Raw genomic sequence first — 64,978 nt, forward strand, 5'->3', positions numbered from 1 at the left:
ATATGCTTTTCCCATGAGACCGGGTTGCATTATAACATATGAGAATAATAAATCGATTTCAGTCAAACTACAGCTCCGCTCTTTCAAACGAATCTGATTGAATCTGATTGGACGTTACAAATCAGCTGGAGGCCAGACAGCTGAAGAATAAGCCAGTGATTGTGAGGCATGAACGAAGCAGCAATCAGTCTACGTCTGAAAGAGCACAAAAAGAACTCCAAATCATCATGTATAATAAAAAAAACAACTTGAAGCTGACAAGATGGAGAAAGCTAATTTGACCTATTAAATCTTTTTACAAGTCGTTTTGGCCAAAGTATCTGCAGTTGGAGTCAGCATGATTTGGGCCCATGCTGCTGACAATGGCTGCCAACTGCCGTTCAGCCTAATGGGACCCACCTTTTGTACACCAGTGTGTGTAATATTGATGAGTTAAGTCAAGTTATTTTATCTACAAAGACCAAATATTCTAATTGTATAGAGGGCTTTAACAATCTGTACAAAACAAACCCTTTAAACTGTTTTAACAGTTTACAGTGTATCAGACTTTAGACTCGAGGTGTTATAAGGAAATATTGATAACATAATAATACACGTGTAATCCGGCGCCTCTTAAATTACACTTTTGTACAGCTATGACTTTCTCACTACATCCTTATATAGTTTAATTAAATTGCCAAGAAGAGACAAAGTGCACATTAAACAAATATTGCGATATCATTCTTAGCCACAATCACCGTGTAGTGAAAATCTGAAATCGTGACAGCCCTACCTTAAATATACGCAAAATACATACTCTGATAACTTCATTCCTTTAATAAAAACATTTTAAAATACGAAAACATATAGTATCCCGAGAATTGCCCTTTAAGTGTAAAACATTATTGGGATTGAATTACTTTTGTTTCATGGGTTATGTACATTGATTATTATAACAATGTACAGCATTAGCAGCTGGTTGTGCTTGACTGGAAAGAGGAGCTGAAGGTTCTCTTGGCCTTCTTGAAAGCAGTTTATTATTAGAAAGCTTGTCTCGTACAAATAAATAAAAAGCACATACGGTAAATATAGATTGCAGTCATCTAAACGTCTTACAGTCCTCGAGGGGTTTCGTTAGCGCGCCCCCCCCCCCACGACTCCTCTCGCTCACAAACAGACACCCTCGCTTAAAGCGCAACGTGGCCTCCTCACAGTTCGTGTGGATAATGAGATGAAATGTGGTCTTGGTAAGCGGGTGATGCCGGGCTGAGTTCAGCAGCAGTAAAGCCTCGTCGGGGGAGGGGGGCCTCATGCAGGCAGGTTATATCAGGTCAGGATTGGAGCTGGATCCCCTGCAGCGTCCGGCGGAGTCGGTATCCAGCCCCGTCTCCATTCCAGACGTCCGCTCGGGGACCAGCTCTGGTGGAATTGGTTCAGCCCCAGGTAGCGGTGGATGAGGAATCCATACTTTCAGCTAAATAGGGAAATCTGCACCGCTGCTCAGCGCAATAACCTCACCATCAGCGGTGAAAAACAGACGTGTACGGCTCAGACAAAAGGTTGGCTGTTTGCTCCTTTTGTGCCTTTTTATGGAGCTTTTTTCATCACAAAAACGTGGAACTTTTAGTATATTTTATTGCAGTTGAACTGGAATGAGCTTTTGGCTAAAGACGCAGACCAAATGGCACACGGTTTAAATTTCCACACGCTGCATTTCATGCACGACAAGGATCAGGACACATCACGTCTCTGACTCAAGCTCCAGTTGTTTCCTTCACGGCTTCGGAATATGACATGATTTACAGCAAGGCACATTTTTACACCCGCATTGAAACTCCACCGAGCCAGAGGAATACAAATACAAACATCACTTAAAAGGTCTTGCGTCCAGATGAACTCAAACAGCGGAAAACAAATGGCTGGTTTAGTCAGGCACCGAGCCTTCCCCTGCACATTCTTTCACCAAATGGGTTTCTCATCTGTCTCTTCTGCAGCATCTGTTGCTTGGAAATCTGAATACAGCATCAATCTGAGGTGGTAAAGGGTTCTGGAAATGTTCTCGCTGCGTGTGAGGGTGCAGAGACCTGCAGGGCATTCGTTCTGTAAACGGATAGTTTGGAATTTCATAAGGGAAAGAAATCATAAGAAAAATGTGGTTGTGGTGACTTGTTATAAAAGCTGATTCCAAGTTTGCAGAAAGAAAATATATAAACATACTAATGTGAACAATTTTTAAGCAACATTTCTGTCACAAACCATCCGGCTTTAAACTCACAATATTTGTACTCCACAAACACGGGACACGTCCATATTTGATGAAATTCATCCGTAATTTTAAACAACTGACACAAGTACCTGCTAGAAATAGATAATACTGGACAGACAATAGAACATATAAAATGTCTATCAACAAAAGAAGTTCAAATAAAGGAGGAAGGATGAAACATTATGGGACAAAATGCTTAAAATAGAAGGTTATCTTCAGGCTGAATAATGCATTTTTATGTCTACTGCTTTTTTCATGGGTGTCAGCTCAACTATGTGTATTGTTTTAATATCTTTTCAGACACACAGGCCTTTGACCACTCCTGACCGGCTGATGAGCTCATGGAAACCGCCTTTTGCTGATTGCTTTCCTTCTGATTGGCCATTGCTGATTGTCTGATTTAACTAGAGTCTAGAGTTATGTGGTCTGTCAGCCCATTCTCATTCCCAGGGAGTCAAATGCCGCCTGATGCCTGCGCACAAGGCACCTTTTAGTATCTGAATGCGACACACTGGGCTTTCCAGTAACTACAATGATAACCCTCTGCATCATTATTAGATGCTCATGTGATGAAGGAGTATGAAGACAGAAATAAAAAACACACGGAATGGATGGGTCAAACAAACACAGGAGCTTCAACCAGGAAGCCGGTGTTGGTATCCCAAAGTCATTTTTGGAGTTACGTGTTTTCCGTACTTATGTTATGATGTTTACACATTACTTGGTTTACGCACTTATTTGAAGCGCAAAACATGATGTTTTTCCTAAACCTAACTAGGCGGTTTTGTTTCCTCAATCTAAGAAAGTTCTGATCAGAACGTGACGAGTTGGTTTTGATGGTCTTATTACAAAAACCGTTGCTTTTGTTCCTTTTATTTAACTTATTTCGTCACCGTCCAGTATAAGCCACGTGTCTTGAAATTTGGACTGAAGGATGAAACTTGCTCTTCTTGTGTTACTACTGTTGGAAAAATGCATCATCACAAAGCAAAAATCAATACTGCTGACGCTTCACAGGACAGGAAATAAATGTATCTTTTTGGCATCTGAAGAATCTCTTTTAGTAAATTCCATTCTTTCTACGTGATGGTAATGCTCAACTTGCTTTACACATCTGATGTTTACGGTAAAGCTGGAGTCAAAAGAATGAACTGTTCCACTTCTTTGGTATTGCTTTATTTCAATCTATTTGAACAAAAAGTAGCAAAAGATTCTGGGCAATTCTGGCGTTTTGCAGAAACGTTGTTCAACTCTGCAAAACACTAGATACATTCAGTACAAAGGCCCGTGTATAACTTGTGTGGCTGTCTTTCATTCAGATTGACTCTGACTGCTTACGGGGGGACGTGACATTGAGACGAAACCACTCCGGATGACCGAGAGCAGAAAACTGGATCAGACTGCTGACCACAAGTTTGGCTGCTTTTGTGAGTCAGACAGAGAGAAGCAGACAGCAGAGGACTTTCAGGTGAAGGTAGACATGTTGGAGGCCCTCAGCAGATTGACTTTCTAAATGTAGAACTCAGCCGTCTTGTAAAGACTTCTGCGCAGACGCTGAGGTTTCTCCTCGCTGGAACATCAGATTGATTATTGTGCGCCAACAATCGCTGCCTTGTTGTAAACATCTGTTTTGCATGCTAGCTAATGTGCTAGTGGCTTGCAGACGAATGTTTTCATGGCAGTCAATCGCACAAAAACAGAAAGAGGGGTCAGAGAGAGAGCATGCATTAAATATCGTCCTTCAGTTATTAAAGTCAGATGCAGGAAATCCATTCCCCTGCTGTCCCCTAGACGGCTTTCAAACAAAACCAATTAAAATGTATGTTTTGCTAAATTGTTATGCTAGCGCAGACAAACATGGCCTGAACTAAATTCCAAGTATTTTGGAGGCATTTTGGTTTTGGTCAGTTTGGTTCTACGTTAATCGTTACAGATTGGTTTCGAGCAAAACAAAACAGAGTAGCCTCTCTTCCCAACAACAAATCAGCTAACATAAACCCAAAGTCACGCTGAATGAATTAAAACAATATGGCATTTCATTCAGATCATCAGCCAACCAGGACGATCAAATGTAGCTATGTTCTAGTGCTTTGGACTAGGGCTAAACCACTCTGTCATACTACTTTGTATTTATATCAGGCCACTTTCTTTTTCCGTTTTTAGCCATGCTAGCGACGTGGTTTTAGGAAAGCTAATGTTGGTCGGGCAGCCCACCATTTTGGTCCAGACTCAATGTCTCAACTATCAGATGAATTTCTCTGAAATGTGTTCAAACGGCATCCATGATCTGAAGATAATGAATCCAAATTACACAGACTGTTCCACTAGCGCCATTTGACGCTTTAGGCTCTTTCTTGAACCAGTCGGTATGCTAACAGTTAGCTATCATGTTAAAGAGAAATTAGTTTTTTCTAAAGAGCTTCCGGAAGCTTTCTCCTTCCTTCCGCATTCTGCAGACATTCCATGCCTATGGAGCATAAGTGCATACATGTGCGTGTGCATGACCACATGGTACACTTAAGGGTCCCGGTTGGGAATATATCGTCACCCTATGTTAGCATGCTGGCTTTAGCATTTAGCTCAAAGTACCGATGTGCCTAACATCTCTCACAGAGATGTTAGCATGACTATCGGTGGTAGAATTGTATTCTGATCATTCGCTTGAGTAAAAGTAGTGATATTACAGTGTAGAAATACTGTCACAAGTAAAAGTCCTGCATTCAATTATTTTACTTAAGTAAAAGTACAAATGTATCAGCATCAAAATATGCTTAAAGTTAATACAAAGCACTTTCAAGTTGTGTTGATTTTGGCGGTCCCTGTGGACGAAAGTGGTAGTGTATCCAGTGTGAGAGAACCTCTCATTTTACTGCAGCATTTTACTACTGGGTAGCCTCTGAATTTACCCCTAATTTACTGTAAATAAAGTGATATGTCATCGTAATCCATAATAATAAACCAAGTTATTTGTTGATTATATTTTGTATTATTATTCTTAATCTGCCAAGTATCTAAATGTATCAAATAAATGTAGTGGCGTAGAAGTATAACATTTGCAGAAAATTGAAAATGCAATTAAAGTAAAACTTTCGTACAGTACGTAAATATACGTAGTTACATTGTTTAATTTTTGTCATTAAACCGATAGCCGCTGTCGTGTGACCTCCAGGGTGGTGCCAGTCATGCTTTCATGCTCATTGATGTAATCGGTTTGTTTCCATTTCACATTGAACAAACACAGCGCCGTCAATACCAGAGAAGTCCCATCATGCCTCATCCACCCACGGGCCAACCACCAAATCCAGAGTTAAGCCAAGCGCTCGCTTTACTTTTTCAGCCCGCAGATCCCGGGCAGAGCTCCGCGTCCTGACAACAGCAACCAGAGAGCAATCAGAGCAGTCAGACCCCGTTCACAACGGCCACAATTAGATTTGTAGCGCTCCAGACTCGGTGTTGAGCAATCCGCCAGCCTAGACTACACCCTGCTATGAGTTCATTAAGAAACTACCCACACTACACCCATTCATCTCAGTCAGCAGGGTATGCAGGAAACCAGAACCCCGTTTCCAATGCACCGGATGGCTTGCATTGTATCGCTGGCTTTCCTTCCTGCGTATTCACATGTTCTGCTCAACCCCTTCTCACATGATTGTGCTTTGTGTTTTGGTATAGCATTTATGGTAAGAAAACATGTACATGCAGGTATGAAAACAAGAGGAGCCATGGTGAACACGAGAAGTGCTGGCTAAATGAAGGAGAATGTGCACAGTGCAGTGAGAAGAAGCTAAAAGTAGGTCAGTTGGCAGAGAGTCGCTTGTCTTGCAACAAAAAAAGTGAGCAACGGGACCGGAGGTGGAGTTAAAGGTCAGGAATCCCTCTTAAAATGGTGTTTGTTTTTGTGCATATTTAAACATGAGTGCACTCTGGAGCACCGTATTTTGAAAGCCAGAGGCTGACTGTGTGTGTGTGTGTGTGTGTGTGGGGGGGGGGGGGGGGGGGGGGGGGGGGGTGTTGCCCCATTTAGATCCTTCACTTCCCAGAATTCCCACCCGCATCGCCCCCGCCCGCAGAGCACAAAAAGGATGGATGGATCCTCTCCATAAATAACCGGCAGAGCAAAGCCAAAACCACTATGTTTTTCTCCACCATGCTTTGTTTCAAAGCTCCCGGACAGCTCACTCCAGAAAGTGTCTGTCCAAATGTGCTCGAGCCGTCACACGGGCAGAGAAATCTCTGGCACACATGTGAGTAAAAGGGAAAATAAAAAAGGCAGGATTGTGCAGATAGAGGGGAAGAAAGACCGGGATCTGAAGTGTAATGTGATGAGATTGGACTGACTGGTCTGCACATGAGATTATAAACACAGAATATGTGTAGATATAATGCGTCATGGTGGGTTTGTTCTGTATGAAAAGAAAGGAGCTGAATCTTCTGAAACATCACTTTGAATCAAGTGATGAAATCATTAGTCCACTAGTCCATCAACACAAAATGAATTAAAAAAAATTGACAACCGATTAAGTGATTTAGGTCATTTAACGCAAAAAGTCAAACAATATTTTGTTCCAACTTCTCAAATATGATTCTTTTGTAGTTTTTTATCTTTTGAAAATTTATATTTTGGGGGTTTTGCTTAGTTGGTTCGAAAAAACAAACAGCCTTTTTAGATTTGGGAACTTGTGTTTGATATTAAATATATAGGTAGGACATGATAAAATATGTAATCAATGAATAAATACACACAAAATAGTCCGCTCTTTCAGACCAAAGCAAGAGCCAATAAAATCACTGGCTCTGTTTGTCTTGGTTGACGGTATGATGAAAACATTATGACAGACTTTGGAAAAAAGAAGAATAACAACTACTGGAAGGAAAGAAAAAAAACTGTTTTTGTGGAAAGAATCACAAATAAGTAGAAACTAATTATTGAATTATTCAAATGAAATATATATGAAATTATTAATCATATGAACAATGTCTTTTTTATTTAGTTTTGGATTCTTTAGGTCTCCATACAATAATAACAATGGCTGTTTTTATAAACTATTTTATACCATTTATTTTGATTTAAATTATTGAATTTCTTAATTCACGGTTTGGATGAATTCTTTTACAGTATTTTGCTACCTCAAAACATATTATAATTTAAAGTGTAGTTGTTTTAGTTTCATTGGTTTAGATTCATTGTTATCACCTGACTCCAGTTCCCTTCTGCTCTACGGAGAGTTTTACACCTTTCAAATTGTTGTTTTGGTTTTACAGCCCACAATTTGACTGTTCTGTTTACTCTCGCTGCTATTAATGTGGTTTACAGCTGCAGGCTGAAAGATCCCAAACTAATACTGTATTTAACTTGGCAATAAAAGATGAATTAACTAACAAACTACTCATTCTTCATGTGTTTTTATGTTTCTCCCCTTTGTTCTAGAACAACCTGGGGTCACACTGTAACAATAAACACATTTCATTTATTGATCAGAAAAATAACTGACTGATGAAAATAATGGTTGTGCAGCCCCTCTTAACAGACAAAGACAGAAACAAACCCAGTCTCATCGTCTCATGCTCGGCTTAAAGTGTCTCATTTCACTCCTACAATGCCGCAGCTTGAAAGCGCCCTGGGATTAGTGGCCTGATTAAAGCTGCGTGTGCTCACACGTCCCCGTAACACACCACATACAGTAAACACACACACACACACACACACACACACACACACACACACACACACACAAACAACACTCCAATCAGACAGAGGGGGGCGGTCAATACGCTCAGTCTGTCACCTTGCCAACCGGAGGTCTTATCATGCTTCCAACCAGGCGGAGAAGCAGAAATGTGAGTGTCAACACGTTATCAGGCATCATCACCCTCAAATCACAGCCCGGGTTCCCCCAACCTTTACAGTGTGACGTCCCCCCACAGCCCCCTACAGATCAACTGAAATACCTCCGTTCACACCCGCCTTCATCTTCAAGTGTGTCGCTGTGGATGGATTTCCAACTGGATGTTGTTTAACGCCTATTCATTTGAAAATGATATTGTTACAATGTTTTGAATTTTAGCTCTTTCATTTTAAAACGGCTATATTGTAAATATTTTTTATATATTGTGTTATCATACAATATTTTTTTATTCTATATGTACCTATGTACATTTTGCAGTACTTGCTTTTATTTTTATTTTCTCTTACGTTTATTGTTACGCACCAGCACTGAGTGCAACGTATCCTCGTACAACAGTTCGCATGATACCTTACAAAAACATATTTTGTTTTTTTTCCTACGAATGTCCAGCAACGCGAGCAGTCACTGCGCCTGCAGCAGCACCTGTTGTGTTTAAGCAACACCACTTGGTCAGGTTTAGGGAAAGATCGTGGTTTGGGTTAGATTAACTACGGAAGTGACGTTACTTAACTACCGAAGTTACGTGACAAATAAGCAAATGTTTGGATTAAAAGAAGTACGTAATTGGCGTTACTTAAGTGGCATTACTTTGTTACGTGACAAATAAATCAGAACCAGATAAATTCTTATTTTTGATTTAGTTTTTACAAAGTGTTTTCATATCCAGGCACATATGCGTGCATCTGTGTCTGAGTGAAGATTTCCTGCTGTATACTGACTTGGAGCTGCTGTGGATTGAGTGACACATGTACCGGCTCATTGTTCAGTGGGGTGGATGATTGGGAGCAAGACCGGAGTCTATACTGTGTCAATATCATATGCATGACCTCGCTGTCCTCACATTTTTAAGTGGAAAACGGGTATTTTCTCTCCTCTCCTGTTCCCAGTAATAAAGCTCTGCTGTATGCAGGGATCTGTATGTCGTCTGAATTTTAAAACTGCTCTTGACACTGAAGCATTATCCTGCAGTAGCTGGTGACAGGATGATGAACAGTTGGCTCTGCAGCAGAATACAAGACCAATCCAGAGGCAAATTACTCACAGGGGAAGGTGTGCCCGGGCAATGTACACAGAATGAGCAAGTGAGAGAGGGATGAAAAAAAAACAGTGAACATTGAACTCTGGATTTTAAAAGATGGCCTTGGCATCCAGTTGAGAGTAATTCACGGTGAGCGTTTACGTGTGCAGCGCAATCTGAAGTCTAATTCAGACTTTTATGGCCTTGTTTTTCAAGGAGCGTGGATCACTTACATCGCTGCCAAGCTGAAGGCCAAATAAAGCAAAGCTTTTAGCCGCGGACAAGGAGCTATTCAGGTCATTGAAATACAACTGTGACAATCAGACGTAAATGAAACCCTTCATGTCAGTGAGGTTGGTCAGACTGGAGCCTTGGAGCTGGTTGCTAAAGGCTACGGAGCTTATAGTGCTGTGACTGTTTCCTCTGATGGGTGCTTGATTCAGCTAATGACGCAGAAGGGAATTAATCTACTGTAATGTTGGCGCAGTGTGACTGAGGACGCTGAGCACGGCACATAATGTGAGCAGAGAGAGCCCTTCAGAGGGGGAGATCGTCAGATCATGTAAATCGTATCGTTTCCTCCAGCACAGTGCGAAGATTTGTAGTCACTGATTATGTGCAATAGTTGTGTGTGTTCTCGTTAAAGGAAAAGCTAAACATTTTGGGAAGTGCTCTTATTCGCTGTCGCTCGAGTTAGATGAGAAGACTGACATCAAAGTAGGGAAACGATTAGCCTAGCTTAGCATAACGACTGGTAGCAAAAAAAACAACAATATTGTCGTTTTCACATTTGTGTTTAAGAATGGACGAAACTAAAAAGATGAATTATTATAGTTATTTAGCAAGCTTGAGGTGTTTATGCTAAACTCTGCTAATCATCTTCCCCGGCGTTAGCTTCTTTGCATGCTTTCACATTCTTATTTCTAGGTAATCATATGACCATTCAACTGCAAGACGTGATGCGTTGTGTCCACTTTCATGACGCTTTAATGTTACAGTGTTACTTCAGTGTTACAAATCTTAAGTCCTTAGTCGTAATGTTCACCTGCAGTTCACAGTCCACACTCTCATTCTTGCCACTATAATCACATTATTATCTCTGCCAGGGGTAAGCCTGTGGAGAGTGTGTGCATGCGTATGTCTATCTGTCTGTCCACTGCTTATCACGCAATCTACTGGACTAATCAGCCTGATACCGTTTATGCTCATGCACGACGCCGTGTGCTCAAGAAAAAAATGTGTTACAGTTTTGACTGTTTCATGCAGTCATTGACTGCTGACTCCTCAATCTACTTAACCGGCCGGTAAGGGAGGCAAATGATCAAGTTGTCAACAACTGCAACAGTGGCAAAAAGTAGCTAAAAAACAAGCCTTTTCCAGCTTTCATGTTTTGACCATTGTTGTGGCTCAAAGACATCCACAGAAAAGTTTGGTCTTATTTTGAACCGGAGCATCTGCAGATTGATTCCATAACCGATATGTTATGATCCACTAAAGTTAGGCACGATACTAGATGAATAAATCCCTGCTTTGATTATCTTTGTCACCATCTTGACTGTAAGGGAGGGACAATTATGTGACGTTCAACTCTTCTTTGTTTGTTAGGAGAGAGGCAGACACGCACCTGAGATCTGAACTCTACTAAATGCACTTTTCTAGTTTTCTAGAACACACACCATCTCATCTGATTCACTCAGATGCACTTGGGTGACATTGACACACAAAGCAGAGACCTCCAGGACCCTATTTGACTTAATATACCTGTAATTTAGACAGTGACACGAAGTGGACTCATGCCCCGGGAAAGCTTCTTTTTCTGACTATCTTCAAACTGCTGCTGGTTTAAACTGTGAATGATGTTAATAGCGTAATAGAGTTACCACAGCATGATTGTTTCTGTGGATTTCGCCATCGTCCTTGAGCTTTTAACTAGAATGTAACTTACCGCCAGTTAAAGTGTAAAATAAGATACAGATTCAGTCAGTGACACTCAGTTCAGTTTGAGGATTTTGCGTTTGAGATTAATTTTTTTATGCCCTCATGGCCGCACCTCTAGATCACTCTTTTTCCAAAGAACAGGACAAGAAAATAAATAGCTGACGCAAGCCTGCCGTTTCAAAGCAGACGGCAACCGTGTTTAGTCAGAGGTACGTCACCATTTATGAGAGGAGGAAAAGTAAACAGTGTGAGAGAGGATCAGACTGGTCCCAGTTGCGTAACTACAAACCACATGTTGTCTTTTTATTTCTGTCACAGGTACATGGATGACAATGTGTCCACTTCAAATGTCACAGTACAGGTGAAGGTTTTTGTTTGGTTGCTTGTTTTTTCCCCCAATTAAAGGGCTGATTCACCCACAATTTATGAAATAAATTATGAATTTAGTTGTATAGTTTTGTTTGTATGTGACCCCATTTTTGATATTTCTGCCACTACTCAATTACAATGAAACTGAAGACAAATTAGTTTTGTGGCGCCCGCAGCGTAGGAAAAACCTCCCAATTTAGACCCAGTGCCAACATGCAGAGTTAATCTTAGTAGTAGTAGTGGTGTGTCATTAAGGTGTGGAGGTCAGGGTGGTGGAATTTTGTGGCAACTCTGACTTACATGCAGGAAATAAGAGTTTGTGTCCCATGTTTTTAATTAAAGGTGCTAAATTCTAAATTCAGAGCATATCTGTAGCATATCTCAGCAGGGCGACGGCTGAGCCGGCGGCTAACAGCTAGCGGTGCGGACAGAGCTAACAGGGTTTACCTGCGGGGGTTCCGGAGAGTGGCCGCTACGCTTCCGCGCCGTCAGTCGGGATGTTGTTCTCAGCTGTAGCCGCAGTGAAGAGTGGGGGCTGTTAGCTAGCCAGTGGGGCACGCTCACATGGATTAAAAGCACGCGAGGCCGGTCTGGCTATGTCAACACAGCACAGAGAGGTTCGGATTACAACACCAACAGAGGGAGTTCACGCTCTGCTCGGGTCGACATGATTGATTGATCTATATTCAAGTTTGAATATTGTATAGAGAACCTTTAACCATCCATAACCACAATCTTTTCCTCACCTTTACCAAATGATGTGCCGAACTTAAACCATACCCTATATTAAATATAGTCATAACCAGGAGCTAATGATTTTGCGGAATTGTCCCCGTTACTCTGGTTAATCCACAGAACGAGCTGTCAACAGCTTCCTTCAGTAAAAATGGTGCTGCTGAACCTAACTTTTCAGTCTCCATTGTATTGAGTCGCTGGCAAAAAACTAATAAAGCCAAAACTTTCTGCATGGATAGCAACCGTTTAAACCTCTCAAAGTTTAGGGTGCAAATAGCAGAAAAACATCACGACCCCAACTGTGTGTCAGACTCATATTTTCTCACTCTTCTTCTTCTCTTGTGTGTTTTGCACATTCCTCTCTGCTGCTGCCGGGCCACAAGGCTGCACGAGGTCACAGGGCACAAAGAGGGAGACACTGAGAACGAGTGGTGGGGGGGGCTTCGCCTGTAAGAGCTCAGGCCGTGGAGTTTAGGGTGGTGGTGGTCCCATAAATCTGCCTGATCCGGTTTGCGAGAGTTTGAGGGACGGTGTTTCACATGGCAGAGACGAGGGGCCACTTCTCCGCCCCGGCCCCGCAACAGAGGAGCTGTTGTCGCCTCCTGCTTCTGTCCATCCCGCCGAATCAGCAGCGAGGATCCCGGCCTCAGGGCAACGCAGCCTTATGATCTCCACTTATGGAAGATGTATGGCTGCCCTGCCCTCTGTCAAACCTGGGGTCACATCTGCGGGGGGGGGGGGCTCATGTAACCGAAACATCACAGACACCTGGCGGAGATGAAAGGCAGGCGGCTCTTTTTTTTTTTTTTTTTACTCGCGCCACTGCCGGCTATTTCCGCACCATAATGTCACTGAGAGACCTCTGGAGGCCTTTTTTCCGGCTCATGTAATACAGTAGGTGTGAGACCACCAAACACTGCGGGGGGGGGGGCGGGCGGGCGGGTGGGTTGCAGTTGCCACAGCAACCGGGGCTCGCTGCTCAGATGCCAATACGGATCTCTCCCGCTGGCCTGTGATTGTTGGACTTCTCCAGCGAGATTCAAAGGGAGGATTTTGGGGCTGTAACTCAAGCTTGCATGAGGCTCTCTGAATCGCTCATTTCTACCAGCGACGGGGCCGACAATGTGCGTCAGGCTCAAGTTGAAACCAGCTGAAATGACACGCAACCAGAGACTGAAGACTAATGGACTCATTCAATCCTGCCAATTGTTGTGAATAGGGGATAAACAACCTTTTTTTAAGGGAAGGGGGGGGGGGGTATTTCAGACTGTTTTCTTCCAGAGCGCTGATACAAACAGATGGGAAAATTAGTTGTTTGTCATAGGAAACAGGTGCTCACATGCACATAATCACATGCCATACGCAGAAAAGAATACCCCCGCCAGTACCCACTTGTGGCCTGGAGAATGGGCTCCAGCTGGGCATGGTGTATGTTACACAAACGAGTGTTTTGAGTGCCCTTACAAGAGGCATTCATCTGAGGATGTGACTGTTCAGAGAGGGACAATGAGGGCCGATAGGGCCCCTGTGATTGTGATAAATGAGCCGACACAAATTAGAGCGTTCGGAAGCACATGAGAGGCAGGCTAATTACAGGAGATCTATATCCATTTAGAGAAAACACAGTCGCTGTTACAAACTTGCAAGTGTGCAAGATGTCAGAAGTGACTTCTTCTCCAGTGATTTCCTGTGTTTCCTTACATGCACGTCTCGAGCACTGCGCTGAGGAGGTGTTAGCAGGGCGACAAACAGAGACGAAGGCTTTCCTGCCAGTTTGACAGCGATTAGCTCGGGCGTGTGCTTGTCGCCTCAGTTAGATTCTCAGCTGAGTGTGCGGATGTGACATCTCCCGCTATCGTCCGTGCTGTCTTCTCTCAAGTCAGGGTGAGCGCTAACAAATAACCTGTAAATGACTGTGAAATAACCTGTAAAATGTTACCTCTACTGTCTTCGTATCAGGAGTTTATTGGGAAATTGTGTTTTGTGTTGTACAGAGAGATTGAAAATTGAGAGATGAATTCAGGGAAATCCCAAATAACTCGCAGCCAGTGTTTGAAATCATGTAACTAAAGCTGGAGTTATTGACATTTAATTACGTGTTTGTCCGTCACGTTTGGAAAGACAAGTGTTCAGGATTGGCTACAGCTCAGAGAAAAACCCCATTAGTTTATGTGTTTAGTTATGCATAACATAGCAGGATGATTGTGTTGGTGGAGCCGTGCTACTGGGTGATGTCATTTTCTTCTGAGCCAACAGACACATCTCTGTGAGGAGGAAAACGCTACATAATCACACTTCTTTCACACGTAGGGTTGGTTTCATTGCTTCTCAGAAAAACAGCCCAAACACAAACAGAGCTGTGAGAACTTCCTTATAGCAATCAGTGAAATTGTGTTTAAAAGAAAATACTGTAGCCAATGTGCGTTTGGCATACAAGGTTAATCATACTTTATTTTTATGATGTAAAGTAACCAACAATACAACTTGTGTATATAACAATGCCGGGGGGGATCAGTACATCAATAAAAGTACGAGAATTGTAACAGTGTTACATGTTTTCATAGCGTTAGACATACAGTAGGTAGAGTGTGGCCTCTTGCTGATTGCAGCTGTTTGCATCAACATTTTAAGGCCTACTGTTTCTCGGCCATAACGCAGTCAAATCTGAACACAGACATAATGCATCTTTTAAGATTCAGTGGGACTTAAAATTATCATTGATGATATATTGATAAAAGTCCATAAATCCACTTAGAAAACATAAGGGGGAAAAACGAAGCGTCTTACATTATACATGCAGCAGAAGTTTCCTAAGAAGTTTTTAATCAGTACCAAAGTTTTGTCTGTACATGGGTTCATTACAAACAGGAACCTCCAATAGCTAATTCGGCACTATTTTAATGATGCCAATACAACAATTAAAACATGTATTTTAGTTCTAGAGAACTAAAATAAAGAAATCCACAGATGCACTTTTTTTAAACTATTGCACTATTAAAATGTGTTATTTTTTTAATTACCTACTGAACCAACATTGAAAGAAAGTATAACTATTTTACTATATAATATAGTCTGTCAAATAGATTAAATATGCTGTATTGTAGTCTAATAATGACGTCACATTTGTAACGGAGCAGTCCGCGCGGGGAGGGGAAATGGGGGGCGGAGGCAAAACGTTTCCTCCGACCAATCAGCGGGGTTTGATGCAAATGAGCTGGTCCGACCCTTCAATGTGGTGAAGAGCAATCTGGTGGAGAGGAGTAGAGAGCAGCGGTGCGGATTCAGAGAGATTCCTTCGTGCGTGTTTCTCCCTCCACGAAGCTCCGGATGGCTGGTTGACCGCGCAGAGAAACACGTATTCAGATGTGCGCTCTTTGACGCGATAAAGCGGATATTAATACTCACTGTTACCGGAGTCACAGACAGAAGAGCTACAACATGAAATACAAAGTAAGTCATTACGGGTCGCTAATTTCTCTCTCTCTCTCTCTCCTTCTCTCTCTCTCGTGTCATAATGAATGCTGGAGAGAAAATAACTTACAACTAAGCTGTTTTTTTAAAGAGTATCCTACGTGGCGGGCTACGACTGTGAAACTTCTCCACTTGTGGTTTCATCGCGGTGATCCTAAAAGTTATTTAAATGAGTGCATCCGGGTTTGTTAAAAAAAAAAAAGGGAAACTGCTAAAGGATGTTGTCAATGTGCTTTGTAAATGTTTGTGTGTTCATCGATGTGTAGATGTCTTATTATTGACGCATCATCATCTCTACCCTGAGGCTACATTTATTACAGGGGCGTAAATAGAGTCCCCCCCCCCCCCCTTTAAAAAGTAGAAATAGGTTCAGAAGCAGAAATAGGTCGCAGCAGTGTCCCTGCTGCTGACAAAGAACTGTTCAAACACTTCACTTCTGAGAGTCAAGTTACCACCTAGTAGGACATTTATAAAAAGCACATTTCACCTCAGTGTGAGACATGTCCACTTCCATGACACGACTAGTTGTTGCTGGCGTTGTGGTTATTGTTCTGATGAGGCTAGTGCTGGACAATGTGGTTCGTCTTCATGTCCTTACAATTCATAAGTTGCTTTGTTAAGGTGGCTTCTAACGATTCTAGTCACTATCTATTACTGTACTGTGTTTTTATTGTCTCAGTCTGGTCTTTTAATATGGGTCAGTAGTTGTGTTTTTAACATATAAAAAGATTTTCAAATCTTTTGATCACATCGGGCGAAGAAAAGCAGCAAATCCTCAAAAGGTGAGGATGCTGGAAGTAGGAAATGTTTATCATTGATGTAAGATGACTTAAACCATGTATCGGCTGTCAGATCACTAGAGTCTGTCAATGGACTAATTGATTGGTTAATCACTTCATTATAGTGTGATTTCTCAGTTTTTCAGGGGGCTTATTATACGAGTTAAATGACTAAAACATCATCACAATGACGCAACAATCCCGTCAGCACAACCTAACACAATTATACACGCTGCTGATTTGTATCATTATCTGTGTTGTCATATTTTCCACTTCTGGCCGAGATCATGTGATGCTTTCACTTAAAAAAAAGGAAAAAAAATGAATCGTGTCCTGACGAAATCACTCAGATTGCTCTCTACTTCAGCACGTGACCGATCGGAGACTCCGTTCGTGTCCGTGGCCGTCAGTCACTGAGGTTTGTTTTTTCGTGATGGACGGCTTGGACGTCAGCTTCAGGAACATTTGGATCGAGGAAAAGTCTCTTCAGCTTTTATCACTCATTTGTGAAACACCGGCCATTTAAAGAGAGACTTGGCGCCTTGAACTGCTGCTGCTGAGCGTCATCTCGCCTACACTTAAGTCTGAAGTCTGCCTCGCCATATTTGGGAGGCAAAAACGGTGCTAAGTGGCTGATCCAGAGGTTGTTGTTTTATTTTTTCAGGGCAGTGGCTGTTTGCTGAAGTGTGAAGTAGCTGCCTTGGCTCAGACATTGGACTTGACACTTTTCTTCAGGCGTCCACTGGGCCTTGTGTCACTCTTTAGCAGGGTGCGGTTGTTTGATTGGAGGGTGTGTGTGTGTGTCTGTCTGTCTGCGTCATGGTCCGAACTGAGTCATTGTCCAGGGTGAAGCACACGGCTCACAGAGTAGTCGGAGGGCGATGATGGTTTTTCGGGCGCGAGGCCAGGGAGCGTAACAAGGATTTCAGGGAAAGGGAAACAACCTCGATCGTGTCTCTGCGATCACTGTTTTCATCAAAAGTGATCAACGCCGGCGTTTCCAAGCTGCTAATCTGTCTTTAGGGAGGGAGATCTCTGACGTAAAAAACTGCGTCTGCACCTCTTTTGTTTGCCTCGGGGCGAGATAAGGGGGAGCACAGAAATCACGCAGCGTGCTCTTTGCTTATGATAAACACATCTGCATTATGCAACACAGCCGGAGGAAAGAGGGTGATCGGGTGACGCGTTCTGATTCGCCGCTGTGTTGGTGGAGATTCTCGCACGTCAGCGTCTCAGGCATCCTGGTTATAATCTGTTAAATAGTGCCAGAGTTCAGCATCAGATGACTTATTCACAGCTATATTAAGCGCCACTTTCCCTCACAGAGCGGTAATGTTTCAACAGAAGCTCTTAACGAGCCGGTTGGTGCCCCCGTCACGTGTCCTGAGGCGAGGTGCTGTAGTGTGGCCAGACGCACCCCCCCCCCCCCCCCCCGTTCAGGTGTGAATGAGAAGGCTTGTCTTCCATAGGTCACCTAATGCGTATAATCCCCCTCGGTGGGTCCTGCACACAGACGGATCTCTTACAGCGTCAGTGAGGCCCAGAGGTTTAAAGGTGTAGTTCAACATTTTGGGGGAAAATGGGCTTATTTTCTTTCTGGCGGCAAAGTGGCGACCGATCATATGTGTTTATTTCACCCTGTTCCATTCAAGTCTAAAAGAAAAGTCGTTCGCTAGTTCCAAGTGCTTCTTTTTACCACATAACTCTGCCAACGGACAAGTAGCTTAGCTTAGCATTAAGACTGTAAACAGGGGGATTCAGCTACAGCTATGATATCTCATTTCTTTACTCTTGTGTACAGAGTAGAAATGTAAAAAACAGTAATTTGCTGTTTTTGAAGGGTTTGGACTCAGCGCTACAGCTAGCAGCCAGGAAGCTAAGCGTAGCATAAAGAGTAAAAACTTTTAGAGATGTTCATTCTTTGAACTCCCTGTAAAACATGTTGCTTTATGTTTTGTACTGCTTAAATAAAATACAACAATTAGTGAGTTCCAGAGGTGCTGCTAGCTGTTTCCAGTCTTTATGCTAAGCTAACTGTCCCCTGGCTCCGGAAGATATAGGTGTAAAAATGCAAGTAAATCTTCTCATCTGATTTTCCACGTGAAAGACAATAAGCATATTTCCCTAAATGTCAAAATGTTCCTTTAATGCTTTACAACACAACTTTCTGGGGCAAAATAATATAACGCATACATTCTCACCCAGAGACTTCCACAACCTTTAAACTCATTCCTTCACAGCTGACGTAACTGTTGCAGAAATAGCTTCACAAGCACAGTGAGGAGTGATTAGGTGAACCCACATTCTGGCAAATATATGTGTGTGTGTGTGTGTGTTTTCTTTAGTGTTTCTTTTTCATGGGTTCAGGCTCCAGGCACTGGTCCAAAAAGCAGCGAGGGCTGGAGGAGAGCGGAGCAGACATTGTTCTGAGAGGGAGGAGGAGGAGGAGGAGGAGGAGGAGGAGGAGGAGGATCTGTGATGCTGAAAGGGCCTGCAGAAAATGAAAGAAAGAGGAAGTTGTGTTGGGGAGGGGACGAGGACGAGAGGGCAAACAGAGTTGGATGTTTGCGGGGGGGGGGGTTGGGTGGAGGCGGGAGCCTGTAGGTCGAGGAGTGCCCCGTGAGAATGAGAGCATTCCGGGCGATCGTGCGTGGGAAGCTTGTTTGGGAAGATGCTCATGATTGTTTCAAGGTGGCCCTCATTTTGTTAATGAGTCTGGCAGCACCAGGACACTCACAGTCCCGTCTCTGCGTTGTGCAGAAGAAGACGTTCGTCTTCTCGGGGAGAAGAAACCCAGGCACACCAGCCCTTTGGAGAAACCTCACATGTTATGTGAAATAGCTTTTCCATGCTTTTCCACACAAGCTCTCCGGCTCATTATGAGATTGAATTCAACGCAGACTATTTCCTAAACCACTGCCAGTTAATGCTACGCTACATTTTGGTGCAGAGTGTCTTCAAGTTTGCTCCCTGTGTGAGATTTTCAGTGAGCGTGAAGAGCTTCTCCCCCCCCCCCCCCCAGCCAGAGTGAATAGCGATCCCCCCTCAAGCCCCCCATCTCGCTGTGCCCCTCGCACCGTGAGCCAGTCATTAACATTTGAAAACGGTCAGAGACAGACTGCATTGTGTGCTCACTTCGGCCACAGAGAGAGAGCGAGAGACACTACGCAACATCAGCCACAATATAATCATTTCCATGCTTGACCTTTGGCGGAAATCATTCCCCCCCCCCCCTTCCTTCCTTCCCCCTTGCAGAATGCCAGCTATTTTGCAGGGTCATCTCTCAAGATGCAGCGGGGCCTCTTGTCGGCTCGGTTCGAGGGCCGGTCCTCGAGGCAGATAAGAAAGGAGACGAGGCAGCGGAGAATAGTGTTAAACACCGTTAGTACTGCCTGTAGTCACTTGTTCGTGCAACTTAACTGGCTGAACATATGAGGCACGTTAGGTGATTGATTAGTCGTTGCAGTCATTTTTCTCCGATTCCAGCTCCTCAAATATGACAATTTGCAGTTTTCTTTGTCATTTATGAAATTAAACTTAATATTGTTTGATTTTTGACTGTTGGTTTGATAACACAGGCACATTTAAGACGCCACCTTGGGCTCTGGGAAATTATATTGGGCATCTGTTTGACCACTTTCTGTAATAAATCATGTTTATGCATCTAAGCCAGGGGTGTCAAACATACGGCCCGCGGGCCGGATCCGGCCCGCCACGTCATTTTATGTGGCCCGCGAATCTACCAGCAAAAAAAAAAAAATGGAAATCGCGCACGGCGGAGCTCCTCCCCGATCCGCGCGCACACACCTCCACCAGCGTATGTGGCAGCGGCAGCAGCGGCAGCAGCAGCCCCCCCCGCCGACGACGACGGAGCAGCAGCACCCCCCCCCCCTTTTATTTCCTTGACTTATGGAGAATGATAAAGTGTATTTTGTTGTGTTCCCACTTTCTTCCTTCAGATATAGTTTTGTGATTTCCAGCATTGTTGTGGTTTGGCGAGACTTCCCTAGGTAGATAAGTGTGAATCTGATCCTTCTCTACTACAAACGATTTCTCTGTGTGATTGTTGAAGGTTGGTGCACAACAAACAGAAGCTGACACTAATGTAATGTTGATTACTCGGGATATTCTCAGCCATCTCATTGGGTTCTGAGAGGTTTTCATGGGCAATTAAAACAATGTAAAAATACTCACCAAATGACTTTATAATAAAGATTAGCATTAGTTGCAGCATGGTCAACCTTTGACAGAAATAAAGAAAATACAACCTCTAAAAGCATCATCATCAAAAGCACTAAAGTGTTAAAAATGGGGGAATGATAAACAAAAGATTCCCCTTTCATCTCGGATGCTCTTCCTGTCTCAAAGGGGGACGATGGCCGCCTCAGCTGTTCGTCTCTTTGTGTCTGACAGATCTTCGCGTGGCGTGAAATCGAGAAGACACTGGAGTGAATCTCCATCCCATTGACTATTCCTGTATGTAAAAACCATTCAATGTGGCCCTGCGGAGATACCATGAGACATATTTCGCATCTCGGCTAATGCCCCCCGGAGGGATTAGCTCTCGTCTCCGGGGGTTACCACGATGCAGTAGTGTACCCTCGTTTGGCATCAATGCCGAGCTTGGAAATAATCCAGCTCTCTGCTCTGCCAACGCTGAGCGCCTCTTGGCTGGGGCCCCATGAATACCAACCATACTGTTGGGGGGTGTTGTGTGTGTTGCTGATACTTTCTTGACCCCTGTAGATGCAGTAAATTGTCTGTTGTAGGTCAGAGGTCAGCAGCCAAACAAAAGCCCCTAGAGCGTTCAGAGATTCATAGCTTTGCTCGTAGACATTTCAACAGCATGGATGCCGGCCAACAAGGCTCCTCAAATTGAAGGACGGTTTCTCTTCCTGCCGCTTTACGCGATTCGCACAGTCCTGGGATGACTCAGCAGAATATGAGCGGCGTCGTTGCACAATGTGTTTCCCCAGCAGCCATTCTAGCTCACAGAACTCAATACACACTTTTTGGAGAGAATATCTCCAGTGTGGCTTTCCCGTCTAATTATAGGCTGTGTTTGGGAACCGGCGCGGGAAAGGACGAGTTCATTGGAAGCATTGATCACTGGAGGAGGCAGGATGTGCTGCAGGCTAAAGAGGAGGGCGTCATGTCAAGTTACCTTGTAGTTTATGCAACAGTAAAGAAATATAACGGATATGATGAATGGACAGAGTGAGGAGGTGAAGTCATTTCTCAAATCACATCCTTTGACTTCATCAGAAAGGTGGCTGACGGCCCATGTAGTGTTGCAGCATGGTTTGTTACTGCTGTAACTGGCTTAGGTTGCCACAGTTTAGTCAGATTGGCAGACATCAGGTAACTAAGGATTTTGGATCTTGTGACATCATGAGAATCCAAGTGCTCAACTTTTGATGAGCTGGAACTCGCAAATTATTATTTTTGCTCCAAAAAAAACCCCTGAAAGGATGAATGAATTACCAAAATAGTTCTTTATTCAATTTCTGTCAACTGACTAATGAATAAAACGACCAATAGTTTCAGCTGTAGAAGGAATTCTCCAATACGATACACTGTATTGGTACCAATACAGTAACAACACAATATTTACTTCACAGGTGAGGAATAATATATAGAAACTCAAGACAGCTATTGTGTCCGATTAGCGCTAGAGTTGCTGGCTTGCGTGTTAGCCGTTAGCTCAACAGCTACAGTATTAAAGTAGCCTAGCCCTGTGAGTAGTCTCTACTTCACCAAGCTTGTAGCGCGAATACTTCTGGTGTGACCGGGCCTTTCATCAAAGGATAGTGCTTAAAAGCATCTTTATCTTAACATAAGCTGCCATACAAGGATTAACAACAAGGATTAGTTTTTCAGGAAAAGATCCACCGAAATGACGAGACAGTCTCACATCCACTGGCTAAACAAATATCCCAGCTCTCAAACGGAGATGTTTTGAGCATGAGCGGTTCGTCACAGCTTGCAGTGCGGTTAGACGCAACCCGGCACATGGCATCCTGTCGCAGAGACAGTCGCCATGCTGTTGTTTGAGATGTTTCAGGGAGTGGAGGTTTCCTCGAAGCGCTGCAGCAGCAGCAGCAGCTCGTGAATCACAAATGAGAGTAGAAGGGAAGGGGGTGGGTGTCATATTTACCCTGGGGATACAATAGTCTTTTATGCAGAATGAATAGGACTGTTTCTATCAGCCCGGAGGAGCTTGGGTGTGCTGTGTCTTGAAGTGTGGGGCCTAATGAAAATCTTCAGTCACAAAACAAAACAAAAATGCTTTTTTTTCCAGCTCGTTGGAAAAGAAACACAACGAACATGCCAATGACGTGACTCCTCTGTTCTAATCAATGGCCGGGATGAAGCTGGAATAAGCAATCGATCTGTCTTTTTTTAAAGTTCCAACTCTATTCGTGCTTCTGTAACTGTGTCACAATTGATTTACAGCTGCTTGCATAAGATACATCAATTGTGTGGCCGCAGTGCCTGTGTGGGATCACATTTCCCTGACTGAAAATCTAAGCTCCATTAAGTTGTGACATTTTCCGCAAGACTCTTTCTGAAATAGCGGAGGTGAAGTTTCACCGAGCCTGCTGTGTAATTATGTTATTCCACGGCCCAGTGGCTTGGGTTGTAATCAGAGGGTCAACCTTCCTGAAAACTGTCCAAATGAAGAAATTACCATGTGCTCTGAGCTCTGAACCGCTTCCCATGAGCCCTTCCTACCCAGAGCCCTTCACACGGCCCATTTATTTGAACTGGCTCTCACCCGCACTCTGAGGAACGGCTCGTAAAAAGTCATCAGGTCCTCATTACCGTCATTACTATAATTATTTTCTATATTTAACCATGTGAAATGAGGCCAAATGAGTGTGCTGGTTCGCCCCTCTTCGGCGAACCAACTCAGGGACGCGTGTCACTGTCGGTACGGCCCTAAATGCTATGTTTCTCACAGTCGGAGAGCACCACTTTTTCCTCTTTTTTTTTGGGAGCAGGTTGTGTTTGTTTGGGTTGAAAACGTCCTCGTCTCTTTGGAAGTAGGACCGCTCCCGTTGCTGTGGGGACGCTGTGTCTCTGCTATGTGGTGTGAGTTGTGCTTATGGCCTCAGTAGCGGGGGGGGGGGGGGGGGGGGGGGATTTGAGTATTTGTGCACTTGTTTAGCCAAAGCCACCTTCATTATTATTAGATTGATGTGTACCCCACAGAGGCAGAGCCAAAACCACCCAGAGAGCTCTTGCTGAAAGCGAAGGTGGGGCCCTTTCAGCAGGCCGGTGAAGTTACACAAGGTTTTCCTTTTTTTATTTTTGGATGGTCAGCACAGGCTTTCCACACAGGACATTTATACTGTTTGTGTTCAGGCGAGACGCTGGGGGAAAAAAAAAGCACCAAAAAAATTCTTGTTGGTGTGTGAGTCAGAGAGTGGAGGGGCTCAGACAGCTGGGTCTTCAGGCTGTGCATCGAGCTCCAGGTGCCAATCCGGACAGCTCAGCTTTGCACGTTTCCTCGCTTCCTGCTGACGAAAACGTACCAGCCGTGAGAGCGTCTCCAAAACCAGATGTTGCAGAGGGCAGTATGAGACCTGGGAGACCCCGGGGAAAAAAATACATGTGTACAGGAGTTTTACACCTCCTTTTATCTTTTGTGCTTATTAATGTCTTCAGGACCTGCTCCGATTTTCAGGCCAAAATGTGTCAGGCTTCATCTTTAACATATTTAGAGTCAAAACTATTAGTTGTTTAATTGATTAGTAGTTTCGGCAAGAAAAACATTTCAGTCATTTCTTTAAAAAAATGTAGTACTTGAATTTTATGGGAATTTTTTCATTTTTGTTTGACATTTCATAGACAGAATGATTCATTTAAAAAAAAGAAATCTGCAGATTAATTCACAATGAAAATGTTTGTTAGTTGCAGCTCACTATGAAACAATAGACGTGACACAGAAAAGCTACAAATTCGCATATTTTGAAATCCGAGAATATTTGGTATTTTAGCAGTGTTTAAAATGGTTGCAGATGTAGTTTCTTTTTCAAACGAATAGTCGATAAATGTACGAAACGTTGCAGCTCTAAATTACAACAAATGGTTGAAGCTACAAATATTTACGTCACTGGATCTGGTAACGATTAAAAATGGCACAAGAAAATCACAAAGTAAAATCACAATAAACTTTCTACTGAAAGTATATTTAAAAAATACATTTAAATGTAGTATTTAAATATATAATTTATCATTATTTGAAATAACATTATACCCTGACACATGTTCAATAGCTTGTATGACGCAACACACAGCCTCTTATGATCCTAAAATATAACCATTAAGAGACCTTACACGTCATCTAGAGATGAGACCTTCTTTTGACCGTCTAACCCACTCTATGATCCTCTGCCAACCCGCGCTATTTCATTAAGATTTGAAGGTCAGGACCGGAACCGCCTCATATTTACATTAGGAAGCAGCAGAACGCCTCTCGCCTCGCCGGCTTATAACGGATAACTTCCTGGAAGCTCGTCTGAGGATGAAGCAGAAGGGGCCCTCCCCGCCTGCCCACTGACAAATGGCAAACACATGTGTTTATAGGAGGATCAATGGCGAGCGGTGGAGTCATCGTGTTGTGACTAACCAATGTTTACACCAGAGATCTGACGCCCGCTTTAATAGACAGTTTCACCTGCTGCGATTGCAGTCACGCAGCTGAATGAAGCAAACAAAAAAATAAAAAAACACACAGGAGCGTCACTTCAAAAAGAAAAAAAAAGGATCTGCGTGTAGCCGTTAGCCGTTACAGCTAACTACAGGTTTGTTCAGTGTGATTAGTGGGGGTGATGTTTTCTGTTCCACATCACCCATCAGGCTTGAACATCTCATCTGGCTCTAGTGGGACTCACCGTGTATTGGAGGTGCTATCGAAGTGATCATCATGATTTGTATGTTTACTTCCCCAAAAGCTCTGCCCCAATACAACCGTAGTGAGGAGGAAGGTTGTGTAAATGTGTCAAATTCGTCCCTTTTGGGATCCTTGTAGTGGCCAAACTCACAGCAATGGGTGATGCAGTACATGTTCATGTGTTTTGCAGCATTTTAATCAATCCTAAAAGAGCTTTAAAGTATGACCTTAATATTGTGATGGTTATAGTATTTATGTCTTATTGACATTGGCTTTATGTCCTCATAGTGTCGGTTGCTAAAAATTATAAAGATTTCGGCCAAATCAATTTTTCTTTTAGATATTTTTCTTTCCTCTTGACTTTATTAAAATATAAAGTACAAACGTATTGAAGTGGGTACTTTGACGAAATACAAAAGTGACCATAAAGCATTGTTATGACACCAAACTAAGCACTCATTCGTATGGTGGCCCTGAAGGCTCAGCGCACTGGAACATGCAAATAGACCCCAAAAGAAGGAAATGGAACAAAACAACACGTGCAGCATTAAGAACAAAAAACAAGCACAAACTGCAATTGATGACGATGTCTTCTCAGGCTGCAGTGTGTTGAGCTTGATGCCAAACTTTTTAAACATACGCTTTACAAGTTCATGCGGTTGTCGGTACCATTTTTCAATGTCTATGTATTAGTGCACATGTGGCGCAGCTGGATGCATCGCTGTAATTAGCAGAGACAAAAGGAGTGCGATACGTGCTGCTGTTCTGGTGTCTTGAGAGGTGATTTCATTTCTCTTTTGAGCATCAAACACCAAGCGGTTAACCACAGCAGGACAATGAGTCTCGTTCAAGAACCACTCGTACTAGCAGGTTGCTCTGAAGTAGCATGCACGAGTGATTTAGGAGATAATGTGGCATGTTCGCTAATTGTGAATACTGAAGTGGTTTTTTTTAGATGTTGGGATGATTTCGGCAGAGACAACTTTTACATTTCAGTGTTGTTTTAGGAAAATTATCTTTATGCACATGTGTTAGTCTGTCCAGTATTATCCTCTGTTGCACCAGACAGTGTAACATCACTTATCAAATACCTCATAGAGTGTCACATCCCCTTGACGCCGTCTCATATTACTCGTAGAGCGCTTTGCTCTAGTTTTTTTAAGTGTTTAACCTACATTACTGGTTTATTTTGTGTCCCTTAACACCACCAGTGACGCCGTTAGACTTGTTATCTTTTTGTCTGCAGGACCTGAAGTTCTGTGGAACTGTTTTGTTTCGGTAACATTTCTGGGAGTGAAACTTGCACACAATCAGAACAGAGCTGGCAGCCTTTACATGGCAAGTTTTGCCATTGATTATTCTAATGATCAAACTCACAAATGTTAAGTTAGTTAAGATTAAAAGTTTGGGGAATCTTGTACAAACAAACTTCCCAGAAGGGTTCATAATAAGAATGTTTTTGCATGAGGCCCAATGTCTCGAATATATTCAAACTCTTAATTGGAGCCGCAGTTGCAATCACAGCAATCAGCCTTTTCTTTTCCTCGTGGATGCCTCTGCCAGCCTTGATCAAATTATTGCGACAAGCAAACATCCAGGTCCGCTCCCATTGGGCGACTTCGACCTACGGGGGTCACAGCGGAACTTGCCGCAGCTAGCTGGCGGCGGGGGGGTGATTGCGAGGGTGTAATTGTGCAACTGGTGTTGCTGGCTAATGGTCCTGACAGTGCGCTCAGACAATAGCCAGGGAGGCCAGGCCCGCAGCGAGAGATAACGACGTTAGTAGCAGAGAGAGTTTCACATGGGAACTGCATGAATCAGACTGGGTAGGAAAGAGGAAGGCCAACGAGGGTTCAAGAAGAAGAGGGCTTCCTCATTCCCACACTGAGCTTCTGAAGGGTGAGGCGTTAATGGCTAAAGATTAGTGAAACTGAATAATACTTTACTGTTGAGAAGCTGTATTTGGATGCTTAAAAACAGTTAAAGTCACCGTTTACTTGTTGCTGATAATCCTCACTTTGTCAAGATTTAGCTTTTTGTGTGCATGTAGCTTGTAGTCCGATTAGGAATCCAATTGTACTCTGCTGATTTCATCTGGTACGAGTGTGTTTAAATCAAGCTGCAAGACGACGTAGTGTGCTTCTAAGTCTTCTGTCTGTCTGTCTCTAGCTTCAGTTTCATTATAAGACAGTTTTTAGCCATTTTATTGCAGAAGCAATAAATGTCAAAACAAAAGATGTGTTACTTGTTTTTTTTTTTATTGTCTTATCTGGCTGGGTGGTGGTGCTGCAAAAAGCAATCAAGTTGAGTTGTTCGCACGAAATAGACGAGCTGGGAAAACCGAACGCTCCTTTCCCTCAGTATCTAACTTTAAGGTGCCCTTGAGCAAGGCTCTTAATCCCATAATTGTGTTTGAGGAGCTTGCATATGAAGTACAGGACTGTTGTTGTGCTGGACAGTTTGTCATTATGCGAGTATGAAGCAGCTGAAATGGAGTTTTCATACTCAATTAACTCCTTCCATGGATGAATAAAGGCTAAAGGGAAAAGACTGATGTATTTACTGAGGCAATTAGTCTTTAAATGTCCCTCTCAGACACAGAAGTGGCACACTCTGGGGGTTTTCCTATCTCCAAAATCTGTGGTTTTGAGTCATTATCCCTCAGCCCTCGCTGGCCCTTTTAGATAACTGTGCCCCGGAGCAGAGAGCGCAAGCTGAGAAAATCCCATCATGTTCAGATTGGTCTGAAAAGGCATCTGGTTTGGAGCTGTGGGCTGATGGGATCCTGCATGGTAATTTGAAGCACAGAGAAAAGTTCACCAGCATGTCATTCGCCAAAGTGTTTTAAAACTATAGAAAAGTACTGCGGCTGATAGTAAACGCTAGTGTTTTAAAGGAATAGTTTGGCATTTTTGTGTGGAGATTGACACCACTCTCATGTCTGTATGCTAAATATGACGCTACAGACAGTAGCTGTTTAGCTTAGCATCAAGACCACAGAAGCACAACTTGTCTTTTTTAACACTTTTGTTTTTGTACCAATTTAACGAACAATATATAATGTGTTGATTGGTGAGCGTTGGAAGGCTGGACAGAGGAAGGCTAGCTGTTTCCGGCGGTTTCCAGTCTATATACTAAGCTAGGCTAACCGGCTGTTGGCTATAGCTTTATATTTAAAGTAGAAAAATTAGACTGTATCGATCTCCTCATCTTATTCTTAGGTAGAAAACAAATAAGCTGATTTCCTAAAATGTAGAACTATTAATTTTATGTTAAAAATGATTGATTCAAATGTGACAGTATGTGACGTTAGGTTGCTGCTAGCTTATTTCTGTGAAAATGTAGCAAAAATCTTCGTCTAAAGATCTGCTTTCTTTCTGCAGAACCTGATGGCCAAAGCATTGTACGACAACATGCCGGAGTCCCCCGAGGAGCTGGCCTTCCGCAAAGGGGACATCCTCACCGTCATCGAGCAGAACACGGGAGGCCTGGAGGGCTGGTGGCTCTGCTCTCTGCACGGCCGCCAAGGCATCGCCCCGGGCAATCGCCTAAAGCTGCTGATCGGACCCATGTTCGAGGCCCAGTCGCCGACCGCCGCTGCCCAGTCGCCCCCTCAGAGCTCGGCATATCAGCAGAATGCTGGCTCAGGAGGAGCTCAGGGGATCTACCAGGTGCCACCGTCCCTCCAGAGTCCACAGCAGCAGAGTCAACAGAGCATCTACCAAGTCCCACCTGGACAAGACGTCTACCAAGTACCCCCAAGAAGTACTCTAGCTGCTGATAACACACCGAGCAAGGTGAGGCAAAGAGGCTTACATTTTCCTTGGGCTGCAATTAATTAATAGTCATTATCAGTTAATTATCATTAACTGATAATGACTTTCCTTAAAGTAGCTGGTTGGAAGGAACAGCTGTGGATTATTGGCAATAGAAAGTAGAAGAATACCGTACAGCTTACAATAGCTTGTTTGGTCCAAGCAACAGTCCAAAGCCAAAAAATAAAAAATTCACAATGATACAAAATGAAAAAAGCAGCAAATTCTCCCTTTGGAAGGCTGAATGCCTCGTTTTGTCTTCCATCATTTATCTGATTAGGTATTCACTGTCACAAAGTAGTGGGGTACAAACTTTTAAAAACCACATGTCTACGATTTACACAAGTGCTATAGATAAATAGAAAATAAAGAAATGGAGGGGGTTTAGAGAAAGGAAGAAAATGGCGACTGATGTGTTCGCTGTCCTCTGGAGACAGTTCTTTGGGATCAGAGCGGATTTAAAATGTAAACTCTGCTGAACGAGGCCTTCACTGGCGAGTGTGGGGTATTAGATGTGATAGGACATGGCATTTACACCGTGACCGGTTATCCTGCCAGTCTGCCACGACTCTCATCAGTGTGATTGCACACACAGGGAGCAGAGAGGCCGGAGAGATTGTGGGTCTGCGATGTGAAATGTGGACAGGGTGTGCCGGGCCTGGTGCTTACCACAGAGCAGGGTAGTGTTTTTGTGCAGGGCTCCCATTTGGCTTTATATGTATATTGGCACACAGTGTGTAGCAGAGCCAGTCGAAGCCACAGATGGGCAGTGAATATGGGAACTTGTGGAAAAGCAAACAGCACAGAGCTGTTTTTTGGATTTTGGTGGAGCCCAGCTGCCTGAAAGTATTTTTTTTTTTTTGTATTTGAATGCTATACACAGGGTGGCTGGCAAACCCAGTACACCTGGCAAGGCCCCTTTCAGTAGCTAATCCCCCTAGCAGTGTTTCCATTGTGTAGATTTGTTTTTTTTACTGACTGGATGGTTCTGTATATCATTTCGATATGGACAGCGAAATAGTACACAGAGTGCCCTCCTATCAGTAAATAGTATATGAAGTAGGGCTGTACTGAATTACTTTAATAGTTTAAGGGTGTAAAGCATTGTAAAGTCAAAATGTATGGAAAAAAATAGATGTATTGATTTCCAAAATTCACAGCTTGATTTTATCTAACCAAATATTCTGCTTAAATCCATATTTGTTGGCATTTAGCCTTTTAAAAAACTACATTTTCATTTCCAATAACTCCTCGTCTCGAAGTCAATAGGTTAAGGAGCTTTCTTTAAGAGATTGACGTTTTGTTCTACAACATAAAATATGTCGGTAAATACCACTCTCGTGAATTTTGAAGCTTGAACAAGCCTTAAAAAAGGCGGTTGCTGACAAGTGGCTAAATGAGACTACAAAACGTCATCACACCGGCTAGTACCTTTACAGCCTTGTGTATACTCGCACTCATGTGACCGTGGTGCACTTTGCTTTTTGCTGCTGCCAATTGCATTCACACTTCGAAAAGCATAAAAGTGGTGTGGAATTGTGAAATTATCTTGCTGAACAAAACGTGTAAGTATTATACACTTGTATGCCACAGAGCTTTTTTTCTGCAATAATCCAAAATCGAATGCAAACATTTTGATTAACTTTTTGTTGAGGGAACCAGTGCGATGCTAACTTCCGGGTTGCCCTACAAAAATACGTCATCCCTGTCGCGCTCTATAGCTACCATAAGCATCTTGTCTTTTAATTTATTCATGGTAGGAAATGTTAACTGATGTGTTGGCCTATCATTGCCAAAAGCAGTTAGGTAATGTTGGCCATTGTTAGCTAACGTTAGCCAACACATTAGCTAACATTATCTACTACTTATGGTGAGTGTTTTTAGCTGATGTGTTGGTTAACATTAGCTATCAAAAGTGACTGGATGTGAAAGCTAACATTAGCTTACAGCAGCTAACATTAGCGTCCATAAGTGATGCCTCGGTGAAATTGGTTTATGGTAGCTGGAGTTAGCAAAGTTAAGCTAGTTATTGCTTTATAACTGACATTACTGAGGTAGTTCGCTGACTCCTCTCTTTTTGTGCTGCTGTTGCACTACATTTCATTATGTCCTATTGTCATTTGTGGCCATTGTTCAGCTAAATTTGCAAAGTCTTGGTTTAAAAAAAACACACCAGTTAAACAAGTGTGCGCCCAGTGGTCCTTCTTTACAAAATGAAGTTATTGGCAGGTGTGTGCTGAAACAGGAGGGAAGAATATTCCTGTTTATTCAACCGCTTAACTAGTTTTAGCACCTCAGACCAGATCATCCCTCCAGGAGACGGATAGTAATTACATGCTGGATGAGCTTTTGAAATCCCAAGGGTGTTTTTCTTTTATCAAATCAGCTCCAGCCATCATAGAAATGAGCTAAGGTATGCATTTTCAGTAGGTAAATAGGCAGCAGGCGCCGAAGGCTTAGAGGACTTTGTGCGATTGACTGTGTGATAGTCAGTCAGAGCCGTGGGGCCTGAGAGGAGAGACCTGCCAATCAAACCTGCACACCGTCAACCAACACCTCTCGTTACCACTAACGAGCCTCGGGGCTTACGCGACGAATGGAATTGAAAAAGGCTTCGGTGATAACATGGAAAATCAAATGACAGTGTGCATTGGGCTGTAATCATGTTATTGCAGAGATTAAATTAAATTTTGGACGTTTAACGTTCCCTCTAATCTGTGGTTATCAAAGTGGTGCAATTTTTTCGGCGGTGGTTCCCGTCTATTAAATAGAACGACTTTGACTGTGCTAGTGTATTTCACGGAGTTCAAGGCTCTGTTGTTTTCCAGTGACGTATCTGCCTGTTGGACAGAAGCACCAGCAGCCTCTGTGGCCACAGTCGGTCCTGTTAAAGCCAAACAGCAATACCTGTAGTTAAAGGTTTGTAGAGTGGATGCTGAAAGTTATTTTGGGCATCCAGGGTTCAAAATGTAAAGTCCCCTGTTTGCCTACAAAGGCTTGGATGAACATGAAACTGGTTGAATCATCTGTTCAAAGATACATGGGGCCTAATTTAGCTCTTTGGTAAAAAGTCAAAGATTCATAAATAAAAACTATCCTAGAAGACTGACATTAATGATTAGCATTTACTGCTAACGATAAGAAAACTGATGACGTATTAACCTTATTTTATTCAGTTTACTCTCAATAAACAACAAATTCTTTCTTTGAGGTAATGGACACGTTTGGGCTTCAACTTTAAATACGACGCACAACTCTTCAACATACCGGGCTTTAGTTCCCCAAACGTTTTCTAAAGGCTGTCTTGCCTTTATCAGGGTGGTTCTTTTCAAAATACATTTCATCTTTCAACTCAAGACTGTTTAAGCAGGTTGACCTCAACACGTCCCTGGTTTAATTAAAGTTCACTATTTGGGAACAAATGTAAAACATCTGGGATATAAAGCGTGGTATGTGAGAGGAGAGTTCTGTGCTACTTATTCAATTTTGGTGAAGTTTACAGTGTGTTGTAGCTTCTTCTCCATAGTAACAGTGACAACAGGGGCAAAGGTTTGAAAGCTAGTTTTTTGCAAACTAATTGACAAAAAGCTTGATTAAGTGAAACAGTTGGCCACAATATGAACCTGGAGTAAAGTGAGAAATATCCGAGAGACTTTAAAGTGGCTCCTTCCACCGCCTCACAGTATTTGTGGAGATCATGTCTGTTGACATGAAATCCAAACCGTGACCTTTGCTCTTCAAAACACCAAACTGTTTACTACTGCTCGTCCTTGCGCAGCAGTATTGATGACAGGCTGCCGAGCGTTGACTCACCCCCGCATGCCGTCTAAATCTGCCAAGAGCCAATGGAGTTGAAGGGGGAAACAGCCATTTTCTTGTTGTCAGGGGACACTCACTCGCTTCCCAAAATGATTATGGAGACTGATGTGGGCTTCCTAGACTGATAATCCCCTCTCATGTTACCCTAAAGCCTCCCTGCAGAGAACGGTTCCTGCATGTCCTTCGCCATGTGTTGTGTGTAGTCATGCATGCGCGGGTTTGCATGCCGACCTCGCAGCTCAAATCCAGAATGGCGACTGGTTGCTTTCTCTTCATGTGGCGTGGGGCTCTGGTACATAAAGGCACACTGAGGTTTTGGCGCTCCATTACTCTCTGGCTGTTTGATGCTGCGGCCTTGTCCTTGGGTGACCCTCCTGGGAGGGTGAGCTACACAGCTGCCCCCCTTACCCCCCCTCCCCTCCCTCCTTCAAGGCCTTCCGAGCTGGGACCGTGTTGCACAGATGCCTGGAGCTCTCAGCCACACAAAGAGCCTCCTCACATGGAGAAGCCTTGTACCTCCTTTTATCACTCTGCTCTTAAAGGCCCGTTTTTTCGTCTCAGTGCGCTGCTCTTGATTTCCGTCTTCTGCGCTGAAAGGTGCGTCTGTTTCACGCCGTCGGTTTCCTCTGAGGTCACGGTGCTCAAAGACGGGTTGGGTTCAGAGTTCAAAGATCTCCGCCGAGCTTCTTATCTACTCCTACCAGACGGCCTTTTCATTCCCCACTTCCTGACTTCATGAGGTCTGCTCCTTGTACGGGCATTTCCTCCACTCGCTGTGCCGTACCCATAGATCCAATCTGCTCATTGGTGCCATAAAGAGGCAGGGGTGCAACAAAAGGATTGATAAACTCCCACACAACTCGAGGAAGTGGCCCTGATGGCTGTTTACGGGCCGTATGGGTGTGCCATCTACCTTTATAAAAAGTCCCCTTTTGGATGTAACCAGGTTATGTGAAATGAATGGCTTGTTTGTTTGCCTGGGACATATTTTCTCGGCCTAATCATGCGCATGACAATCCCAGCACCAGATAAGTGAGTTATTTCTTCCTGGAGCAAGCCAGCTCCTTCAGACAACCCGTCTGCTCGCCATTGTCGCAGTTGTGATGAATCGCTGGCCCATGAGGCTTGACCGGAGGGGGCGAGGTCATAAATCATTTGCACCGAGAGTAATCTGCTCTCTGCGGTGTGTGCATACCGAGGACTTTTGAAAGCAGAAAGTGTGATAAAGTAGCAAAGTAGGAGGTAAACTGAAAGTTCAATTTTAGCTGAAGAGATGGAGAAGTTCAGGTTTACTTTCAAATCGCCTTTTTTATCCAACCAACTGAAAGACAATCAGTTTCACATCATTGGAGATAAAGTAAACCAGGAAATGTTTACATTCAAAGGCAAACGCATGCTGATTTTTGGGGGTATTTTTAGCCACACTATGAATGGCACTGTCGGCCTGTCGCTTGGTCGGTCCACCACTATGGCCCAGACTGAAATAAACATCCCAATAACTATTGGAAGGATTGCCGCAGAATTTGGGTCAATCATTCATGTTCCCCTGAGGATAAAATGTCTAGCGCCAACCTCATCCGATCAAACTTTGAATATGTCAAATACTTTGGTTCATGACTAAAATATCTGCAAAACTGATGACATTCCCATTAGCCTCGACTGTACGTTGTGTTTGGAGCTAACTAGCTAATGTTAACACGCTTAACAAGATGGTGAACATGGTATCAATACACCTGCTAAACATCTGCATGTTCACTTAGTCATTTTAGGAATGCTAGTGTTAGCGTTTAGTAGAAGTAAAGCCTCACAGAGCAGCTAGCATGTCTGTAGACTCCCTATAGAGGTTCACGCTGAAGGCTCATTCAAAACATTTCTCATTTCACATTATCCTCTTATTTTCTAAGAACTGCCTCATGATATAGTTTTCTTAGAAATTAAATGCCTGAATGTCAGATGCATCTTTTAACAGTACTCCCTTCAGATAATCATGCCACCGGATTAAGAAGCTGCTTTGATCAGAGCGGATGAACGATGATTTTTTTTTTTAATGCTCCTCATTAAGCCCGCTGTCTGTTTGGGTTTAGCCACTCGGACGCGTTACGGAGAGACGTCTCAAAAGCCTCGCGGGACTCACGAGTTAATTACCTGCATTAATTAGTTTGGCACTTTAATAGGCTGGTGCCGGTGGCTGAGGGGGAACATCGCCGCGGCCCACAACACTGTGCTGTGATTCAGCAGAGCAGACGAGGGCAGGTTACTGCAGAGCAGCAACACACCCATCATTTAGGAGATGCAGTCATACACAAAATACCACTCTTACCTAATGTGTGTGTGAGATGGCGTGCTTAGATTGGTGCCCTTTGGCTAGCGCTCATTATAAAAGGTGCGCCTGCACTGACGGAGCTTTGTCAGCATCCAGACGGATGAATGAGAGCACAAAAAAAAAGGAGATGAGGAGGTGTGAAGGAGGAGATGGATGTAATTCAATAAAGCGCCTCTTTGACGGCTACGTCGTTGCTGTCACCGTCTTTTATATTATTTGTGTCAGCGGGCCATTAGCGGGAGGAAGTGGCTCTGTCTGTGTGTGTGTGTGTAACCTATGAAAAGGTGTGAAATGATGATTTCCTGTTAAACACACTTAAGTCACCTGCAGACAATCGTGCATAAATTAAGGGCGATACGGTTGAAAACGTAATGATATTTTAATACTAAAATCTTTCATTTAACTTTAGATTTATTATGGCAAATGCAGGCAAAAACACCTTTAAAGTGTCACACTGATGTCCACTGCTCTGCATTACAGGAGACTTCACAACTGCTAGCACAGAATCGTTGATTCGGACAACAGAAGTTTCTACACGATTAACATTTATATGGTTCTTTATATAAAATATAAAAAAAGATGAAGGAAACAAAGCAGTAAAAGTCACTTTTAAAGAGTAAGATAGAATAAGATGAGATAAAAGATTAAAAGTGATTTAATGAGTCGTCCCAAATTGATGCTAATAAAAGGCAATGGCAAACGTGTTAAACAGACCTGAGAGCAGCATGAGATCAGAAATACTTTTTGTCCCTCTACTAACCAATAGAAGTATTTTTTAATTCCATCACTTGACTCACATTGTGCCTAAACTAAAATGTTTTCACTGCCACACACGGCCCAACAGCGCATATAACCACCTCATGAGGTAGTTGATGATGCTGTGACTACGCCTCTCGAATGACTTCGAAAGTAAAGCTTAAAAGTCCAACGTGCCAAAACCTGAGCCTGCCAGGATGCTAAGTAAACACTGCATTGTTGAAAGAGCCATGACTCACTCACCAAAACGGCGTAGGAGCGTTAACAAGGCATCTTATTTGGCTCCTTGGGGCACTACTTTAAAACCTGATCCCTCTTTAGTCCCTCGGTGTGCTCTGCCTCTTCGCTGAAGGAATCCTAAGAGCCCATCACCTGAGTGGGAGCGATGTCATCACCGTCATTGGACGCGGTAAATGTTTACCCGCCAGCATTTTGATAGCAGCGCCGGGCGTCCTCGGAGCGACAGCCTGCCGGGTTAAGCAGAGGGGCCGGAGATGGGAAAAATAAATGAGCTGTGTGCATCTGGCAGCTGGCTGAGAGGAGCCACTGATGGGACGAGTGCCACTCAAAGCCGTGACATGTACCTGTGAAAAAGGTCAGCGAGGTCTTTGACAGACACCTCGCTGCCATCTGCATGTGACCGAGGCCCCCCCCCCCCCCTTATCATCAGCACACAAGCTCAACCCGCAGGGATAGCAGCCGGGCTGGAGTGACCTTTTAGCGAGCATCACTTTGTTGTTACTCAGTGAAAGGCTGGCTTTCGATCCGCTTGGTCTGCTGACATGCTCTGAGAAGTTTTAACAGCCCTTTTTTTAATTATTTTAAAACACATTGTAATCCTGCAAACAAGGAAAATCAATAACGTAAAACGCAGCACTCAATTCTTGCTAATAAAACTAAAGCAGAGTGTCTTCACACCGACATGGAGGCAATTAATGCACAAAACAAGTACTTCAATTTGGCCCGACGGACAAAATGCGCATCTAAATTCGCATTCATAACAACTGTAATTTACTTAGTCCATGGAATAATACCTCCCGTTTCCATCCACCAAAGCACCCAAAATATGGGAACTGTAGTTCCAAAAGGAGTTTGATTAACCCCTAATTCAAAGCAAGACAATAAATACTGTTAAAAAACCTTTTTCCTGTAGCACTGTCACTGTTTTTTGATAGAAGTAGTTTGATAGGAGTAGTTTTGTGAACCAATAACCCAATAATAAACATCTTTTGTAGCGCTATACAGCCAGATGGTGCATTCATGAGCATGTAGTTTCCATCACTGCCCTTACATTTTAAAACATCTTTTATTTCAGTATGTAAACAGCCTGAAGTGTTTGGAGTGACGGCGCGTGAGAAGAGTCCCCGAAGCAGCGAAGCTATTTATTCCTGCGGCGGTTTATTTCAGACCCGTTTTTTCTTTTTTAAAGCCCGCGGTGTACGTTTCAGCTCTGACCCCACAGGCCCTGTTGGGATGATGTACGCACGGACGGGAATGCCAACAATGGACACCTTAAATCACCACGGGCCTGTTCAGATTGGACTTATGAGAACCATATGGACTACTGTTGAGTCAGACTCCGGCTCAGATGAATGGCATTCCTTTCCATACTAGGCGACGTGCTCTCATTTTCCGTTCCTCTTGCTTTCCACCTCTGTTGCCTTTTTTTTCCTCATAAATCTCTTTTACAACCCCCCCCCCCCTCTCCTCCTCGCCATCTCTGCTGCTGCTTCCCCAGAAACATTAATCCCAGTCGGAGTTGGCCGAGTCTACAGCTCCTACTGCTCGCGCTCAGATAAATGTACGGGAGATTGTATTCGGATATTAACTCGGCTATACGGCGAGTCACGAGTGGATACTGGGATTTAAGACTCACAGCTCCCCGGAGACTTTCCCCTCTGCCAGGAAGCCGTGCGTATGGTTCCTATTTTTGAGCCCCATTAATGAACCCAGTGTGGCGATAGTGGTGCGCGGGGGCAGAAGAGGAGCGCCGGGCTCAGAGAGGGACATTCCCAGCATTCCTCCGTCTGTCTGACGCAGCGTGGAGGTCTGCTTTTAGAGGGGGGGGAGTGGAAACACTGGAATTAGGAAGTGTGGAGGGACTGATTAGCACTGACGGGAAAAGAGGAGGGACAATGTGCTACAAAAGAAAATTAAAACGGGGGCAAAGATGTCCTGGGTAGTGTGTGTGTTTCAGGCAGTAATCTGTAGCCTGTCTGCACCACAGTGTAACACGTTTTACAGGTGTGTTAAATCCGACAGCACGAAGCGTTAGGGTTGTTCATCACTACCAATGATGATTACTTCACCAGGTCTAAAAGCTCACAATCCAGCCAGCGCTACGATAAAACGCTCTCACGTTTAATCACAAAACATTTCCTTGAGGTTTCAAATGCCTTAACCGTTTCCTCAAAGCACTGCTGAAGCTTTACTTTTGCCCATTCAAAAAGATACAATAAAATAATACGGTTTTATTAGTTATTTATTGAGATATTTTGTTTGTTTTCCAGTAGAGCACTTGGCTGAAATAGTTCTATATCGTGTCATTGTTTGCTTCTTTATGTCCTTGTAAATTGAATATTTGACTGTCGGTCAGAAAGAAAGAAAAATAACTTTGGGCTCTGAGAAATTGTGGTGGCACTTTCTTTTTTTATTCTGACGTTTTACTGACAAAACAATTAATTAATTAAAATATATATATTTTTTACTTTTACCAGATATTATCCACTATAAAGCTGTCAGGAGGGTTCCATTTGGACTTTGTGATTCAGAGTATTTGTCCTGAACACTGCTGTGTTCCAGGTGTTGTTTATTTTAGACAGCAGTTCTAAATGTTTGTGTCCCCCCCCCCCCCCACTGTGATCGGACAGGTGGTGACCCCGACCAGAGTGGGACAGTCCTACACCTTCAGCCCCGGCCAGCACAACCAGCAGGACCTCTATGATGTCCCACCCAGTAGATCACAGGGGGTAAGTGTCTCGTGTTCCCACAGCACGAACTGTTTACCAGTATGACCTGCTAGTAAAACAATGGGGAGGACCACCAGCGTACATTGTTGATTGATTTATCAATACAAGTTAAAAAGCCCTAAAGGAAAATATAAGTCAAAATAAAATGTCCAAAGTCAATATTTTGCATGAAAAATACCAACTTGCCCATAAAAGAAACAAACAAGCCGCGTACTATGTTTTAGATATTGGAATGTGTTTTCAGACATTCACAGGTTTCCATTAATATCTGTACATAAAAAAAAATCATTTAGCAGATTCTTGAGCCTTTCTTTTGAGTTGTATTATTGACCTTCACTGTGGCAGAATACCAAACTCAAAGCATGCAAAGACACTGATATGGCTCTTTAAATAAGTTATAGTTTTGTGGATATAAAACTAGGAAAATGTCACATATGCAACTTGTGCTCTGATCCACGACTGCTAGGCGTCAACATTTCTTTATAGAAACAATTATTCAAAACATCAGTAGTCAACACAGCAGTATTAGTTTTTGACAGATGCAGTGTGAGGTTTGTATTCGTCAGAACGAGAACTCCGCTTCTTTGATCTTCAGCATGTTCCGTATTTTATTCTGCCACATCCTGTTCTCTGCACTGACAGAAAGGATTATTTTCTCAGAAAGGATCTTTGACTGTAATACTTTTCTCCTGTAATCCTGTCTGCTGCGCTGTAGCTCATCGAAGAAAACTACTTTTTAATGCTGCATGATGCATTATTTAAAGCACAGCAAGTGGAGCGTCTACAAAATAAAAGACTGCAATTGATCAGATAAAACCAGTGATCAGAACTCGTACTACAAGTCGACTGGTGTTTATTTTCCGCTCATGTTTTCAGGTGTACGATATTCCTCCGGGTCAGATGTTTCCCGGCGCCAGAAACCAGGGAGTCTACGACGTTCCTCCGTCTCAGATGGACCTCAGGACGCAAGGCGTCTACGACGTACCTCCCTCTTCTCAAGGGGTAAGCAGGCCTCCCACCACAATGATCGGTCACACGCTTCAGTCGAATACAGTTTGACTTGGGGAAGTTGCAGCTGCTGAAGTTATTTATTGACACAGTCGCTGGTATTTCTCTTAATTGTCTGCGATAAATGGATAATACGTCAAATGTCATATTTGAGACGTTCTTGCGGCGGCACTAAATGACAGCTTTGCCTGCCAGCAGAGTTTAACCAAAAGCTCCACGAGTGGTTCTGCATCTGAGCTTGAAAAAAGAAAAAATTAATTCGAGGCCATATAGCTGTTCTCTTTCCAGACCCTCTAAGATTTCTGCAGACCTCCATCCCCGACCAGGCAAAGAGCCATCTGTGTGTTTAATGAGCTGAAATCCGCCTGGACGTATTTGCGTCGTTCTTGAATACGGTTCTGGGCGGGCTCGTCTCGCTGTAACGAGTGCGTTTCAAAATTGATAGAAATCACTTACAGTGACGCATCACACGCTCTGCCTGGTCAACCAGCGGCAGGTTCAAGCTTTGTGCTGCGCTTGGATTCCTCCGTTAGACGGAAACATTGAGGTTTCTAATATAGCATCTACAGATAGCCATGCGGCCTCTCACTTCCTCAGCTGTATCCGCTGAAAACCCGCCAACATTCAGTCGACAGTCTGACAGTCAGCTGATTTCTTAAATGTCACGGTAACTGGAACGCAGATTTCTGAGAATCTCATTACTACAAGTAGAGGACTGCAGACTAGTAAAGTAACAGCAGAGAGACCGGATGAGAGGAGACATCATTGCATGGAGTGCTCGTTTTTAAAATTTTTATTTTATTTATATATATTCTAGTCAGCCCAAAGTCAGACTAAAACTGTAACCTCCAAACTGAAGTAGCCCGGGGACAGAAGACTTTGTTTGCAATGTGATATAAGAACAAAAGCTTCTTACGAGTCCATGTGGGCTTTTATGAACCAATAAATAAACACAAATGCAGAGATTGTGAATTTGCACCAATGCTTTACCTCTCTCTGCAGATCTACTCGGTGCCCCCCTGCAGGACCAACCCCGCCCTCCAGGAGGGGAACTACGACTTCCCGCAGCCGCTCAAGCACAAGCAGGAGGGCATCTACGACGTACCTCCCCCCGCCCTCACCAAACCCACTCAGAGCCCCCAGTCGCACTACGACTTCCCCCCCACGGTGGAGCCCCCCGCCCATCACCAACACCCGAACGGCAACGGCAACGAAGGCATTTACGACGTGCCTCCGTCTGCCCTCCACTCGGGGGCGGGGTCACATAGCGACGTGTACGACGTCCCGCGGGGCATGCAGCCCCCGCAGCAGCACAGGACCTCGCCCGCTGACCGGGACGGAAGCAAAGGCATCTACGACATCCCCGCTCAGGACACCCGCGCCGTCGCAGACGTGACAGACGGCGTGAACCGCCTGTCCTTCTCCAGCACCGGCAGCACGCGCAGCAGCATGTCCACCTCCTCGTCCTCCACAGGCTCCGAGGGACGCCTCGCTCTGGATGTGGACGCGGCCGTGCAGCGGCTGTGCCGCCTGCAGCAGGCCGTGGAGGCCTCGGTCGGCGCGTTGCATTCGATGGCAGCTTCCCCTCACTGGAGGACTTTCCCCTTCATGGAGCGCCACGCCAACGACGTCCGCACGGTGTTGGATCGGGTCCGCGCCGCCCTCGGGGACTTTGTCGTGTTCGGCAGAGGGGCTGCGGCAAACGCCACGGCTCTGTCGGACTCCAGCCTGCACAGTAAGTTGAAGCGGCAGCTGGCACGCCTGGAGGACTCGCAGCAGATCCTGCTGCAGATCTACCAGGTGCTGGAGAGCTGCAGCTGGGCCCTGAACACACTGGCGTCCGCCGGCAAGCACCACAACAAGAGCGACGACCTGGACCGCTTCGTCATGGTGTCCAGGACGGTGCCCGACGACGCCAAGCAGCTGGCCTCCACGATAGGCAGCAGCGCCGAGCTGCTGTTCAGGCGGACGCACGCCGACGGGTCGTTCTCCATGGGGAGCACGCCAGAGGAGAGCACCGTCCACCCGCTCACCTCACCCTCGTCCGATAACGACAACTACGGAGGCCAGACCAAGCCGTTCCCCGTGCCCTCTGGCCAAGACAAAGACAACATGAACAACAGCGAGAAGTGTGTGAAAAGCTGGATGGAGGACTACGATTACGTACACCTGCAGGTAAATCCTCGGAGGGAGAAACGTCCAGGCTACAAAGTCTTTAGTTTGTAGTGCTTTCTTTAAAAATTTTAACATTCTGTGCAGTCTAAGTGATACTTTTAGGCCATCGATGTAACTCCTTGGGTCTGGTCCATTTGTGTGGAACAGAATGTATTTTTAAATACTAGAAGTCTAGAAATGTTTAAATCCTCCTCATAGGGGTTGTATTTAAAGCATGTCTCGTTTCTGGGATTGTCATGTCATTTGTATATCTAGAGACTCTAGACAAATCTTCAATAGTTTATTTATTATTCCTTTATATCCACCGACTTTATACTACCGAGTATGTCGGATGCATGAGAAGGTTCAAACCCGGGCTGTGTGAATACCTCTGACCTCTTTTCACCTCCTCGTCTTCCTCCGCAGGGCAAAGAAGACTTTGAGCGTCAGCAGAAGGAGCTGTTGGACAAAGAAAACATTATCAAGCAGAGTCAAGTCCAGCTGGGCCAGGAGCAGGTGAGGCTCTTTACTTTGGCACAGACATTGTTGCACTGGATTCTCTGTTATCACATCATGCATATTTATGTATTCATACCGTCAGACACAAACAGATGTTGACCTTCAGGGTCTCGTGGGGGAGGCAAACATCTGGAGCCTTTTTGATTGTTGGCAGTAGGGCTGCAGACAACGATCATTTTCATAATCTGCGGCTCATTTTTGCGATTAATTAATGAATGAAACAATTGCTTTTCTTCGGGCCAAAACACTGGTTTTTCTACTTGTACTCAAGTTAAAGATGCGGGTACTTCTTTCACAAGCGAGGTCGGAAAATAATCTTGAATCCTGTCACCCCCCCGCAGATCAACCAGTTCAAGAAGCTGGAGCAGGACGTGATCAAACCGGTGGAGAACGACGTCACGCAGTGGATCTCGCACCAGCACGCTGGCTCGACCCCGGTCCCCACCACCACCACCACCACCACCATCACCTCGGACTCGCCCTCCGCCCACGTGTGCGCCCGGGACCGCCAGCTGCTCGGCTTCTACTCCGAGCAGTGCGGGCAGCACTTCGCCACGCTCCTCGGCGCCGTGGACGCCTTCTTCGGCTGCGTCGGCACCGGGCAGCCCCCGCGCATGTTCGTGGCGCACAGCAAGTTCGTCATCCTCAGCGCCCACAAGCTGGTCTTCATCGGGGACACGCTGTCCAGGCAGGCCTCGGCGCCCGAGGTGGCCAACCGCGTGATGAACTCCAGCAACGTGCTGTGCGACCTGCTGAAGACGGTGGTGGCCGCCACTAAAACGGCCGCCCTGAACTACCCGAACACGGCCGCCATCCAGGAGATGGTGGACAGGGTCACCGACCTCTCGCATCACGCTCAGCAGTTCAAAGAACAGTTGCTGCAACTGGCCAACTTGTGACTTTCACCCAGGAGACAGACTCTGTGTACATTAATCTAGTACAAATATATATTTACAGTATATATATATATATTGCTCATCTTTAAGTTTTGGATGTAAATAGTATCCGTTCTGTGTATATATGCTCTATTTTTGTGTAGATGTTTTATATTATGGTATGAATATATGTGTAGGTGTCTCTGTAGGATTATGTAGACTTTTTTCACAACATTCCTGTCGCATATTACGAAGCACCTTATGAGATGTCCTGTGTTTCTTTTCCCTGTAGTGTTGTTGTTTCTTACTGCTGGGTGTGACAGTAAATCTCCTTGTAAATCACGTTAATGTCGATGTACAGTGTGCGTGTGCGTGTGTGGAGCTCTCCACAGAGTAAAGGATTGTTCTTAACCACGGGAATGCATCCTTTAATTTTCCTGACATAACAGATTTGTTATAGCTGAAGAGAAATACCTATGATGAAGTCAGAGGTATGGTATATTTTTCATTGAGTTAAATTAAAATTGTCTTGGATGTTAGTGAAGGTCAGTCAGATGGCCTTTTTTAAGCAAAATGGGGTTTTGAAGATCTTATTTTTTGGGTTATGGTACACTTAAATTCAAAGTAATAAGCTTTTTTTATTTTGCTACAGTGTGATGAAGACCATGCAATGCAGCTGAAAGCTCTGAAAAAAAAGTCACATAAGATTTATATTGAGAATGAAAGTGGAAATGGTAGTCTGACAAAAAAAAAAGACACACTCAAGGTCTACAAACTAGTTTCTATTCCCAGAGCTTTCAACTGTATCTCATGATCTTCAGTGGATGGAGTTTACCTAGTTGCCTTATCAAGCTACAGCAACAAAAAATAGTTAGCAACTACTCTCAAATCAAGTATGAACTTTCACACTGAAATATACATTTTGTATGTGCAGTGTTTGCTCAGTTGTCATATCAAGCTGTTGGAAAAACCTAGTAAGTGGACCTTGAGTTGAGATCTCCTTTTGTCAAATTGTGGTCTTCATCCACAGATAGTTTGCTTAGTGTCATGTGTCAAGCTCCAGAGAAAAACAAACAAAACTAAAACCTTTAGTTTTCATGGGGCTCTCAAACACATCTTATGGTCTTCATCAGCGAAGATGAAGCTACGTTGTCAAGCTACGATTTCTAAGGTCAAGAATTAACTTTAAATGCGAGCGGTCTTCGCCAGCTAAACTTCATTAGCTGATAAAGATCACAAATTACGGTTAAAAGCCCTGGAAAAACGATACTGAAATAGAAATTTTGCCCCCAAAAATGACATCTGTGGATGAAGACCATGAGAAACAGCCAAAAGCTCCAGAAAAAATAAAATGGAGCTATTTTTATAAGACTCAAGTGGACCTTAATTAGCTTTTTTCCAGTTTGAGAGCAACATTTCAGTCAAGAGTTAATGTATCCAAAGCATGACTCAGCAGGTAATACATTGCAGGTTTTAGGCTTTTTATGTAACCGTGGAAGCCCAACAACTTGTCAAAATCAATCACATCCCCTCGATGCACTGTTATCACGCCAGTGGCCATCGTTAACATATTTACTTATTCTATGACCACAACGAAAAAAGTTGAGTGATTACAAATGCACATATCAATGTTAAACTCCTTAAAGATGACGTGTACCAAATATATTTGAGTTAATATTCTTTAAGAACATTTCGTTTGGGAGCTTTGGTGCAGCCATCCATGTGACTGAAAACTTGTGTACGGTCACAAGGGTATTTTTTAAGAAGAGGATCAGTAAAAGAGTGCTCTTGCCAAAAAAATAATTCTTCCCTTTGCTTGGGGAACATTCGATATGACACACGAAGAATAATGAGGGACGAGAGGCTGCGGTACACATGTTCTCTAGACCGTGAGAAACATCTTCAGAGCGACCCCGATCGGCTGCAACAACGCATTCTCTCTGCTTCAAAGTGGAGAGAATTGATCGAACGCACACAATCAGCCTCATGGGAACATAAAGTGCTGTTAGCAGCCATGGTAACTGTAGGATACAACTTAAAAAAAATAAAAAAAAAACAGTGTTCACTTGCCCCTCTTTCATTATAACCTGAGCGGAATATATAGTCTCTCCCTGTGGAGAAGAGGCGGCTTTATAGATAGATTGATTGTGTGAAGAAGAGGCGAACGCAGAGAGACTTCAGCTCCCAATCAGAAAATCCCATTAAAAAAAAAAGACAAAAAAAACACAATCCTCACAGGCCGGCACTTACGAAGCAACCCAACTGTTTTTATTGTTCGCTGCATCCCACTCGGAGCTCTCCGGGGAGATGAGAAGGAAAGGAATTCGCAACGACTTTAAAAAAAAACACAAAGTGCAGACAGACACGGTAAATCAGGAGACGTCAGGTCCGTTGTACAAATCTGTTTTTGACATATTCTCTGCTCCGCAAGGAGAACAGGAACGACTATTTTTTTTAGGCCGATTATTTTTAGCCCAAAATGAAAGTGACGAACACATGAATCCATTAATGACTATAATCCAGAAACACATTCAGAAAGGGCCCATTCTGCATAATGAGTACTTTTAGTATACAGTTCTACTCTAATACTTTTACTTGAGTAAGATTGTGAATGCAGGACTTCTACCTCAGCACAAAGACCTGAATACGTCTCCCTCCACTGCGTCTCAGGACACATTGGGGCTGTCAACAAGGGAGAGGAACAGCTTTTGACCGATTAATGCTGGATGGACGACTTATTCTAGACCTGGCAGCTCTAATGGATCCACTCCTGGTCCTGTGTGGCTTCTGTGTGCGTTTTGTCACCGGGGGCAGCGTGCCAAACAATAAATTGTCTACGGTTTACCACAATTGCACGAGGTACTGCACGAGAGCTGAGGCTGCGCTTTTTCCGCTAAATCCCCTGGAGCGGTTGTCTCCGCGCTCCCCGATGAGATACCGTCTCGCCCGGGCTGAGAGACAGCCAACAGGTGTGTGTGTGTGTGGGGGGGGGGGACTGCTGAGGTGGAAGTTTAGCAGTGAAGAGATCCGAGAGTCAGCTGCTCACCTGTTAGTCGACTGAACAAACAGGCAAAAGGTCATTGGAGAGGCAATGTGTAATACCTGCAGCCAGCAACAGGAGCAAAGCTTGACTCATGCTGTTTATACACACACACACATATGTATATATATATATATGAGTGAGGGAGAGTTAGAGCACTGCAGACTCGATGTAATTTCCTTGGTTCACCACAATCATTTCCTGTAAAGTATTTGCAGGCTCTGAAATTACAGCTTGGTAGCTCAGCAGGGCCTCCTTTTTCTCCTTCCTGAAGAAGCTGCTGCCCGAGCTGCAGGCAGAGACGAAGCATCATTAGGGCGAATAAAAAACGACCAGGGAAGGCTCGCCCTCAAAGTCGATGGACTGTATAAAAAAAGGGCGGTTTCTCAATGTTCTGCACGTGTTTCCAGCAGACGGGGGTCGAGTGCATTCTCAGCATTCGACTCACACCACAGTGAAATGTATCAATTACCGCACTTCAAGATGATGAAGATGCATGTCTTCTTGGCGTGTGATTAGATTTGATGTTCTTGCAGAGGTGGATGAAGTACTGCAGTAGAAGGACTCAAGTGAAAAGTCCTGCATTCAAAAATGCTTTTAAAGTATCATCAGAATATACCTAAAGTACCAAAACTAAAAGTACTCATGACAAATGGCCAAGATCAGTGACTTATTATTGGATTGTAATTACTTATGCATTCATTGTGGTAGAAGTATAAAGTAGCAAAAAAATACAGTACACCAGAATTGTACTTAAGTACAGTACTTCAGTAAATATATTTAGCTGCTGTGTTTTGTTTCGTTTGTGGTTATTTAACTGCAAATCTAAAGTTAAAACTGCATGTAGAGGATAAGTTTGTTGTTGCAGTTGTGAGTGAACGGATCATTTGAGTTTCCAAAGAGCTGACTGATGCAGAAAAGGGTCTTTAAAAAACAACAACTAAAAAACAAGCTCTGGGGAAATTAACGACATCTGAACTTTAAAAAGTGTCCAGATGGATAAGGTAGCTCAATGTAATCCTCTATTCTCACCGTGCTGCATGTTTGCAGTCACAATCATTGCATCCTGGCTACCAGCACTTTTTAGCTAATGACCCTCGGGGCTGAAATGGATTAAGCCAAGTCAAAGACTGAAACGGTCTTTTAAAAAGCTAGACGGGCTCAAATTACATTATACATACAGTAGATTAACTCACTGCATTGACTTCTGGAGGGGGGGGGGGGGGGGGGGGGCATTTATGGAGGCAATCAGCCAGCGGAGCTTAAAGGACGCAGAGACAAGTTAGCAGAGCCTTTGTGTTTTTTAGCATAATATTTTTGGGATGTTTTAGCATCTGTTTCCATCTATGATTTTTTACTAAAACACTAAAACATGCGTTCCAGAATATTAAATCAACTCATTATTCATTTTGTCTCTTTAAACCTGTGGGTCATAAAAAAGGTCAAAATAGAGTTTTATTTTCAAACTGGTTTTGAGTGAAAACAAATCCAGGGGTAAGGATTTATTGTTTGGATAGACTACAGACCATAATATTCTGATATGACATGTACCTTCTTGCTCAGTCGTTCAGTGCTGTTATGGTTTGTCAGGCTGCTGTGTTCTAGCAGTGCAACACTGCCACCTTGTGTTTAAACTCTAGGATGTCAAGACAAACTGAGACTACAGTTACATCGTTGAGTTCACCAAATGATGTCTGATAAAGTGATGTTGCACTTTATGTTACTTTGAGGTTCTCAGACTTTACTTAGTATATTTCCATGTTCTGCCACTTTCTAAGTTTACATTTATTTTATTATTTTATTTCCCCCCTCCCCTCGTCAATCTAAACTCACGACTATAATGTCAAAGAGGATTTTTGCAAATTAATTTAAAAGAAACATTGAAATATCACATTGACATACGCATTGGTGATATTTCTGCCTTTCTATCAAGTATTCAGACCCTTAATGTAGTTAAGTGAAGCATTGGCTTCGGGCAGCGATTACAGACCGTTCTGCACACCTGGATTTAGGGTTTCTTTCCTCTGCAGATCCTCTCTGGCTCAGTCAGGTTGGGCGGCCATTTTCACATCTCTCCAGAGATGTCCGATTGCGTTCAAGGCCCGACTGAGGAACGTCAGCGATGGCCGTGTCCTTCTGGAAGTTTCTCGGGTCTTCTCGGCCAGTTTCGCCGGACGGTCCGCTCTAGAAAGGACTCCTGGTTCTTACAAACTTCTTCCTTCAAAAAATAATAATATGGAGGCCACTGTGTAGGCTACTTGGAAACCTTCACCCAGTCTGTGCCTCGACGCGACCCGTATCTAACCTCACGGCTCACTTTTGCTCTGACGTGCATCGTCAACCGTGAGTCCATTACATCAACAGGTGTGTGCGCGCGCGCGCGCGCGTTTGCCTTCATAAATCATATCTAATCAGTTGAATTCATCACAGGTGGACTCCAATCAAGAAGAAGAAACGTCCCGAGTGTGACCGGGAGAAATGGAAGACTGTTTTAGCTGAATTTTACATTTTTCATAAATATTTGCATCAAATTCTGTTTTCACTCTGACATTGTGTCGATTGATGTGAAACAATTAATTCACTTTTCTTTCTTCTTTTTTTAGCACAAGACTGCAACAAAATAAAATGTGGATCTGTCCGGATACTTTCAGTGTAGTTTGAGGCAGTTTATCAAGTATTTTTGTGTGTATGTGTATTACACAGAGAATGTATAGCCAATGTTTTAAAAAAGTACTTTGAACCATGAATCCCATTTCCCAACAAACAGACTCATATTCATGACAATATTTATTTGAAGCTACTGCTCCACTGAAGAAGAAAATAAATCACTGCTGATTAAAAAAAAAAGGTGCAACAGTTACATGAGTTTTACTTGGAGGGAGAATAATACATAAATATTGATTAGGTCAGCGTTGATTTTGCCCTGTAGTGATAAAACAAGCTACCGTGGGCTGTACAAAAAGGAGGCCATGCAACAAACAGCGGATGCCATCTAGACAGGCACTGGTGCAGACGGAGGCACGGGGAACAGGGGAGGGCTGCTCCTGGAGACCAGCTAACATTGTGTATTATACACCAACAGTTCCATGAAACGTTCTCCCGTCTCCTCTTCAAGTATAAATCTATAAAATAAAATTTAAAAAGGGTGAAGGAGAAGTTGCAAGAAAAGGGTCACATTTTACACAACTGGAATAAAGTTATTCGCCCTCTTCGTCTCGGAGGCTTTGGCCGTTATCTACTGGGCGAGGCAGTTCTTCACCTCGTGGATGGTAGTACGCAGAGTTTACTGCGCGAGAAACAACAAAATGACAGCGTAAACATTCATTTCATTGCACTTTTGTTAAAGAAAAGAAAACTGTCAGTTGTACAAATCCCCGTTTCAGTTTTGTCTTCGGTTGTTCTTGTTCAAATGATGCAGATGAGCTCGTTCTTTTTCTTTTACATTTATCTGCTTAACGTTGTACAAAGTAGGACTTCATTCTGTTAAAAACACAAGATTAAAAACACCTACGTTAAAGAGAGTTAACACATCTCTCTTTGTGTGATGGAGCATCTTCACACTCCACGTGGGTGGCAGGAAGCAGCGTGATCGCTCGTGAGAGCCGGCATGTCACTATTGCAGGAAAACAGGAGGACCAGACTCGCTGCTGAGTATATATTTAAACATGTGAACAGGTGACAGTAATGGCTTTTCCCTTTTGAACCCAGGAGATCTGCCTGGTCAGTTTAAAGTGTCTTGGTGAAGAGGAGGGCTGACTACCGAGTGTACACAAGGTCCTTGTGTAGGGGGAAGGGAGGGGGGGTCGGTGGGAAATACCTTCTGATGATCACGTTTGTAGAGGTCGCGGTGAGACGGGGGTTATGATTGAATACGCAGTAGGTGATCTATGAGGTGCTTTCCGGGAAGGCGACTCTTTGGCGTGCGGTCCTGGGCCGACTTCGCGTCGGGGCGCTCGCTGTGCGTTCGCTCTTGCTTTCGGACGGCTGCGGTTCGGCCTGAGGGGCGCTGCCGTCCCCGACGAGTTCACGCAGGAACTTGAACTTGGACAAGAAGAGCTGCCAGACTACATACCAACCTGAGGGGCAGAGAAGGGAAACAAAATAGATATTTACAGGCGTAATAAAGGCACTCTATAAACCACAGGGGCACCTCATGTAGTAACATTACATTTAGTCACAGAGGTAAGCATGCTAAATAAATATCCTCCAATCTTTCAAAATCAAAAAAGGTCATTTAACAATAACCACTGTTTTGAAGGTATTTCAAGAATCTTAAAATACTGTATTTTGTACCTTGTGTGTGTGTTTGTTGATGCATACCTTTTCTTTTCATTATTATTTTAAAAGGCCTCCTATTGACAGGTGTTGTATATTAGTCTTTCGCTAGAAACAAGGTGTGTCACGCCCATTTTCCAAAACTGTCTTAATCCAAACAAAGAAGGCAGCCGCCTTACTGAACTTGTACAACGTGAAGCAAATGTAAAAGATTAAACAACCAAACAGTATGTAAAGTAGTTAAAGTTAGCTCCGCCTCGACCAACTACAAGGAATCCCACTGATGAGTATATATTATTATTACATCAATGATAATGATACAATTATATAACACTGCCCGGGGCCAATCTGCTAAAGATGTACTTTTACTTTTGATAATTTAAGTACATTTGTTGGTATTATATTTCTACAGTGTGGTATTTGTTGGAGCCATAATGTGGTTTTGTTGTTTTCTTTTGTTTTTGAGGGTAACACAGGGTGAATTTGTGTGCAGTTCTGGCATTGAACAGTGGATAGCGCATTGCCCTGAAAGTGCATTTACAGTAGTAAGTGCCTGGTTAATGAGCCAGGTGTGTGTGTGGACGGGAAGCCAACAGTTTTTGACCGTATCAAAGCAGCTAGTCATGTCAAGGCAACTTGTCGTGTCAATGTGGAGTCTCAAGGTGATATATTATCCAGTCCAGTATCCTATGTGTTTCTGTTATGGTGTCATGTAACCGGAATAAATGGATCAACGGATCGAAAGAAAGACAGCGCATTGGACAATGAAATGTTTGTGGAACACGCGTCCGAACAAGTTCTCCCGTTCACCCCCCAGTGGCTTTAAGATCGAAAATGGATATTAGTTAAAGTCACTATAGTATTGATACTTTAACTTAAGTAAATCATTTAAACACATCTTCCACAGTTGACAAAGAGTCTTTAGAGTGAGGAAATACCTTCAAAAACAATGTTACGTTTTTCAAAGAACACAAACAGCTACTTAGCTCCAGAACTGTTGCCAGTAATGGTTTTACATCAGAGGCACACACTGGAGCTAGGGGAGCCCCCCACATGTCATAGGTACCGTGTCTCCCGGCTCCACCTACACCTGGTTATCTGGAGCCGGTGTACCCAGCTACAGATGACCAGGATCGGGCAGAGGAGGGAGAGATGGGAAAACAAGCAGCGCTGGAGGCGTAAGAGGAGCACTCGTGGTTATGTTCTGACTTCTCCTCTGCGCAGGATAAAAATAGCAACTCCTTACTGAAATCGAAACTTGCCGGTCAAAGACATCCAATACACTCAGACCTGTCATACAAGGAATAGTTGGACATTTAGGGCGAAAATGTTCTATTCTTATACGAGTTCAGCCAATTTACCAGCTGTTGTAGCCTCTGATAAGCTAGCAGGTGTGTGCCTGAATAACAAAATCAACTGATGACAACAGTTAAGTTCAATCGGCTACAATATGGCTCAGGGAGTTAGCTTGTTACGTGTAAGTAGATGTGTTCTTTAAACTCACCAAACAGCATGAAGAGCAGCGCACAGACCAGTGTGGCCACAATGACCAGCAGTGTGAGCCCCACACTTTGCCACATCTTAGCTGGACGCTTGAAGGCAACAACAGCATATGGAGGTGGCTGCGGTGTGTTTTCTGCTTCACACACAAACACAAACACGTAGCTGGCTAGCTCGGTTAGCCGCCTGGCAGCTGCGTTAGATAGCTAGCCTTAGACGAGAGAGCGAGAAAAACAAACACATCGCACACCAGCTCGGCTGCTAGCGTCGGGCTAGCTAAGTTAGTTAGCTAGCTGGTTAACAAACGGAGGCGCAGTAGTTTCACAGACGGACTAGCATTAGCTAACGTTAGCTTGTCACAGCAGGGTAAAGTCCTTCTTCTGTGTGCTACATAACTGCAACATGTGTTTGATAGTTATGAGACAGAGCAGCAGATACAGTAACTAGGTTAAGACAACAAATTCAGCGTCATGAAACCGAGTCAAACTGCGCCTGCGCAAGTTCCATTTGACTCTTGGGTAGTGTAGTTTATTTGAGATTTAACCTGTAGTTTTAACTCTGCGTCCTCCTTATCTTCTATATCTATATATATCTATATATTTATACATCTATATATACCATATATATATACCATATAATATCATATACTATATATATTTCTATATCTTCTCCTTTTAGAGCAGGGGTCTCAAACTCAAGGCCCACGGGCCGATTCCGGCCCACCACGTCAGTCTATGTGGCCAGCGAATCCGCCAGCGAAAAAAGAAAATAATGTAAAGTTAGACTTGAGAATATAAATATCCCCATAGTCGAAATTATGAGATAGAAAGTCATAATTCTGAGATAGAACGTCATAATTCTGAGATAGAAAGTCAAAGTTATGAGATACTTAAACACACAGTCATAGAAGCAGCTCTTTGGCTGGTTGCTCTACATTTGACATAGAAATGTATTGTGAGTACATTGAAGACGACTTTAAACGTGGCTTTACAACACATGAAATACTTCACATTGATTGTGCAAACGCACCCTTGAAAGGATTTTAAGCTTTGAACAAAGTTATTAATAACTTGTGTTTGATATTTGTCTTTGCTATTTTCTTTAAAAGTTTGATAGAGTAATGTGGGTTTCTTAACCCTAAATTAAAAGGATTTGAGTTATAATAACAGAAATGTGCTTAAATATATTTTTACATTTATATAACTGCATGTACAATATTTTAACACTTGAATAAACAATAATCAAATGCAGAGACAGTTATTTACCAATATGTTAGGAGTAGTTACATTTACACAGTCTTACATTTACAACCGGCCCTTTGAGGGAAACCGTGATGCTGATGTGGCCCAGAGTGAATATGAGTTTGAGACCCCTGCTCTAGACAATATTAAAAAAACATTTAATTTTAGTAATGGGAGTTACTAAGTACATCAGTGTTTTTGTCTGATACCTGCTCAGTGTACAAAAGCAGAGCCGCTCACAGTTTTGCGGCTGTCATGCTCTCTAAATCAGAATCAGAATCAGAACCATTTATTGCCAAGGAAGTTTGCACCAACAAGGAATTTGACGTGGCGGGTGGTGCATAACATTTAACAATAAACAAAACATTAAAACAATCAACAACAGTCAACACAGTGCAAGTTTTTGAAATTTACAATAAAATATAATATATAAAATAAAGTGCGCAGCAAAACAGATACAGGACTGTAAGACAAGTGAGTGTAAGTGAAATGTTAAAAGTGTCGGGTGTGTTTAAATAGATGTGAAGTTTAAATAGATGTGCAGGGGAGTGGCCAGAAGGAATTGTCTTGGGGATGACAGAGTCAGTGGGGGACCCGGGCTCTGTTAATGAGCCCGACTGCAGACGGGAAGAAGCTGTTCATATGGCGTGAGGTCTTGGTCCTGATGGACCTCAGCCTCCTGCCAGATGGAAGGGGCATGAACAGTTTGTGTCCAGGGTGATAGGGGTCGGCTACAATCTTCCTAGCTCGCTTCAGGGTCCTTGAAGCGAACAAGACCTGGAGGGATGGCAGATTGCAGCCAACCACCCTCTCATAAATGGACACTTGTTCCACTTGGCCAAAGTATTTTCAATGTTGCACAATACTAATTTTGCATGATGACATATCAGGCATGAACCCCCCTTCTGCTGCATGCTCTGTGTTTCTGTAATAAAAAGCTCACCTTCAGGGCTCCACAGATTTCCACCACATCGTACTCTTCTACCACAGTGACTCGGAAGTTGGTGGTCGGCATGAGTTCCTTCAGGAGAGCCCCGTGGTTTTTATTCTCACCCTGACAGCAGAAAACAAAGGAACCTGGGTGTGCATGCGTGTTTCTGCAGCTGTTTTTAGTTAAAAATTCTTTTGTGTTTATCATCAAGTCTTAACTTACAGTCACGCCACACTATCAAACATTTACTTACTGATACTAATTCAACGGTTATAGCGGTTCAGCGTCATGATGATATGAAAGGTTTGTTTAACAGGTTTGTCCTTTGCTTGTGTTGTTATGACTTTGTACATACCAGACCACATCAATGACCAACTTCCTCACCTAAGTGTGACATTAAAGACACATTTCTGTTCAGTTCTTCTCATCGGCAGTTATTTTAAACACAGTTTTTTTTTATTTAAGTTGACTTCTAATGGCATGTCCTGTCTTCTCCTTGTATTGATTTGAGGTATGCCTCGGTTCATCTCAGATTTCCTACTTCCTCCTGTCTTACACATCTTATAGTTAAAACCTTTTGGACCCTAAGCCTTTTTTTAGGCCTCTTCTCGAAAATTGTAACCCATACAAAAGAGACTACAATTCTGTAACTACAAGGTCTATTTTAAAAATGTTGATGCTTGAATAACACTAGGGATTGTGAGATTTGATGAGATGAGTAAATATTGTGTATATGTTACTGGTTAATAGTAGCTGAACACAGCAAACACAGCAAACAGGGACAATTCCCAGGTTCTTCTGAAGAAAAAGCACTGTACTTTATTAAATGAGGCCCTGGCTAGCCTAAACACATTCCCAATTCATAGCACAAAGGGGGCAGGTGCCTCACAAAAAGATTTGGTGTAAATAAAGTGAAGCAAACCCCAGTTATAGGTGTTTATCTAAAAAAAAACATGAAAATTCTCATTTTCGAACCAGAATTTGCAGCTGTTCCATTGTACTTGTATATATTTTATAATTATATATTTCACTATATTTCACTTTGTTTATCACTCGTATTGTACAATCTATCCTAACAGAGCTGTTTGGCATCATTTTGGCATCATTTTGACGCATTTTGACCTCTCATATCTCTCCTGGATGCATTTTCCTCATCTCTGTCTGTTTGTCTGGAGCGCTTGCTCAGGCTCTGCCGGGCGGATCATGTCATGTGACCTCTCGTTACAACCAGGTGCTCAATGCGAACACACTCATGTGTTCCATGAAGTGATTGACAGAATTTTCAGCCAATAAAACTCCGCGGTCAGCCCCCAAGCCCCAAGCCCCCTGTATGATTCGACGCCGGCATTCTGACCACCATTTTGGCTCAGATGGACGGAGAAACGCCATTTTAAGTTCCAGACGTACCTACTTAGCAGACGAACACATTACTAATAAGGAATAATTGCGGATTTCACTGTTTTGACCCTCAAAACCGACTCAAGGTATGATACAGTACAGAAATAATATTTCGCAGTGTGGGAGTTGTGCTTTCTGTGGCTTGTTGGCTGTAACTCCTGAACGCTTTGACGGAGAGTAATTTGGACGCTACCGTTGAACTCTGTGTGGAATGCTAATGTTGTTAGCAGTGTGCTATGCCGGGTTAGACGCTATGCCCGAGATCTACGAAGCATTCTCTGAGTTGTTGTCTTGCTGTTTCTGGCGTCAAATGCATGATATTGTGGCGAATCTTCTTAGTTAGTTAGTAGAATAGTTTATAATGGTGTTTGCAGTGTGTAAAATGGTTTAGATGATTAAATTAAGGAGACTTTTTCCAAAAAAATAAAAAAAAAATATTATTATTTCTGTTATTTATTTCTTTATGAAAAGTCCATTCTGCGACATTCGGAACCGAACGGAGACCATTTGGGCGTTTAAACTACTAAGCAACAGGTTCTTCAACATGATTTAATTTGGCATCAGGGACCGTCTTTTGTCTCCACACAGTCTGTTGGTGGTTGGCATTTACTCTGTGGGATTGCTAAAGTGGCGCAATCCCTAAAATAAACCAAACCTGCCTACTTACCTGTTGCCAGACCGTGTGACCTGTGGTGCTGCAGCAACTTCTGTCATGGAAAATAAATCACCACTCTGACAAAGTGCATTGGTTAAATAGGGTGCACAGTAAAACCAAACACAGCATCCACACCTAATAATTATGTGTCGTTACCTACATTTATTTGGTGAACTCATATTTGTGATTGTGTGTTTGCACCTGTAGGGGGATCTGGCTAAGAAGAAGATCTACCCAACTCTATGGTGAGCGAACCTCTGACCCCCGTGATAAGGATGCGACATCAATAGCAAAGCCGAGTCTGAGGAATGAGACTCTTCTAATCTGGATGGCAGCTTCTGAAGTTTGATCCATATGTTGAACTGTTCTCTCCCAGGTGGTTGTTCAGAGACGGCCTCCTCCCTGAGCAGACCTATTTCGTGGGCTTTGCTCGCTCTGACCTGACAGTTGATGCCATTCGGACTTCTTGCATGCCATACCTGAAGGTAAAACTGCACTTCTGAGATAGATCTCAAGGAGGATAGAGGAATTTAGAGCAGACGGTTACAAAAAAAAATATACAACTCTGTAAATAAAAACCTTTCAAAGCAAGAAAATAATGTCCTTAGGTCCATCTGCCATTCCTCCCTCCATTGGCCTAATCCTTAAAGCGACGATGAACCTACAGAGATTTATCACCTTAATTTGCAGCTCCACTCAGCTTTACAGAGCTTTATAGTGAGTTTAAGCTTATTGTTTAGCTCTACGGTCTGCAACTTTACAGTTTTGGTTCACTCTCTCTGCTCTCATAGCGTCATTCATAGTACATGTACTTTCCATCACTGTGTGTTTCAATGGTAGAGCCGAGAGTCAGCTGTGGATGTCAAATTTGTTGAAGAAGTTGATGATATGTCAGTGTTGTGTTAACAGTTTGGTTCTGCTGCCGCCAAGTGGCCAAACGAAGTCAGCCCTTTTAGACCACCAGTCTTTTTATAAACATTCTTATTTAATCCGTGGGTGTGTAAACGTTCCCACCCTCTGACCCAGGCGACGGATAAAGATGCAGAGCGGTTGTGGGCCTTCTTCAGGAGGAACACGTACATCAGTGGGAAATATGCTGCCGAGAGTTCCTTCTCCAAACTCGAGACGCACATCACGTCTCTTCCTGGAGGACCCGAGGCAAACCAGCTCTTCTACTGGCGCTGCCGCCCACCGTCTACCACGACGTCACCAAGAACATCAAGCACCGCTGTATGAGCGCCAAGTCAGTACACTACTTCTGCTTTGTTACACTGCAAAATGATGCAGTTAAATCAACACCTCTCTAAAAACGGAACATTACAAAGAAAAATGATTTTCGCGAGGTGTACCTTTTTTATAACCTGGCAATTTAGTGTATGTAGTTGTAGTTGTCCTTAGTTTGTCTTCATATAAGTCGGTCTGATGGAGGAAACAAGTGATCCTCAATATCATCATGTTCTTTTTGTGATCTTTGCCTCACATTGTTTTAATTCAGATTTAAGCAGAAAACCCAATTTAAACCCAGTTGTGTCCCACGAATGTGTCATTGAGGTCAATCAAAGTGGTGTGTGTGTGTGTGTGTGTGTGTGTGTGTGTGTGTGTGTGTGTGTGTGTGTGTGTGTGTGTGTGTGTGTGTGTGTGTGTGTGTGTGTGGGTGGGTGGGTGGGTGGGGGTGTGTGTGTGGAGGGTGGAAGAGGGTGATCGTAGAGAAGCCGTTTGGACACGACCTTCAGAGCTCCGAGGAGCTGTCCACTCACCTCCCTTCGCTCTTCACTGAGGACCAAATCTACCGTATAGATCACCATCTGGGCAAGGAAATGGTGCAGAACCTCATGGTGCTCAGGTGAGACAAGCATCGTCCGATAAGAACGCTTCATTGCGTGCATTTCCTTATTGAATGGGATATCGTGAACATGTGTAGAGGAAGAAAGTCTCAACCCGTTGAAGATTGTTTATGCTTGTTGTCACGAACGGCAGTCTTTTCCCAAACATTACGGGTAAAGTTGGTGTTGATATTATTCATATTTACCCATAGTGTTAATACTTGGTAGTACTTCCCTGTGTTCTTTTTAGCCCATTGTATTATAATATATTATAGGATACCTACAGTATGAGATATTGAGTTTTGGGGTCCACTCTCAGATTGAATTTGTAGGCTTTTGACAAAAAAACAACAATTAGTATATAGTTAAAGCCTAAAAGCTTAACGAGAAAATGAACATCCTTCATCTAAACATTTCATTATTCTGATGAAGTTTGTACCATAATTGTTTAATTTAAAAGATTCAGAAAACTAAATAATAAAATAATGTTGAGGTTCACATTAAAACACTGTTGCTTCAACGTTTGATCTTGAATCATCCAGAGAACCTAATATGTAGAGGGCAGAAAGGATCACCGACATAGTGACAAGTGTCTGTGCTCAAGTAAAAAGTAACTTTATGCCAAAGAGTAAAATGTACAAGTGGTACTGCGTTCTGGAAAGTACCGGCCCACTTCAAGCTATATCAGTGATTCACATTTAGAAAGAAAAGATGTTAAAGTAGTTTACAACTGTCTGTTTATTATTAAATGACAGCTAAATAATTACCAGTGAAAAATGTTTACTATTAAAAATATTCATACGCCTGTTAGGGATGATTGTCACCTGTTTGTCATTATTGTTTATTAGCCAATCAGCACCTTATTAACCAGCACCTAAAATACCATTTTTAACATATTTGTAACTTTGTTTGCTTAATGATCAGCTTCAGTGTCGTTTAAATCACAATTTAAAAGATACCAACACTTCTACTTTACATTCACCAAAACACCAAAGATATGTATTTATACTGTTATTCATTCAGAAAAGCCAAAACAGTCAACTTAATTTTTTTTTTTTTTTTTATTATTTATTTGATTTATCGAATTAGCCTACGTGTGGGAAACCTGAGGACCAGGTGAAAAACCCACACAGATATGAAGGCAAATCACTGTCAAAAGTATATCTTGCTGATTATAACATAATTGACTAAGATTTTGAATGCAGGACTTTTACTCGTTGTGGATTGGTTCATCAGTATGGTATTAGTGCTTTTACTGCAGTGAAGGATCTGAATAATTCTTCGTCCACTATCTACTTGTCAGTGATTTTCAGTTTGGGAAAGTCACTTGGCAAACAGTGAATAAACAAAGAGTGGTTAGGGTTAGGGGCCCTGGAGCCAAGGTTAGGAACCACTGTTTGTATGTTAACTGTTTGCCAAGTGAGTTCACAAACTTAAATCACTGACAAGTAATTAGTGGATGGAAAAATTCTTCAGATCCTTCACTGCAGTAAAAGCACTAATAACATACTGATGAAACGATCCACGACGAGTAAAAGTCCTGCTTTCAAAACCTTAGTCAATTACAGGTGCATCTCAATGAATTAAAATATCATCGAAAAGTTAATTTATTTCAGTAATTCAATTCAAAAAGATAAACTCAAATATTATGTAGATTCATTACACACAAGGTGATATATTCCAAGTGTTTATTTTTTTAATTTCGATGATTATAGCTTACAGCTAATGAAAACCCAAAATTTAGTATCTCAAAACATTTGAATATTACATATGACCAATTTAAAAAAACGATTTCTGATACAGAAATGTTGCCCTACTGAAAAGTAGGTCCATGGACAGTATACAGTATGCACTCATAACTTGGTCAGGGCTCCTTTTGCATGAATTACTGCATCAATGCAGCGTGGCACGGAGACGATGAGACTGTTGCACTGTTGAGGTGTTATGGAAGCCCAGGTTGCTTTGATAGGGGCCTTCAGCTCATCTGCATTGCCTGGGGCTTAAGTTGTCCAGGGCTTGAGTTGAGTTGCCCGGTGCTTGAGTGTTGAGTTGCCCGGGCTTGAGTTGAGTTGCCCGGGCTTGAGTTGAGTTGCCCGGGCTTGAGTTGAGTTGCCCGCCCGGGCTTGAGTTGAGTTGCTTGCCCGGGCTTGAGTTAAGTTGCCCGGGCTTGAGTTGAGTTGCCCGGGCTTGAGTTGAGTTGTTTGCCCGGGCTTGAGTTGAGTTGCTTGCCCGGGCTTGAGTTGAGTTGCCCGGGCTTGAGTTGAGTTGCCCGGGCTTGAGTTGAGTTGCTTGCCCGGGCTTGAGTTAAGTTGCCCGGGCTTGAGTTGAGTTGTTTGCCCGGGCTTGAGTTGAGTTGCCCGGGCTTGAGTTGAGTTGCCCGGGCTTGAGTTGAGTTGCTTGCCCGGGCTTGAGTTAAGTTGCCCGGGCTTGAGTTGAGTTGCTTGCCCGGGCTTGAGTTGAGTTGCTTGCCCGGGCTTGAGTTGAGTTGCTTGCCCGGGCTTGTGTTGAGTTGCTTGCCCGGGCTTGAGTTGAGTTGCCCGGGCTGAGGAGAAAATGGACTGGACTGTTGTTCAGTGGTCCAAAGTCCTCTTTTCAGATTCTGCATTGCATTTGGAAATCAAGACCGCTATCAAAGCAACCTTGTGTTCCATAACAGCTCAGCAGGGCCACAGGCTGATGGCCTCCATGCCAAGCCACACTGATGCAGTAATTCATGCAAAAGGAGCCCCAACCAAGTATTGAGTGCATACTGTACACTGTACATGGACATACTTTTCAGTAGGCCAACATTTCTGTATTAAAATTCCTTTTTATAATCGGTCTTATGTAATATTCTAATTTTCTGAAATACTGAATTTTGGGTTTTCAATAGCTGTAAGCCATAATCATCAAAATTAAAAGATATGAACGCTTGAAATATATCACCTTGTGTGTAATTAGTCTATATAATGTATGAGGTTCACTTTTTGAATTTAATTACCAAAATAAATTAACTTTTCGCTGATATTCTAATTCATTGAGATGCACCTGCATGTTATAATCAGCAAGATGTACTTAAAGAAAAAGAGCGATTTTGACAGTGATTTGCCTTCACACACAGAGAATATAAGAAAAGGGGATGGGGATGGGGGGGATGGGGGGGAGGGGAGGGGGTTACCTAACTAACAGGAGGGGGGTGGAGGGGGGGAGGAAGGGGGAGCTACTGTTTCTCGGTCTCTCTTCTTGTTGCGGCGCAACCAGCTCCAACAACCTGTTGTATTTGTGCTCTCCTGTTTTTCCTTCTTTGCCTTCTTTTTAAAATGGAAGAAGCTCCACCTGTTCTTTTTTAATGGAGTAGGTAGCAGATCGGTTGGGACTACCTCCTCGTCGGTCGGGGTGGGGGGCGGACCGGCTACCTCGTCGGTCGGGTTGGGGAGCGGACCGGCTACCTCCTCGTCGCTGGGGTTGACGGTCGGGATGGGGAGTGGACCGGCTACCTCCTCGTTGCTCGAGTCGACGGTCGGGTTGGGGAACGGACTGGCTGCCTCCTCGTCGCTCGGGACGACAGTAGGGGTGGGAAGCGAACTAGCTACCTCCTCGTCGCTCGGGTCGACGGTCGGGTTGGGGAGCGGACTAGCTACCTCCTCGTCGCTCGGGTCGACGGCCGGGTTGGGGAGCGGACCTGCTACCTCCTCGTCGCTCGGGACGATGGTAGGGTTGGGGAGCGGACCGGCTACCTCCTCGTCGCTCGGGACGACGGTAGGGTTGGGGAGCGGACCGGCTACTTCCTCGTCGCTCGGGTCAGCGGTAGGGGTGGGGAGCGGACTAGCTACCTCCTCGTCGCTCGGGTCGACGGTCGGGTTGGGGAGCGGACTAGCTACCTCCTCGTCGCTCGGGTCGACGGCCAGGTTGGGGAGCTGACCTGCTACCTCCTCGTCGCTCGGGACGATGGTAGGGTTGGGGAGCGGACCGGCTACCTCCTCGTCGCTCGGGACGACGGTAGGGTTGGGGAGCGGACCGGCTACCTCCTCGTCGCTTGGGTCGACGGTAGGGGTGAGGAGCGGACCGGCTGCCTCCTCGTCGCTCGGGTCGGCGGTCGGGGTGGAGAGCGGACCAGCTACCTCCTCGTCGCTCGGGACGATGGTAGGGTTGGGGAGCGGACCGGCTACCTCCTCGTCGCTTGGGTCGACGGTAGGGGTGGGGAGCGGACCGGCTACTTCCTCGTCGCTCAGGTTGGCGGTCGGGGTGAGGAGCGGACCGGCTGCCTCCTCGTCGCTCGGGTCGGCGGTCGGGGTGGAGAGCGGACCAGCTACCTCCTCGTCGCTCGGGACGATGGTAGGGTTGGGGAGCGGACCGGCTACCTCCTCGTCGCTTGGGTCGACGGTAGGGGTGAGGTGTGGACCATCAGGGGGTCTCGGGCCGTACCTTGGGTCGAAGGTCGGCGTGGCCATCAGGGGTCTCGGGCCGTACCTCGGATCGACAGTCGGCGTGGCCATCAGGGGTCTCCGGCCGTACTTCGGGTCAACGGTCGGCGTGGCCATCAGGGGTCTCGGCCTGTACCTTGGGTCGACGGTCGGCGTGGCCATCAGGGGTCTCGGGCCGTACCTCGGGTCGACGGTCGGCGTGGCCATCAGGGGTCTCGGGCCGTACCTCTGGTCGACGGTCGGCGTGGCCATCAGGGGTCTCGGGCCGTACCTCGGGTCGACGGTCGGCGTGGCCATCAGGGGTCTCGGGCCGTACCTCGGGTCGACGGTCGGCGTGGCCATCAGGGGTCTCGGGCCGTACCTCGGGTCGACGGTCGGCGTGGCCATCAGGGGTCTCGGGCCGTACCTCGGGTCGACGGTCGGCGTGTCCATCAGGGGTCTCGGGCCGTACCTCTGGTCGACGGTCGGCGTGTCCATCAGGGGTCTCGGGCCGTACCTCTGGTCGACGGTCGGCGTGGCCATCAGGGGTCTCGGGCCGTACCTCGGGTCGACGATCGGCGTGGCCATCAGGGGTCTCGGGCCGTACCTCGGGTCGACGGTCGGCGTGGCCATCAGGGGTCTCGGGCCGTACCTCGGGTCGACGGTCGGCGTGGCCATCAGGGGTCTCGGGCCGTACCTCGGGTCGACGGTCGGCGTGGCCATCAGGGGTCTCGGGCCGTACCTCGGGTCGACGGTCGGCGTGGCCATCAGGGGTCTCGGGCCGTACCTCGGGTCTACGGTCGGCGTGGCCATCAGGGGTCTCGGGCCGTACCTCGGGTCGACGGTCGGCGTGGCCATCAGGGGTCTCGGGCCGTACCTCGGGTCGACGGTCGGCGTGGCCATCAGGGGTCTCGGGCCGTACCTCGGGTCGACGGTCGGCGTGGCCATCAGGGGTCTCGGGCCGTACCTCGGGTCGACGGTCGGCGTGGCCATCAGGGGTCTCGGGCCGTACCTCGGGTCGACGGTCGGCGTGGCCATCAGGGGTCTCCGGCCGTACCTCGGGTCGACAGTCGGCGTTGGCAGCAGTGCGGCTCTTGGGCCATATCTCGGGTTGGTATCCATGTTCTTTGTAGCTCGGTTGGTTGTAGAGTTCTCTGTAGACGGTTATTCACAAGACTGTCTGTAGAGGATTGACTCTCTCGTTGACCGGACTTGTGTGATATGAGTAACTAACGTGACTACGTTACGTAACTAATGAGAATTCAATCAAAGGCGCTTTGATGTGTCATCATATGGTGACTCATAGAACATGTGACCCATGGAATACAGTGATGTCATAGCATCCCTGACGGAACACACGCTGGTATTTCATAAGAGGTGGTGTCATGCAGCAAGGACTACAAACCAACATGGCGTCTAGTAAAAGACTACAAAACCCAAAGTAATCAGTCATAACAAAGGTTGATTCTGAACCATTTAAGCTGATGGTTAGTGAGGGAAAGTAAGAGAGAAACAATGACTGAGGTGTACAGAGAGAAACAGCTTACTTATGTTGCCAAGGAGACAGAGAGCTGTTGCTCTCTATCTCCTTGATTTTGATTGATTTTGATTTAATGTCTCAAAAATAGATTGTTGTCAGCCAGTCGTCTTGGTCTAGAGACAATATTCAACGAAACATGGACACTTTAAGGACTGGCAGATACATAAATGCTGATTTAAAGACAAACAATCACAGATATGAATACTTGTTTTAAAAGCCTCAAATAAAGATGTTTTAACTCAAAGCATTACATTATTGTGACACATGAGGAAAGCATTGAAAATAAATACCTTAAGGTGGAATAAGAAAACTAAGTTTTAAAATCCCCAAATAGGTATATTCAGACGTTTTTTCTTCATTGAACTTAAGCCTATCACTTTGCCTAAAGTTGGGCCATAACATATTAAATGATGTGCATTCAATTCATTTTTTAACATGCAATTTTTTTTAAATTATTAATCTTAATATACCATTATGCTTTGACTGCAGTTATTAATCACACTTAGTGGAATTTCTTTTTACAACTTGCGTGCTCTCTTTCTGCCTCTTTAAGCTAGATAGACGATGTGGTTTAAAAAGGTCAATGCGGGCACTT

At 44.1% G+C, this 64,978-nt stretch overlaps 2 protein-coding genes across 2 annotated transcripts; one reads left to right on the forward strand and one right to left on the reverse strand.

Annotated features, from left to right (window-relative positions):
* The first annotated feature begins 15,491 nt into the window (after positions 1-15,491).
* nedd9 (neural precursor cell expressed, developmentally down-regulated 9) lies at positions 15,492-44,007 on the forward strand. Its single transcript, XM_079176234.1, has 7 exons — positions 15,492-15,661; positions 28,744-29,157; positions 38,944-39,042; positions 39,919-40,044; positions 41,053-42,225; positions 42,631-42,720; positions 43,065-44,007. Exons 1-7 carry the CDS (start codon positions 15,650-15,652, stop codon positions 43,620-43,622), a joined length of 2,472 nt encoding a protein of 823 aa, XP_079032360.1. The 5' UTR covers positions 15,492-15,649; the 3' UTR covers positions 43,623-44,007.
* Positions 44,008-49,406: 5,399 nt separating this feature from the next.
* smim13 (small integral membrane protein 13) lies at positions 49,407-52,874 on the reverse strand. Its single transcript, XM_079176683.1, has 2 exons — positions 52,418-52,874; positions 49,407-50,714 (listed from the first exon to the last, which is right to left on the reverse strand). Exons 1-2 carry the CDS (start codon positions 52,491-52,493, stop codon positions 50,524-50,526), a joined length of 267 nt encoding a protein of 88 aa, XP_079032809.1. The 5' UTR covers positions 52,494-52,874; the 3' UTR covers positions 49,407-50,523.
* Positions 52,875-64,978: the final 12,104 nt, after the last annotated feature.

Source organism: Pholis gunnellus (assembly GCF_910591455.1).
Source record: "Pholis gunnellus genome assembly, chromosome: 16".
NCBI lineage: Eukaryota > Metazoa > Chordata > Actinopteri > Perciformes > Pholidae > Pholis > Pholis gunnellus.

What these genes read in the sequence shown, in the direction of transcription:
- nedd9 (XM_079176234.1), top strand. An exon ending in CTGATAACACACCGAGCAAG is followed by an intron (nt 29,158 to 38,943) that starts GTGAGGCAAAGA and finishes GTGATCGGACAG; the next exon opens with GTGGTGACCCCGACCAGAGT. An exon ending in CACCCAGTAGATCACAGGGG is followed by an intron (nt 39,043 to 39,918) that starts GTAAGTGTCTCG and finishes TCATGTTTTCAG; the next exon opens with GTGTACGATATTCCTCCGGG.
- smim13 (XM_079176683.1), bottom strand. Translation starts at nt 52,493, where the DNA reads ATGTGGCAAAGTGTGGGGCTCACACTGCTGGTCATTGTGGCCACACTG. An exon ending in GCTGCTCTTCATGCTGTTTG is followed by an intron (nt 50,715 to 52,417) that starts GTGAGTTTAAAG and finishes TCTGCCCCTCAG; the next exon opens with GTTGGTATGTAGTCTGGCAG.